Raw genomic sequence first — 72,089 nt, 5'->3', positions numbered from 1 at the left:
AAATATATATATATATATATATATATATTTTAAAGAAACAAAAATAATATTAAAATGATCTAAATAAATTAACTTAACAATAAAATTAATTTAAATTAATAAATTGGAAAATAATGAAATTATATTTAAATATTTATTTTTTTATTTCTTTGAATTTTACATTATTTTTTATTTTATTTAGAATTAAAACTTTAATTTATTTTAATGAACTAAAATATGAATTAAGAAGGAGAAAAAAAATTCACCCTCACAATTTCTAACCACACCTCCTACACTAGCCTTTCTTCCATTGACTCAATCACAATTAATCTTAACAAATTTTTTGGGAGTGATATAAAAAACTAATCTTCTCATGAATAAATTATAAGATATAAAAACATAAAAAAAATTGCACAATAAACATTTAACATCTCATTAAAAATAAATAATAATAACAAAAATAATATAATATGATACAATAATAATATAATATGATGAAAATGATAGATTTTTTTTATATTGAATAGTAGTAACAAGATAATCCAAAAAAATAGACACTCATGCATGTTAGAATGGACAACGTAATAAAAAAATCATTAAAAGTATTATTATCTTCAAGTAATGAAAAAACTTGAAAATAAAAAATTACTAGATAATTTAACAACTCGAAATCAAAACAATAGTTTTTCAACATCATTCATTCATTATTATTGTTATTAATATTATAGGTAGAAAATAGTATCACAATAATCCGTATTTTTATCTTAAACAAGAGTTACTTTTTTTAATTCAAGAATAGGATTACTTTGTTAGAATTAAATAAAATAATGTTTCACTAATAGTCTTTTAAGAAATTTTGATATAATCATATATACATATTAGCATGTTTATACAAGATGCTAAAAGAATATAAAAAAAAAAACTTACATTGACAATACCAAATACAATACTAAATACCAATGTAAATTTAGACACTCATCATTTTTGGACAATTATCACATTTATCCAATATTCAAATGTAGTTGAAGGTGATTTTTGAAAGATCTTAGTTTCAACTTCCATATAATAAGAACGATTACTATTATATTTTGATTGTGTTTGTATTAAACTCTTAATCTCCTGGAATATAAGGAAAAGGGTTAATGAAAAGTATTAGATTCAATTCAAATTTAGATGTAGTCTATTTTAAGAGCTAGGTTTCTTATATAAATTTTTGAAACCTTATTTTCTGTTAGGATTATGATTATATCTTATGTATGAAATAGTTTTTTTTATCCATAATATAGTAATAAATACATCAGAGATCATAGAAAAAGTTATTGAATTTTATGTATCCTAACAAATTCATTAATTATTAAAATGAATAAATAATAACTAATTTATAAGATTCTAACCAAATATTTTACATAGATATACAAATCTTTAAAATTTAAAATGAAATAATGAATTAGATACATAAATATTGAATAATTGTTAATTTCAATAAATTATTCCTAATAAATTAACAAATTACTTAACTGTAAAATATTTATAAAAAAAAACAAAGATAAAGAAAAAATAAAATAAAGAGATAACAATAAATGATAAGATATGAAAATAAGAATGAAAATAATTTATAAAAGATAAAGATTAAAAAATAAAATAAGATATAAAAGATAAAAAAAATAAAGATAACAATAAAATAAGAAGATACGAATAAAAATAAGAAGATAAAGATAAAGAATAATAAATCATATTCTAAATTAAAAGATTGTGATCAATTGGAGATACGAATAAAAATAAGAAGATAAAGATAAAAAATAATAAATCATATTCTAAATTAAAAGGTTGTTATCAATTGGAGGACAAATTAAAAGGATATTTTCAACTGGACACGAACTTAACCAAACACTACAAGAAAATCATCAAATAGAAACCAATTTTTAGAAACCAAAATAATTAGTTGCAATAGTAACTAACTTAGAGACCATTTTAGAAACTAAAACAAAAATTGGTTTCTAAATTAGTTTCTATTATTTTCTATTATTATTAAATAGTTTCTAAATTGATATCTAATTAGCAACCAATGTTTTATCTACCAATTATTTAGTTTCTAAATTTAGTCTCTAAAACCTTAATTGCTAATTAGAGACCAATTTAGAAACTATTTAACAATAATAGAAAATAATAGAAACTAATTTAGAAACCAATTTTTGTTTTAGTTTCCAAAATGGTTTCTAATTTAGTTACTATTGCAACTAATTATTTTGGTCTCTAAAAAATGGTTTCTATTTCATCATTTTCTTGTAGTGAAATGGTTAAGTATGAAGGATCACTTCACAAAAACAAAGATGAAAAAACAAGATATGGTGAATATGGAATGCAATTGCAGAAATGAAATGTGAACATGGTAAGCATCAATAGTGGTCATTTCCAAACCAAATGATGATTCATACTCAATAAATGAGCCAAAACCCAAAAAAAAAATTCAAGGAAACATATGAAAACTAAGAGCATAAATGGAATGGAAAAATGGAAGAAAAACTTAGGGAAGGGATGGTGAGGATGATCACGCCACTTGGGGTGTGGATGCCATCAAGATGAGTGGAAGAGTCGCCATTTGAGAGCCTCACACTCTTCAAGATAAGACCATGTAAAGAGGAAACAAGCCTCACAATAAGCTCACACAAAATGTGCAGAGTTTCTTTACTTCTCAAAATTCAACATGTAAAATACAATGAGGTAAGCCTCCTATTTATAGGTGAATCAGCCTTAGAGAACAAGCATGAAGGGTAGGATGGGAAACACAAAAAGGGGCAGCCTTAGGGTTTTGACTAAGTCAAACCCACACCCTAGGCTTGTCCTTCTAGAAACTAGGTCAAAATTCCTTCCTAAAGGGCTAAGAACAAGCTAAAATGATAACTACACCCCTATTATGCTAAAGACACCTTATTCTAGCCTATCTTTGTTTTTTGGACCCTAAAGTGAGCCTAATTTATTTACAACATATTATATCTTTTAAGAAGACCAAAAGGAAGAACAATTGGTGTTCCAGTTTATGCCCATCTCCTCTGATGAGGTCCATGAGATCCTTGGTGAGGTCTTGAATTGTTTGCTAAGATTACTGCTCACCATGTGCCTTGCCTTTTGCTTCCTTGGTCATCTTCGTATCTACTTGGTTTGTATCAAATTGTGTTCATCATCCATAAAAGATATTCAAATAAAAACAATGAAGATTTACAAATAAAGATGCAAGCTAGGATTGCATCATAAATGTTTCAAGTTTCAATATTCAAATCAAATACAAACAAAAAAATATTTTTAAATGTTTATAATGACTTAAGAACACGTAGATTGCATCAGAGCGGTAGTTTCAATTTCACATGTCTATCACATTCAAGGAGAAGATCAACTTGGAGTGACCAAGCCCAAGCCCATTGACCAAGCCCAACCATTGACTAAGCCTATATTTAAAGAGAATTAAAGTGATGAAGACTTGAAAGATAGAGCATACACTAACCAAGCCCAACCCTCCAGAAGGATGACCCGGACCATGACACAAGATCCAGGGCTAGGTCAAGACCCACCACTAACCAGTGCTTTAGAGCCTATCATTCCTCAGAGGATTACCTGGAGTAGAGCCCAAGCCATGAAAGCTGAGCATCATCTACTTTCTTTGTTTTTAATTTCAGTAGAGTACGGTTCATTTAGCATAATGAGGGATGTATTTATCATTTTAGCTTGTGCCTATGCCATTAGAGTTAGAATGTAGCCCTAGCTTCTAGAAGCTAGGACTAAGAGACAACATTGACCTAGGTCAAACCCCTAAGGGTGGTCATGGATTGGATTTTGGAAAATCCAATCCAAGTCCAAATATTTAGAATGAATTTTAAATCTTGATCCATATTTTTTATAAAACTAATTTGGATTTTTACATAATCCAAATCCAAATATTTGGATTGGATTTTAAATCCAAATCCATATTTTTTATAAAACCAATTTGGATTTTTATAAAACCAATTCATATTTTTATAAATCCAAATCTAATCCAAATCAAATTCAAATAATCCAAATCAATTTCAAATCTGTATTTAAAAAACAAATTAAATTTTAAATCTAAATTTATATTTTCTAAAAAAACTAACATAATATTAATATAAAAATATGTAACAAAAAATTTAATATTATATAAATATCAAGAAAATATAATAAAATCATAATTATCATTCTTGTAGTCTTTCCTTCTCCTCAAGGCATGAATAAATGTTTGAATATAAAACTGCCAAACTTTAAAAGCTTACAAATACAAAACTACACATTATTCTAGTTGTAACTAAAAATTATGAGACAGAAAAAAAAAACTCAAAAGAAATTGTTTGCTTCTCCATTGTTCTTGAACATCCTCACAGAAACTCTATCCACATCAAACCTGCCCAAAAACATGATGCAAATTCAATTATTACCCCAATAAAAACCTTTACAATAGACTAGAAGTACCAGATTTTTTTCATATAAGATTCACTTATTACCTCAGTATGCCATAATCTATAGTTGTCTTATATTGAGAAGATATCAGTGACATACAAAAACATAGCACTTACCATGAGTAGGCGAAATTGAACACTTTGTTTTATAAAGCCCCCTGTAGAAATCTTCCGTGTCAAACCTGTACATCAAATTGATTTTTTTTAATACATTCCTCTTTTGTTTGTAAGGATAGAAAATATTGTTAAAAAAAAACTAACAGCAGAAAAAGGGAATTAACAAAAAAGAACACATGATTTTAGAAGGATCACTAAATTGTCAACAGGAAAAACTTACCATTGTGTACTCTATCAAGCATATGGGAACTGCAATGAAAATGGTTGGCTTTAGCTCCACAATGTCTTCTAGTAATAATTTGACATCCTGCAACCAGTGCACAAATTGTGTTTACATATTATCAAAGGCAAAGTTTGTGTGTTTTCTCAACATAAAGTTAAATCTAAAGCTTAACAATCATATCAAACCTTCATTAAATGATGAAATATTTAACGTATACTCACTCCACGCCAGAACCTATTGAGGCACTGTGCATTATCATTGCCTCCCCAAAGACCCTGACAAAGATATGTGCAAGAGGAAGGTATGATAGGTATACATCTTTGTCATTCAATTGCAAGCATGAAAATATTCATTATCCTTTTAAATGAAAACATTTTAAGAGAACTCAAATTAAAAGGCCAACACTAGCTTACTTTCTCATTCAACTCTTCAGAAACCACAACATCTGAACCTCAAAGAAATCAAGTTGTGGTCAAGCAAACATACTATTTAAGAGAAATTGTGGTTGATCCGCCAACATCTTGTTGAGAAATCAACTCTATAAGAAATGAAAAACTTATCGTTATTTAATACATATTTAATTGTAACATTAGTACATAATTGGAACATCAACATACCTTGTTCAACACATTGAAGCTCTTCAAAATCATAGTCTAACAATGACGGTAAAGGTGAATCCTTTAACCAATCTTGTGTACAAATAAGTGCCTCCACCTTTTGATGTAATAAAGAATTGTGATATGGATCAAGAACTCTTCCTCTTGTGCTAAACACAGACTCAGAGGCTACTGTAGAAACAGACATAGCTAATAGTTCTCGCGCTATGTTTGAAAGTATTGGAAATCTACATGAATTAATTTTCCACCAATCAAGAATATTCAAGTTTGCACTTGTATCAAGTTCTTCCTCTAAATATTTTTGAAGCTCGGATTTGTTTGAAGAGGTTAACCAAGTTGTTTGCAAAAATTTATTCCAACCATACAAATCATTCTTATAATTAGGTATCTCTTCATGCATTTGTTGTGTGTCATTTTTAGCTCCCCCTTTTTTACTTTTATATTCATCAAACAACAACTTCAAAGAAATATCTAATCTTGACTTTAAGACCATCCGTTATTTGTCTTTTCTAAATAAAAAAGTTGATCAATTGCCCAATTCATATATCTCATTTTGTATCTAGGATCTAAGACAACGACAATTAGCAACAACATATTCAACTTGGTAGGTTCAGCCCAATATTTCTCATATTTTTTTTCCATTTTTTCAACCATATTATATGTAGCACTACTTGGACTGTATGATTGATCTCATTCCAAATTCCTACCACCTCTAGCATATACATATTACTAGTAACATAAGAGGTACCAGAGATGTGCAAAGTAGCTTCGTAAAAAATATTTAGAAAAGGTAGAATAGACTCAACATACTCCCAATCTTCATAAGAAGGCAAACCAATCCCCTTTCCTAACTCATTAGCATATTTTGTATCATGAAACAAAAGCTCATCAAATGCCTTTTTATGTTTCAAAGCAGCATCTAACATCAAATAAGTTGAATTCCATCTAGTTTCGACATCCAAACAAATGTGACCCTTATACTCAATGTTTTGTTTCTCAACACATTCTTTGAATTTCATAAATCTAGAAGGAGATGATCTAATATATTTCACTGCAGCACGAATTCTTAAAACAGAGTTATCAATCTCTTTTAGCCCACTACTCACAATTAAGTTCAAAACATGTGCACAACAACGTATATGGATATAATCACCTTTCAAAATCAAGTTATTCCAAGATAGCAGTCTTTTCTTCAAGTGTTGAACTCCTGTGTCATTTGATGTAGCATTATCTACTGTCAAGGTCAAAACACGATTCAAACCTCGTTCATGCAAGCATGACTCAACAAATTTAGCCATGGCCTCTCCTGTATGACTTATTACTTGATGAAAATTCGAAATCTTTTTATGTAAGATCCAATCATTGTCAATGAAGTGGGCTGTCAAACACATATAACTTTTATTTTGAGGAGAAGTCCATGCATCAGTGGTTAGACAAACCCTCTGACAATGTTCAGAAAGAAACTTATTTAAATATATCTTTTTTGCATTCCATAATGATACAATATTCCACGCTAAGGTATAGCGTGACAAGATCTTAAATCTTGGTTGCAATGCATTTGAATACTTCCTAAAAGCAACATGCTCAACAAATCGGAAGGGAAGTTCAGCTTCTACAAACATTTTAACCAGTTCTTCTTGACAAGATTCTTGGTCAAATCTTCCATAAGAAGGAGAGTTCATATTTCCATCAACTGTGGAAGATGCACTTACTTTTTACCTCTTGTTTTCTTCTTTATCAGGGTTATTTGGACATCTTAACACATGATTTCGCATTGCACTTGTTCCTTTATCATATCTTATAAGAATATCACAATACTTGCACTAAGCTCTCTTTTCCAACTTAGGTTCTAACTGAATGAAATGATTCCAAGCTTCTAAACGATTTTTTCTTCCCTCATGGCAAGGAGGTCTCACATTTGTAGAGCCAGAGACCGTTGGTGGAGTAGAAACCATATGCTCAATCGGTTTTGAGACTGAATAATCATCTTCTTCATGCATTGATGACATTGAATAAACTAGATGTGTAGAATTCTAAACTAGAAATGGTAAGAAAATTAAAAATTGCATTGCATTGAATAAACTAGATGTGCAGAATTGAAGAATGTATAGTGATAGACAAATGAAAAGGTTTTTTTGTTCCACAAAACTCGTTTTTGATGACAAAACCACCAAACACCATCACGTGCTCACCTTCAATTAAACTACACTCAGACGAAATGGTGTTTTGGATTTAGTAGCTGAAACATTAGTATTATTTAAGAACCTTCTCTCCTTGGGTGACATTAAAAATTGTCCTACTGTAAGTTTCATCCTTTGAGGTGTGAACCCATGGCCACTGTTGGTGGAAGTGGATTTAAGGCCTCTTGCTTGATAAAGCAATTGCTTCACAAAGGTTATGTTGTCAACACCACTGTTAGAGACCCAGGTTCCTCTCTCTCTGTCAAATGTGTCATTCTAAAGTTGTTTCTTGATTTTGTTCACAAAAAAAAACTGTTTCATTATTTAGAGGGTAACACTAGAATTACTATCTATAATGTTTGGTTAGAGGAAGAAAAATAATGAAATTATCAACCCGTCCATTTTCTGCTACGCATTCAAACCCTTCTAAATCTAATAGTTGAACTAATCTTTTCGAAGACCCACTTTTGATGTGCTCGGTGCAATGATAGCAAATTCTTTTGCCCAAGAACCTGGAAACTCTAGTTGGATACCTGATTCTGAGATGTCTTTTCAAGTAATTGGAGATTATTAAAACATTCAACTGCTAAAAAATTCTTCTAGTTCTTGGTTCTAGTTCTTTTTGTCTCGAGAAGTCTATTAATCCTAATCTCTCTCTACTTAACACAATTTATTGCATGTTCCTTCAACTCCTAAAAATCTTCTAGTGTCACTAAATTTGTTTTAGATAATAACGTTTATTTTTAGTTTTGTCCTCTTTTTTTGTATGGTTAAATCTCAGGCCACCAATGAAATCCTTCTTAAAGCATGGTTAAAGCTAGTGGTTTATATTCTTTCCCTAACCTCAAGATTCAAGGTCAACTTTACATTGCAACTGGTTCAGCTTACAATTCAAAGTTTGTTGTTGTTGATTCCTCTGAATCTAGTAATCTGTGGCACGCTAGATTAGGCCACCCAAATGTTATGTGTTGAGACTTGTCTTGAGTCAGTGTAACATACATTCTTCTAATAAAATTGTTGATTTTTTTTCATCTTGTTGTGCTGGAAAATCTCATAGATTACCCTTTTTTTTATCTGAAACTATCTATGGTTCTCCTTTTTGAATTGGTTTTTAGTGTTCTTTGGGGTTCTTCACATGTTCCATCTAGTGATGTGTTTTTCTGGGCTACTTTAATTCCTATAAAGGTTATCTGTAAAATGGTGGACATTTTTATTCATTCTAAACATTTTTATTACATATAATTGCTTTTTTTTCCTTCTATCCCTTTGGTTTACTAGATATTGTTTAGAAAGGTGTCCATCAGTTAGAATAAGTTTATCTACAATTATAAACTTCTAGTTAGTAACAATGTCTCTTTCTCTTATCTTTTTATTTAACAGTCACAATACATTCTATCTACCTAAGAATTATCGCTATCGTAACACCACTGAGATGCAAAGATACAACCATAATGAATAACAATATATAAATTACAAATGATAAAAGCTTTCAAAATTTAGTGAGAAAATTATATTTCTTAACTCAAGTATCAGGATTCAGATTTTGATTTTTTAGTTGTATTAATTTAGTCTCTTAACTTTTCTTCCTTACACTGTGATACTTTCATTCAAATTTTCGTCTACCAATTTTTTGTCTCTTAACTTTTCTGTCCCTTGCCCTTAGTCCAACCCTTACCATATTCTAGAACAATGGTCTTCCACTCTTCCCTCCTTTTGACCTCATTGTCGCTCATTAGAGTCATTAGGATAAAAAATTCTCAATACTATCAAACATTACAGTCACAAAGTGGTATAAACCTGAAGTGAGGGAAGACATTAGAGTTTGATAATTTTGACTCTCTTTCTCATTCTATACTATTCATCATTTCACATAATGAAAGCCTTGTATAGAAGGCTCTCTTTCTTATATTATTCATCATCTTGCTCTTTATTGGGAGAGCTTCTTCTTCTCTATTTCCCACCAGAGACCCTTCTCAACAACTACTCAGCAACTACTTAGCTTCAAAGCCTCTCTCCCCAACCCATCTCTGCTCCCCAATTAGCTCCCCAACCAAAACCCCTATTCCTTCACCAGCATCACCTACAACCAAACCAGACCCACCTCACTTCCATATATCTCACCTCCATTCCTCTTAGTACCAACTTCTCCATTATGGCAGTTCATGCCTTTTTGTTGTTATTATTATAATCTAGGAGTAAACTATAATGTGTCAGTGTTATTATTATTATTATAGTGTTGAGTAAATTTACAGAGTCCATCTTTTCTGTAAGATCACCTCAAATAGCAACAACATCAAAATAGTACAATATTCAACTAATAAACACTGAGCAAGTTACAAGAACTCACAAAAAAAATCAAAAAACAATACTGAAAAGGAAATATTTGTAAATCCAGGTTAAAAACACAGAAACAGGATTAATGTGCAGTGAGACCAAATAAGTGTTGGAGGAGGACGAACCTGACTGAGGAGGATGCCAAAGATGTCGCAGATGAACACACAACAATAACGAAGCTTCCCTGAGACAAGGTTAGAAGCGTCCAAGCTCCAATGTCAGGTGAAGAGAACACCAATGTTATCGGAGGAGGTGATTGGATGACACGACGACGGTGGTTGGACGAAAAGAAGACACATCGACGGTGATGGGATGAACTGAAGAGGCGCCGGCGGTGAACGGACGAATTGAAGAGGTGCCGACGGTGATCAGACGAATTGAAGAGGTGCTAGCGGTGGGTTGAAAACAAAAATTTAAGGTTGCAGAAAAAACGGGAATGAAGCAGAAGGAAGGGTAGCAGAGAGAGAGAAATGAAATTTGGATTGGAAATTTGGATTTTCCAATTTTTAAAATCTGTTTAATCAAAATGGATATCTGATTTAGAAAATTGATAAAATATGGATTAGAAAGGAAAACATATTTAAATAAATGGATTTTTAATGGATTGGATCAGTGCAAAATTGGAGCAGTTTGATTTAATTGGATTTTTTGCCCACCCCTACCCTCAGGCCTTCCCTCTCATGTGCCTTTTATGCCCCCCCCCCCCCCATCTTGCCCACCAAGGCACCCATTCCTATAAATAGGGTGCCTTGCCTCATGTATTTTCATCTAGATTTTGAATATAGTAAAGAAACTCTACTTGAGTGATTAATGAGCTTTGTCTCCTAAATGTTTTGGGTCTTATCTTGAGTGTGTGAGCATTTCAAGTGGCGGCTCTTCCTCAGTTATCTTGGAGTTTCCCACCCTCCAAGTGGCGTGTTCATCTTTCCCAATCTCCATAAGCTTTCTTTATCTCATCTTTTCCATTTTGCCATTAACATTCTTCTTTATATTCTTGTTTGTGTCTTTCTCCATTCGCTCATCTTCTTCATTCCTTGCTTCATTTTATGCTCTTTAATTTCCGCCCTTGCATCATCCACATAATCTTAATTGTCTTTTTCTCTTTGCCCTTCTAAAGTGAACCTTCACACTTAACCACTTGGTTAAGTTCGTGTCCAGTGGGAATCTTCTTAGGGTTCTCACCATAATTGCTAAATCAAAAATATTAAACAAGGAGCAACCAATAAAATGTGCATCAGAGCAGTAGTTTCAATTTCAAGTGTCTAGCACATTCAAGGAGAAGATCAACATGTGAGATTTGAGAAAATATTCAAGTAAGAGAATTAAAGTCTCAACAATCATATTTGAAGTATAAAAAGAAAATATTTGAAATCCCTCACACGCTCAAGACACACAAAGATCAAGTAGAGGAAAAATTACCATATTAAGCGTCTAACACATTGAAGAAGAAGATCTACACAGAAAATTAATCAAGATATTGAAGTTAGAACATTAAAGCTACAACGTTCATATATGAGGAATATGAGTAGATAATTTAGAATGCCTCATATGAAAAAGATGCGTCAATTAAAATTGCTCTGCAAAATGCATAAAAAATAGAACAAGTATCCTTTGAAAATATTATCAAGAAAATCTTCTATAATATCTCTCGCAACAACGCTGGAATAAATTGTAATCAATGTGCAAATATGAAGCATGTTTGGAAGTATATATCTGGAAGAGAAGTGAGAATAAAAAAGGAGACTAGTAAGGAATGAAAATATCTGCTTAATAATTTGTAACAAAGAAAGGAAACATTTGATAATTGTAAACAAATATCATGAGGAAGATTTCAAATCCAATTTTGTGCAAGGAAAAGAAGATTATAAAAGAGACTTCAAAGGAAGAATGAAGAGAGCTTTTGGGATAACATTTCATAGCTACAAACACATTCTAGACCTAACTTTATTTTCTTTTTTTATTCTTCTTGTTTTTGCCTCAACATGGAATGCTAAAACCCTTTGGATTGATTCCCTTCTATTAAAAAAAGTTTTGTTCTTTAATAACACAAGTATAAGTCCACTAAATCATGTAAGGCATGCTACCTAGTCGTCAATATAAAAATAACAGGAGACACGTTTACAAAATAATGTTAACGTATGTGTACCCCTGGTAAAAAAGAAAACTAAAGGCCTAAATAAAAATAATTAATCGGCACTCTCAGCATCGGGGGTTCTAGGAGTGTAAAAGAAATCCTTGCCGACATCAAAGTTGCCCTCGTCCAAGGGGATGTCGTAAAAGAAAGTTAATTGTTGAAGGTCCTCATGGAAGCCAAGCTCATGTTGGTCCAAAATGCTATCCTAGGCGATCTCCAAGTCTTTAAGCAACTTCTCTACCTTCCTCGGATCGGTAATGTCAAAGAATCATGTCAGACAAGCTTTCTTTCAGCCCTCACACCTCCTCTTCCATCTTCACGACCAACTCCTTTCCCATTCGCTCAGCCTCATAGCAACACTCCTTTCAGCTATTCAACTCGGCCTGTGGGTTCTTATTCTGAACCGAGAGACTGTTGTTCTCCTCTAAGGCCGATTGAAGAGTTTTCGTCGACTCATCAAGTTGAGAACACAAGCTCTCTAATAAGTGTCATTATTTAGTGAAATTTCATGCAAAAAGCTAGACATTTATTGATTTTAATGGTTTATTAAGTTAAGTCAACCCTAATTTGAGAAGTTGAGAATTCAACAATATATTTCGGAGTTATGAGATTAAAGGAACTATTTAACCCCAATTTTGTGTTAATTTCAAGAATTGAAGGAAAAATGGAGCAAAAGGACATAGGATAAATAGAGAAGCTTGAGAAGATAGGAAAAAGGCATGGGACAAACAATAATTCTCACTCAGGCAAGCTAATTTTGCCCAAGTGAAAATTTCCAGAATCCAGTACTCAATTTCGCTCAAGCTCGCTCAAGCACCAAAGACTCGCTTAAGCGAGATCACTCCATAAACAAACTTGCTCTCTGGACCAAGCTTGTCTGTGACTCACCCAATCTCGCCCAGGTCTCGCTTGAGCGAGGTTGCTCCAAAGTAGAGGGCTTTTTGTTTTTATGATCTCGCTTGAGCGAGATGTTACTTAACACAAGTCCAATTAGGTTAAAAAGAGGTGTAAGACAGAGAGAAAAAGATGGGAATGAACCTTATAGAGCAGTCGTTAAGTAGAAATAATCTGGATTTTCTTCTTTTGTTTTTCCATCATCTTTTGGTGCATGTAGTGGCTACCATGAGTGACTAAATCCTTTCCTTTGGGATTTAATGTAATCGTTTTAAACTCCTATGTATTGAGGTGATATTTATTTATAATACTTTGTTCTTATTTGATATTGTTATTTTCATTATAAGCTTAAAACTTGAATTTGTATTCTTGATTTAGATATTTGGAATTTACTGGGAAGTATTTCTAATGATCTGACCTAAATGAAAATACTTGATGTGTTTTAATACTCAGAGTATATTATAATATGTCAAATGTTGTATAATTGTACCGTCCTGTCCCCGGGCGTTGACCAAAGTCAAAGTCAAAGTCAAAGTCAACGTATGGTGGGACCCCTCAAGGGGGCCCAAGGGAAGAAAGTCAACAGGTTGTCCGCTTAAGGCGTCGCCAGGATGAGGCGTCGCCAGGTGTAGGCGTCGCCAGGTTAAGGCGTCGCCAAGATGAGGCGTCGCCAGGTTAGGGCATCGCCAAGATGAGGCGTCGCCAAGTTAAGGCATCGACGGTGTCACCCCCCGATACCCATGGGTAGGAAAGACCGTGGAGGGGGCGACACCACGTGAGGCCTGAGTACCTCAGAACAGTAATAAAGAGAAGAGAAAGGTGGCTTCAAGGCCACATTCCAGTACCAGTGAGGAGTAACCTGAGTTGTGAAGTACCCACGCCACCTTGGGGAGACCCCTGGGACAGATACGACCCATGAGAGGGCCACGCCCAGGGGCGAACCATGTGCATGGTACGAGAGAAAGGTAGATACACTCCCAGGGCAAGTGACTAGAGGTTGGGGCGCATGAGTTGGCACCCAGAAAGTCACCCCCTTGCGCCAGATGCACTTCGAGAAAGGAGGGTTTGCACGATGAATTAACCCTAAGTTGGGTTACGGCGCTGTAGGGCCCTCCACGTAGAGTAGCGATCAAGTCAGAAGAACACGTGGTAGTAAGCACTGAAACATCAATGTTTTCCTGAAAGTTTGCTAAGGTATGCTTTAATTTAGCTTACGTTTCGAGCGCTTTAAAGCACTTTAAACGCTTTAAATGCTTTGAACGTTTTAAACGCGTTGAACGTTTTTATACGCTTTAAATGCGCTTTAAGACGCTTTAAATGCTTTAAACGTTTAAAAGGGGCTTTAGACGTTTGAGACGGGAGGGATCTAGTTTTCAGTTCACACACACTCTAGTTGCTTGCTCGTGAACCCACTGTACGCACAGGCAATTAGGGTAGAATTCAGTTACGCAGTTATTTGACCACCTTCATAGCATCCATTCACGGTGTTCCGATACGGAGGTGTGTCACCTTTGATGTTTCTCGCTTGCTTACTTGATCGTCGGAGTGCAAACGGCCGCGAGGGCGCCCCTTTGTTCACTTCTTTTCAGGTATTCACAAAGACGGGAATCTGGGTTGAAGACGAAGGTGCCTTAGCTCGCGAGTTTGAGCCACGCACGAAGACGCACCCGGTCAACCGGCGGGAACAATAACATATTTTCTTAATGATAAGAAGTTTTCTAAATATTTGAGGAATAAATGTTTATGGGATAATCTTAATAATTTCATATTTGAGGAATCAATGTGAATGACTTTTTTTTTTGCATCAATATCAAATAAGTAAGAATGTTGTATGATTTTATTTACTAAAATACTAACGAGTGAGAAAGATTAACTTCAATTTTTATTCTACCAATCAAATTCTTATAATCATTCATTATGCTTTTTATTTAAATTACAAGCACATTTTATTCAAACAATGGTCATAAATCTTGTATCAATTCATTGCACATATTTCAACATTTAGTGAGTTTTACACATTAAAATTTTAAGAAAAATGTCCCTCTTGGGTTCGATATCCGTTGTTTATGACAAATTATTACTTCTGACTTGATACACTTGTCAAATTAGGTCATCAAGTTTTTGGCGTCGTTGCTGGGAAACAATTTTTGTTAGGATTTTAAAGTCTAACTCATTAAATATTGAAACTTTCATTTTTAGTTTTTTTATTTGTTTATTTTTTCTGTAATTAGTTATTTCTACTTTTTTTTTGTGTTGATTCTTGCTTGAGTTGTCCTGTGATATATGTTATTAAGAGGACAAGTTTCTAGAGATCAATTACAATTGGATTTAGAAATTTAGAAGACAACTCAACAACTTAGAGTAAAAAAAAAGAAAATAAAAGCAAGGAGGAGCTAGAGAAGAATTTTCAACAATGTCTACCCTTCTCATTGAATCAATTCAAGAAGAAAGCAACATGGCTGAGGAAAGACAACCACCACCCAAAAGAACACTTGGTAATTATGTTATGAAATAAGGACCATACACTTTTCCAGCATTGTAATCCCTCGTGCTACTAAGTCTTTGGAGATGAAGCCATCTTTTCTCAATTTAATCAGTACTCATCAATTTACTAGCATGGATCATGACGACCCGTATGTGCATCTGTCTACTTTTTATGAGTTGGTTGGAACAATGGGATTCCAAGAAAGTGATATTGAATTTGTTCATTTGCATTTATTTCCTATTTCATTAGTAGTTAAAGCTAACGATTGACTCAAGTTGCATTTAAATCAAAGCTTCACCAGTTGGAAAGATGTAGAGGAGAAGTTCTTACAGAGATTTTTTCCACTCTACCGTTACATCAAACAAAAGTCTGACATCTCTATGTTTAGACAAGGACTAGATTAACCATTTTGTGAAGCTTGGGAGAGATTTAAAGTAATGATGAGAAGATGTCCAAATCATTAATTTAAAGATATTGCTCAGTTGAACATCTTCCACAATGGCCTCAAACCTCATACAAAGATGATTCTGGATGCAAAGCTGGTGGTACAATGATGGTTGTCAATGTTGAAGAAGCAACAAGGATTATCGAAGCATTGGCTTCAACATATCATCAAGCTCAACGTGATAGACAAGTTTATCAGAAAAAAAAGGTGCTTGAGCTTAATACTGTTGATCAATAGTGATCAAGGGCTTTGAAGAATCCAAATCCAAGTGTTTGATGCAAGACTGGAGTTGCTGTTGTGAGAAAGATTGCTTTCAAGTTTTTGAACATTCAAAGCTTTGGGTTTTCTCAAGAAAGAGTGGAACAGGATTACATATGTATTGATTTCAGATTGTTCTGTAAACAAGTGTAATTCGTTCTGAATCTTCTGTAATTTCTGGTGCTGTTACCATGGAGTGTTGTGTGCTCTTGAGGTGGTCAAGATCAACATTCTTGGTGTGTGTTGTGCCAATGTGAGTGTGTTTCTTGAAGGGTTCAAGGTCACTACTTTGGTGGTTTGGGTGTAATCTGTTTTGATTGCTTAGTGGATTGCCCAGTGGCTTCTGGGGACTGGATGTAGCTCTTGGTTTAAGAGTGAACCAGTATAAACTGTTTGTGTATCTCTTTCTTCCCTTAAACGCTTTTAAATTCAGTTGTTATTGCTTTACTGGTATAAACAACCTATTGTTTCGCAGAAACAACCGATTGTTTTTCTGGTGCATTGTTGTTTTGTGCTTAAATTCTTGGCTAACTGAAATTCTGATCTGGATTCACACAAAGGATTTTGTTCAAGCTAAAAAAGTTTTCAAAAACCCCTCTTAAACAATTCACCCCCCTTTCGTTTAAGGCCATATATTCTAACAAATACTTCATATGCAATTCTAGCTCATAATAAAATGTTGACACAACAGATCGAAGCGTTGACTGCACTGATGTCTAAATTGCCACAACAATTACAAGTTGTGCATTCTTTTCCAAATTAGAATCAATCCGTGAAGTGTGATTATTATGGAGGTGATAATTCAATTGGTCAGTGTTCGTATTAGAATAATTCATCTGAAGAAGAGGTACAATACATGGGTAATCAAGGAAGGCAATGTGGTTTCTCCAACAATAATAATTATCAGAATAATACGTCTCAAGAATGGAGAAGCAATCAAAATCAAGGTTTTGGGTGGAAACACACAACCAGAAAATTGTTGAATAATGACCGAAATCAGTGACTGAAAAAGGTCACTAATAGTGACCAAAAAAATATGGTCACTAGTAGTGACCGAAAATTGGTCACAATCTAGATCACCAAATCAGTCACAAAATCAATTACAGAAAATCGATCATAGTTTTAGTCACCAAATAAGAGACAAAACCTGTCACAAAATTGGTCACCAAATCAGTCACAAAATTGGTGACCTAATTGATAACAAAATCGGCCACAGAAAATCGATAACAGAATCAATCACGAAATCAGTCACATTCATTCTCACTCTCCTCTTAAAACACACTCATATCTCACTCCCCCCCACCCCAAAGAAAACGCACTTAGCTCTCACTCTCACATTTCATAAACTCTCCCTCTAGAAACCCTAACCTCCTATCCTCCTCTCATCCTTGCCTTATCGCCTCATCTCCTACCTTCCCCCTCTCATTACTTCCACTCACTTGTGCCCCCATAATTTTCCTCTATTTTCATTCACCATCCCTCCTCTCCCTCTTCCTCTGTTTTCTTGTTTAACATTTTTCATTGGCGAAGAAATTCAAAAGATAACCGAATTGATCGTTTGCCATTTGTTTAACATTTTGCATAAATCGTAGTTGTGTGGTGATGTTTGTTCATGACAACTTTGTGTGTTGTTGGGTGAAGTAATTGGATAATGAATTAGTAAATTGTAGTTCATAATCTGTGTTCGTTGTAATATGTGTTGAATTGAACTAAAACTTTGATTAAATGCCTCAAATTAATTGTAGAAATTGTTGAAGCAATGTAGAATTGTGGTGCATGTGTTTGCTATTGTTTTAGTATTTACAGTGCTTATTTGTTATTCAAAATTGGTAATTGAATGCATTGTTAATGTCGTCTTAATTGCTAAAAAAATCAGTGAAATATGCAAACAGTGAGGAAGGCAGCTAGTATTGTAAAATTAATTAAAAATAGGTAGAAAATGATTTTGATATGAACTTTTTTGTGATAACTGAATTTAGTGCATATTTGATAGATGAGTTCTTACATTGCATAAAAAAGTGATAGATTTTTAGTTGCAAAAAAATATCTTGAAAAAACTTCAAATGGTCATAACTTTTGATAGAGAAGTCAGATTTAGACACGTAAAAAAAGAGTTGCTCAAAATTAGGCAAAAACATTTGGGTCCACCAAAATTCCAAAAATTCACCATTTAATATGAATTTTTAATTTATTTGGTATTTTAGAGGTATGTTTGGCTTTTAATTTATATACTTACACTTCTTAGAAAATTCTAAAATTTTTGTTGTTGTTCTCTTTTATCAATTAGAGATTTATCAAACCATTACATCTTAAATATTTACTTATTTTCAAAATGTGTTCTATTAATGCAATATAATTGTTTTGTTTTGGTTAGCAGGATTTTGGTTATTTCTTGACTTCAACCACTTCCCATCTATCATCCCATCAATCACAAGTAACATCAAATTATGTTCCAAAATTATGTGTTTATTTGCATATTTTATGATGATTACGTTTATTATTATCTTATTATATATAATTGTATGATGTATTAGTTATTAAAATTTCATATTGGTTGATTATATGACAGAGTATAAATGTTCATATAAATCGTAGTTGAATGTATAATAAGCTCTTACCTAATTGAAAGGGCTACAGTGAAACATTTTTAAATGGTGTGCCTAAATTTGTGTCTTTCGCTCTTGAAAGATCAAACTTATTAAATAGGAAAAATAGATGTTCGTATAGTCAATGCAAAAATCTTAACTTCTTAGATTTTGAAGACGTTAAAGTTCATCTCTATCGAAGGGGATTTGTGCCTAGTTATTGGTATTGGACATGTCACTGAGAAATTGATCTAACTTTGTGTGACGTGTATAATAATTTTCTGAATTTATCTACACATGCACATACGCATGACGATCATAATCAAGACTTTGACTACATGATTCCTGAAGCAGATGGTGTTAATTATGATGAACAAAATGAAGAGTTTCCAAATACTAATGCAATTTTTTTTATGATTTATTACATGCTTCACACAAACTACTATGGTCAAGATGTACTAATCACACTGAATTATTTGTTGTTGTTAGATTATTGACAATTAAATCAGAGGAAAACATGTTCTAATGATCTTTTTAATCAAACGTTGTCTATTTTGAAAGAAACACATTTTGCAAAAAACTTTATACCAGAAGATTACTATAGAACCTTGAAACTAGTTTCAAAACTTGGTTTATCTACATAAATAATTGATTGTTGTGTTGATGGGTTTATGTTGTTCTACTAATGAAGATAAAAAATTAAGAAAGTGTAAGTTTGGTCACATACCTCATTACAAGACAAAGAGGTTAGGTAGGGGTAAACATAAAGATGTTCTTGTAAAGAGAGTGCATTATTTACCCCTTATTGCTAGGCTTAAGAAATTATATGCCTCAATGAGTGTTTTTCAACATATGAGGTGGCACTTTGAAAACAAAAGGAAGGAATGACTTTTGTGTCATCTAGATGGAAAAGCATGGAAACACTTTGATGAAACATTTCTTGATTTTGCAGTTGAACCAAGAAATGTAAGATTAGGATTATGTGTTGATGGTTTCACACCATATGGTCAATTAGGAAAACCATATTCTTGTTGGCCAGTGATTGTAACTCCTTATAATTTACCACCAAAATTGTGCATGACTACTCAATACATGTTTTTAACTTTGATTATCCTTGGGCCAAAAAATCCAAAGAAAAAAATAGATGTATATTTGCAATCCTTGATAAATGAGTTAACACTATTATGGAATGAAGGTGTGTTAACATATGACATATCAAAAAAACAAAATTTTATCATGAAAATTGCATTAATATTGACTATCAATAATTTTCCTGCATATGGTATGTTGTTTGGTTGGAGTACATCAGGAAGGTTGGCATGTTCATATTGCATGAATAATTCAAAGTTTTGGTTGGACAATGGTCGTAACTTTTCTTGGTTTGATTGTCATCATCAATTTTTGCCTAAAGATCACGCATATAGAAGAAATAAGAATTCATTTTTAAATAATTGAACATTCTCAACCTCCATTGATGTTGTCTGTAGATGATGTGTGGGAACAAGTTGCTTATTTTCCCAAAGTAACTGAGGAAGTACAATTTTCCTGTCATGGTTTTGGTGTACCTCATATTTGGATAAAGCAAAGTATTTTTTGATAGTTGCCATATTGGCATTCCAACCTATTGAGGCATAATCTTGATGTGATGCATATTGAAAAAAATGTGTTTGACAATGTCTTCAATACAGTGATGGACATCAAAGATGATATTAAGGCAAGATTGAATTTCAAAAAATATTGTTGGAGAAAGGAGTTAAAATTACAACATCTACCTAATGGAAAAGTTGTGAAGCATAAAGTAAAATTTGTTTTAGCTAAGGAACAAAGAATTGTTGTGTTTAAATGAATTATTAAGTTGAGAATGCCTGGTGGTTATGCCTCAAATTTGCGTAGATGTGTGAACATATAACAAGAAAGAATGATTGGAATGAAAAAGTCATGTATTTATGGAGTGAAACCATTGATCAAGTAAGTACCTAAGTTGATTTTGACATACATATTTTAAGCATGTATATAGTAACTAACATAATGTTATGTATAAATGTTAGAATATTTGAACAATTTCAAGAAGCATTAAATCCAAACATTGCTTTTGATTTTCCTACATGGTTACAAATATATGTAAGTATTGATTAAATCAATCATAACATTAATAGTATATGTTTTCACACTTACTAGTGACTATATTTAGTATCCTCTTTTCTTTTCTTGTCATTCATTTAGGTTCATGATAAGAAAAATATGGTTCAAAGCCAATTTTTTCATGACTTAGCATGGGATCCAAGGAGAAAAGTTCTTACTTGACGTATTTATTTTGTCAACGATTTCAAGTTTCATATAGAAGAATGGAGCATTGGAAAGCAAACAATCAGTTATGGGGTTTCTGTTAAGTGTGATCCTAGTGGAGATGAAGAAATGTTTATTATGGTAACACTAAAAATATTATGCAACTTCACTACATAGGAGAACCAACAAAACAATTAGTTTTATTCAACTATCAATGGTTTGATTGTGAAAGGAATCATGGTATAAAAGTTCATAAGGAATATGATATTGTGAAGGCTCATCATCATAAAAGGTATTTGAATTATGATCCTTTTATACTTGTAGCAAATGCAATTAAGGTATATTATATGCCTTCTCCTAAAAAAATTAAGGAAAAGGTAGATGGGTGGGTTGGCATTAAAACAAAAGCAAGAAGTATGGTTGATAATCAATATACACAGAGGTTGCATATTAAAATGGCCTTTCTAGTACTAAATTTGTGTCAAATGGTGAGCTACTTGGTCAATTAAGAAATGATGAAGTTGGATATGAAAAAGTAGTACACAATGAAGACAAAAGTCATGATGCTAACAATAAAGAATTAGAGAATTAGATTTGCAACTATCTTAGAAAAGGAATTGAATGCAAATTTCTACAATATCTCTCACAACAATATGGGAATCAACTAAAATCAATGCAAAAATTTGAAGAAAATTGGAAACAATATATTTGGAAGTGAAGAAAGAATAAAATCTGACATTATTTGAGGATGAAGATATATGTGTAATAATTTAAAATAGGAAAGGAAACATCTGATAATTGAAAAACAATATCATGAGGCAGATTTTTAATCTGATTTTTTGCAAGGAAAAGAAGATTATAAAATAGACTTCAGAGGAAGGAAGAAAGAGCTTTTTGGATTGTGTTTTTGGAGAGCTTTGTAGGATTTTCTTAGTTTCTTTTCTTCTTTGTAATTCTTTTGTTTTGCCTCCGCATGGAAGACTAAACCTTTTCGGTTGATTCCTTTGTAATTCCCCATTGAGTTATGAGGTTTTGGTAAAAAAAGTTTCGATTTTTAATTCTCTATAGCAGTTGTTTTAGTATTCTAATCTCCTAGAAATCTGGTTTTTGTTAGAGGTTGTACTTGAAAGCATGATTGAGAGTCTTCCTTATCTTTCTCTTTGGTTTCTTACTTAGTTCACATTGTTCTAATTAATTTCTTGAGCGCATGATTCAAGAGAGAGGAGATAAGCATTCCCATGAAGTATATGCATGGAACAAAATGGGTATTGATTAAACTAGTAGACGCATGCTTTACTGGTAAGTTTCAGTTGAATCAAATTGGCGCATGTTCAATCTGGTTTAGCTCTGTGGAGGATTGAGAAAAGATTAATCTTTAGAGAACCTGTGAAGAATTCAATGGTGAAAGAATTTAGGGATCAATCGCTTTTTATTTTCTGTTTTAATCTTTTTTATATTTTTTGTACAACTATCTCAACCCCCTTTTATCTATATTGTTATTGCTAACTTTTCTTTTGTAGATAGATTATGAATATTGATTTATTGATTTCACAATTGGATTCGTTAGAAGACGACTTGAAGTCATCTGACCACTTCTATACTATCATCTCTCTAGCGTTAGACAAGTCTACACTGGAATAATGTTTAACTTGACTACTAAACGACAGCTATCATATTTGGCGTTGTTATCGGGGGGAATCCAATTTGATTTTGGTTATCAATTTTTTTTTATCTGCATTTTTTTTCTTAATTTTATCTTCTTCATATTTAACTTTTGTTTTTTTCTTATTAGTTTTTATTTATTTATTATAGTCTAAAAAAGGAAAATTAAAAAAAAGGTATAATATTCAAGATATTCTTTTATCATATTTTATTTTATTTCTTTATATATGTTATCGTTATCTTATTTTGATTTCTCTTTATTTTATTTCCTTATATATTTCGTTACATTTTATTTTGATTTGGCTTTATTTTATTTTTATTTTTATTTTTTAAACTCTTTCTTTTGCCATTTATTTATTTATGTTTTTGGTTTAATTTTTATTGTTATTGTTTTTATTTTCTATATTTTATTTATTTATTTATTTTTGCATAATTTTTTCTAACTATTTGTTTTAAGCATTAAGTGTACCATTTGCATTAGTTTTTTTATATATAGGATTTTGCATTTAGGGTTGATTGTTTAGCTGCTACTTTTTTATTTTGATTTTTTTGGAAAGCAATTTAGGGAACACTCTCGCTAGGAAATACTTGGTTTTTAAGTTTGTCTGTTTATGACTCGCCTATCTTTCCTGGGAGTTGACTTGGTTTGCTTCTAAAAAAAAAAGATTTTTAGAGATTTCATTGATGCAAGACTAGGTCAAATTCATCACGTTCATACTTGTTGAAATACTTGTCTAGTGATATAGAGTCTTCTAGTTCATCATTAATTGTAAATCTTAATTCTGAAACTATGGACGAACGAACCCTCATACAACTTGCTGCTCCAGTTGTTTCCATTCAAACTATATGTATCTAATACTCTGACGTGGATGTGCAATGTGAGCTTAAATCTGGTTTGATACACTTGTTGCATAAATATCATGGCCATGTAGGTGAGAACCCACATAAGCATCTTAAGAAGTTCCATACAGTGCGCACCACAATGAGGCCAGGTGGGTCTCAGAGGAGCATGTCAAGCTTAAAGCGTTTCCTTTTTCACTCCAAGATGCAGCTAAAGATTGGCTATACTATTTGTTGATAGGGTCAGTGACTAGTTGGGAAGGGTTGAAGAGAGTGTTCCTTGAAAAATTATTCCGACATCTAGAGTCATATCAATAAGAAAGGAAATATGCGGGATTAGACAACAAGACAAAGAAAGTCTCTATGAATATTGGGAAAGATTCAAAAAAGTATGTATAAGTTGTCCATACCATCAGATTAACAAACAATGTCTAATACAATACTTTTACGAGGGTCTGATGGCTATTGATAGGCAGATGATAGATGCTGCCAGTGGAGCCCTGGTTGATAAGACGTCAGTCGCTGCAAGACAATTGATTGAGATCATGGCTTCTAACAATCAACAATTCCCCACACGTAGCAACTCTGCAGTACCGGTTCGTGGAGTTCATGAGATGAAAACCACTTATGCAACTGATCAATAAGTATAATCCAGGTTTAAGGAATCATCCAAATCTTAGAGGGGGTAACTCACAGCAACAACCATCTCCACCACCAACTGTTGTATCAGAAAAAAAAATGGATCTTCTCTGGAGGATATAATGCAGCAAATGGATAAATTTAACATGCAGTTCCAACAAGAACAAAATTTTGAAGGATATGTGCACACATAAAAGGCATCTTAAAGGGAATGAAAAGGTAAACATGGGAAGGAATGTTTCTGCTCTCATTGAAAAGCATGTGGCAGCAATACCTGAAAAATGCAAAGACCCAGGAACTTTCACCATTCCTTGCATAATAGGCAGTAACCGATTTGAAAATGAGATGCTTGACTAGGGAGCATCTATAAATGTTATGCCTTTATCTGTGTTTACTTCTTTGTCTCTTGGTCCTCTTAAACCCACAAGCGTAGTCATTCAAATCGCTAATAGGAGTATAGTCCAACCTACAGGACTTCTTGAAGACGTTCTTATTCAAGTAAATAAACTTTTTTTTTCTGCAAATTTCTACATTTTGGACATAGGAGGACAAGATTCAGATTCTGGTAAAACAACCATCATCTTGGACAGACCTTTCCTGAAGACAGCCCACACCAAGATTGATGTTCACGCAGGCACACGGACTATGGAGTTTGGAGACAATCTAATTCAATTTAATATCCTAAATGTTGTGAAACACCCGGTTGAAGATCACTATATGTATCATCTTGACATTTTGGATGATATTGTGGATGATAATGTGTTGGATTTTCTAGGGGACTGTAATTTTTCTGATTTAATTGATTGGACAGACGCTGATATAGATGAGTTTATATTGTCTGATGTTCTAGACTATTCTAACCCTAATGAATTGCAGGTTGTTGAAGTCTCTCTAGGCAATAGCTGCCCTCGTGTGCAACCACCACCACCTCCTGACATAGCTCTCACTTCATCACCAACCCCAAGACCATCTACCAGAGCTAGACAGTTTAGTTGATCCTTTAACCTCCATCCCACCAAATGGTCTAAGTTGATTTTAGATATTTTCATTGGTGACACTTTTACTTAAGATTAGGATTTTAACAATTAATGGGGAGGACCTAAGGAAGATTCTCACTGGACACGAACTTAACTAAGTGGTTAAGTAAGTGTGAAGGTTCACTTCACAGAGGAAAAGATGAAAAACAAGATATGGTGAGGATGAGATGCAATTGCAAAAATTTAAAATGGGCACAAGGTTAACATCAAAGGTGGTGATGGCCTCCCAAATGATGCACCATACTCATGATTATGAGCAAAACCCAAGAGCAACAAAGAATAGAAACTAAGAGACAAACACATAAAATGGAATGGAGAAATGGAAGGAAGATTGAATGAGAAAACTTATGATGATGGGTGAGAAATGTCATGCCACTTAGAGTGTGATGTGCTCCAAGATGAGTGTGTTTGCCGCCACTTGAGAGCTTCCCAAATCACTCAAGATAAGATCTCAAATCTAAGAGGACATAAGCCTCACTAAGAGCTCACACAATTTGTGCAGACTTTCTTTACTTCATTCAAATTCAACTTGTAAAATACAATGAGGTAGGCCTCCTATTTATAGGTGAAGGATCCTTGGAGAACAAGCATGAAGGTAGGATGGGAAACACTAAAAAAAAGGGGGCAGCCTTAGGGTTTGACTAAGTCAAACCCACACCCTAGGCTTGTCCTTTTATAAACTAGGTCAAAATCCCTTCCTAAAGGGCTAGGAACAAGCTAAATTATGCTAAATGCACCTTAATCTAGCCTATCTTTGCTATTTGGACCCCTAAAGAGGGCCCAAATTATTTACAACATTTGTATCATATAAGAAGACCAAAAGGAAGAATAGTTGATGTGCTGGTTTATGCTCAGCTCCTTTGGTGAGGTCCATGTGATCCTTGGTAGGGTTATGAATTGTTCACTGAGATGAATGTTCATCATGTGCTTTGTCTTTTGCTTCCTTGGTCATCTTCATAGCTACTTGGGTTGTATCATGAACCATCTTCACTACCACTTGAGCATAACCTTAAATGCTCCAGCTCCATCAACACCAATTTGTTAGCTCACCTTTTAGGACACCTTGCAACACCACCACCCCTAGATGGTCCCATATCAGAAAAATTCATTAGATTTTCTACAATATATAAGTCTATCTCTTCCATATGTTCATCACACACGACCACCCATTCATGGAACCATCTCTACCCCCTGACCCTTTCGGATCATACCTTACTGCATAGAGGTTCTTAACAATAGATGTTCTTCATGTTTCACAGTCTACACCGAGGTTCTGTATGCCTTGGAGAGATTTTCCAACAGACATCGTCTTTGTGCTACACTATACAAAGGCCCTTGGCTTATATTGTAGAGGAGATGGTTGAAGAGATTCGTTGCAGTTCTTCCTTTCCCTCAAACTTGACGAGGGAGTACTTTTTCTCTTATTTTTATCATACACATTTATTTGTTGATTTTACATTGAGGACAATGTATGATTTAAGTGTAGGGAGAGAATTATAGTTTTGGATTTATTTTTGTCTTTTTTTTTGTTTGAGTTTCTTTTTTTGTTTAAATAAAATAACTTAGCTTTTTAGGATCGTTTAATGGCTAGCATGTTTCATAATTCTTGCAGATCATGGTTTCTTGATATGTGTGGTTTGGATTTTCTTTAAAATTGATAAATAAGTTGGTTATGAGAAAATTTGGGTTCAATCTTTTAATAGACTGTCCCTAGTGAGTTTTTAATCCTTAATTGATATACCATTTAATACTCTTTTTTAGTGTGTTTTCACTTATGTTTGCTTATACTCTAGAACTTAGCTTCATTCTTTGTGTTACAATTGTGATTTACGTGCATAAACTGATATGATGGAGACATTCTTTGTTTAAATTAACCCACTAGCCATATTAGCCTACCTTCATGATAATCCATTTGTTAGCCCCTTGAGCCTATATCCTTTTTCTTATTTTTAATCCTCATTACAAGCCCCAAACAGGAAAACCATATTTGTCCCTACCTTAGAAGATAAAGGAGCTTTGAAATTATTTGGAAATAGGTTCTTGAATAAGTGTCGGGGTGTATCTCATTTTCATAATTTACCTCTTCAAATACAAAAAAAAAAGGGATGGAGAAAAAAGAAAAAGAAAAAAAAAGGGAATACAACAAGAAAAAGAAAAGCAAATAAAGAAAACAAGAGTGGATCCTCTAATACATTGGATTGGCTATCTACTATATGAAAAAACAGTATATCTTGGAATAAAAAGAGAAGTTGAATTGTCATGATAGTTACACATGTTTTTAGACCTATCCTCCATTGCTTCTTTGTTTTTCTATGGTTTTTAAGCCTAATTTCCCACTTTTACCCACCTTTACTTTTACCCTATTACATTCCTTATAAAGTCCTCTTGATCTTTGATTGCATGTTTTTCGATTGTTGCGAATATTAGAGTCTTGTTAAGCATATGGTAGTGTTTATCTACATGAGTGTTGAGTGTAAATACAAACCCTAAACACTTGAGAGTTGGAGAGTGTCCAATGAAGTTCTATCAATTTTGATTCAACCTTTGGTTTCAATTACTTGCTTGTATATTAAGATATAAGAATTTCCAATCACATTTTTCTTAATTCCTTGATTTCTTGAAATTATATCAGGTTTGTCATTATGCGTTTTTAGAATTTGCTATTTGTTACTTGCACTATTTTTATTTTTTATTTTCTTTTTGAGTCCTTGGAGTATTTTGCCCAAGAGTGCAAAAGGATAAGTGTGAGGGTATTTGATGAGCATATATTTATTCACACTCAATGACCTGGATCATATATTATTGGACCATAATAATAAATAAATCCAATGTTTTAATTAATATTCTTCTAATTGGATTTATTTGGGCCTTTATTATTATTTTTGTTAATTTTGTATTTTTAACCTAAGTTGCTTCTTTTATATCAAAATAGGAAACAAAATCTAAAATAAAGAATTAGAGAATTAGATCTGCAAATATCTAAAAAAAGAAATTGATTGCAAATTTATGCAATATCTCTCACTTCAATATGGGAATCAATTAAAATCTGATCCTGCCGGCAACTCGAACGTGGAGGAATCGCTCCGTAGCACTCTCTGCCCCGTCTACGCGACTGCGTCTTCTGCAGAATCACCCTCAGAACCTTCTCTTGCTTCTCCGAACGTGACCTGCAAAACGCACAGACGGCGCCTCTAGCGGCCGTTTGCACTCCGACGATCAAGTTAGTCCACAGAACCACCAAAGACTAGAAAACTAGTAATCTGTGTGTGAGAACTCTTGCACTCTGTTTTTCGTATCTCCACACTCTCCCCCTGATTCTCTCTTTTATCTCTCTTCCCCTGCTTCTGGGCATAGCAGGATTCTGTTATGCTTTTCTGGCATGTGTCAGAACCCTGTTATGCTTTTCAGAGAAAGCGTACCTTCAGAATCAGCAGTGGGGAGCGTGAGTGTCTGTGCATGTCTGCGCGCCTCTGCATTTGGCTGCGCCTGTCTGTACCTTTAGTGGTACGGAGTGCTCTTTTGTCTGGACCGCACCCCTCTCAGATGATGACACGTGGAGGCCTGCAACTCACATCTAACCATACACGTGTCACTTACTGGAAGGGCTCTAGCGCTTCTCTTTGTGTGCCTAAGTTACGCCCTTGCGGAGTAACTTAGGATGTTTCTCTTATCTGGGCAGATCGCATACTCTTGGGAGAACGTCGGGTGTGGCTGGTCTAGGCACACTCACCAAACGTTGCTCTCTGCGTATACAGCTTACCCTTCACGATGCCATGCACGTAATGGGTTGAGGGAATCACCAATCACTGACTGGTTTACTAGTTCCCTCAGGCCACTCTCGTGCATGATTCCCTGAGGTGTGCTCATGTGGGATCCATGCGTAACGCTCTCGTTGGGAACCTCAGTCCCAGTTTAACTGCGTGTAACACGAGACCCCGATGACAATACACCCGATGACTGATCAGTGTTTATTTGCTTCTCGCGCTCTGCCTCCAGGCGCGAGTCTGGGAACTGGTCTGTTGGTGGCCACTTGGCTACTGACCACCGGTCACCATTCTGGGTGATCTGTCCCCCCGACCTCTCTGCCGCCTGATCTGTCGGTGGTCACTTGGTTACTGACCACCGATCACCATTCTGGGTGATCTGTCCCCCTGACCTCTCTGCCACCTGGTCCACGTGACACCCTGCGAGTGGTCCACGTGGTTCTCTGTTGCTGACGTCATCGACTACCGATGACCGATCGGATCAAAATCAATGCACAAATCTAAAGAAAATTGGAAACAATATATTTGGAAGAGAAAGAAGAATAAAAAATCTGACACTATTTGGGAATGAAGTGTTACAATTATAGGGCTAAAACAAGAGGGGGGTGAATTGTTTTTGAAATATTTTCACAAGTATTGAAGGTAAAGTGAAAAGCTATGAAGAATTAATCAATGGAAAATCTGTCCAGCCAAATATAAAACTATTTTTAGGCTTGATGCAGAAAATCAACCTGTTATTTTTACGAAACAATCGGTTGTTTTTATCAGCAATTTATAAAAACATAGTTAAAGCAATTTAAAGGGTGTAAGGATAGAGAGATTCACACAGAATGTTTATATTGTTCACTCTTAACCAAGAGCTACATCCATTCCTCAGAAACCACTGAGAATTCACTATGTAATCAACCCTAGATTACAAGCTACACACACCAAGAGTGATGATCTTGAACCCCTCAAGAACACACACCACTCCTTGGCAAAAAACCACACGAAGAATGTTGATCTTAATCCCGTCAAGAACACACAACATTTCTTGGCAACACCGGTACATAAATACAATTATCAAGGAAGAAAGGAATAGAATACACCTGGGTAAATCACAAGATCAAAGTTCAGAATACAAGACCCAATCCTATTCCACACTTGAGATGATCCAAAAGCTCTTTGAAAACTTGAAAACAGTTTTTTATTGATATCTCTCACTTAGTTAATGCACAAGAGCGTAAAAATACCTTTTTATCTTTCAATCGATGTGTTTGTGATGTTCTATTTGAATTTGTTAGTACCTGCAAAACATAATTTGTGCATGTACCAGAAGTAATCATATGCATATATCATTAACACCACATAACTAGTTTTCACTAGGTGATTCTCATAAGGAAAACAGCAAAATCATTGTGAAAACTAGTGAAAACAAGGTGCAAAATCAGAGTTATGCAGCAGCTAACTAAATCATATAAACCCAATTTTAAAGCAAATATGTAGCAAACATTTAGCAGCATACAAACCATATAATTCTCCCCCTATTTGTCTTCACAAGTAGAATAGAAGAAGGGGTACCAACAGAATTAAGAAGGAATTTGAGAATTAAGAATACCAATTCATTTCTTAATAAGTGTTGCAGCACCATTGTAGCAACAAACCTGTGATACCATAACAAAATTGTAGCCAAAATCTATGGTGTATCAGAGCTATGATAACAGAAGAATTAAAGTACCATAGACCCCAGAAATTTCAACAAGGAGACCATAGTTTCTCCCCCTATCTTTTCTTCATCCAGCAGATCCCAGCAATGGAGTACTTCAAAAAAAGTTTATATTCAAGTTGGTCTCACAATCTAAATCACATTCTCCACACAACATATGCCATCCTCATAACTTGATGTCAGCAGAGGCAAGTCAACTGGGATAAAAGCACATCCCCAACCAAGTACACCCAAATCTTTTGAACCATCAAAAAAATATAGTTTTGTCTAAGAAGCTGGTATGATATTTACTCAAGCAGAAACTGAATTTTGTAGAGCCACATATATTTGATTGCAGTAATTGTAACAAATCCACTTATCCTTGGGCAACTCTTCCGACATACACAATCCAATATCTCGCAAGCAGACAACATAATAAACCCAAGCAAGATGAAGTCTCCAAATGTAATCACACTAACACCTCACACAATTTGTGCAACAGCGAACGCAAGGACTCTGAGCGTGAGTGTGACGTAGACGCACGAAGACGTTTCAAGTCAACCGGCAGGAACAGTCATCACTTCATAAGAGATCATGTGAACAATGGAGATTGTGAGATGAAGTTCATTGAAACAAAACTACAACTTGCTGATATATTCGCAAAACCTTTGCCAAAAGACAGTTTTTTCTTCTTAAGAAATGAGTTAGGCCTTCTTGACTCTCAAAATCTCTCTTAAACTGCTTTCTATGCGTAAAGTCTATTTGTGAAGACAAATATGGGGAGAATAATTGGTTGTGTTGCTCTACAAACTATTTCAAACTGTTAAATGTCTTTAATTTCTGTTTTTAAGGTTGATTTTTGCTTCTGCTGATAGAAACAACCGATTGAATCGAGGAAACAATCGGTTGTTTGTCTGATATACTATTGTTTTTATGCTGGTTTTTCTGCTCTAAGGTTCATGCAGAAAACTAGTTAATGTGCTATTCTAACCTGCTATTAAAGATGCTCTGGTCTGCATAAGTTTTGCTTTGCAGGTGCTGCTTCAGATTCAAACAAAGACCAACACAAGCAACCAGGGATTTGTCTTCATCAAATAGGGGGAGATTGTTGATCAAGAGTGATCAAGTGCTTTGAAGAATTCAAATTGTGCTTTGAAGAATCTAAATCCTATGTGTGTGATGCAAGGTTGTGTTGTTGTTGTGTTTTAGGAGGGATCTGGGTAATTTTAGTTGTAATCCACTCCTTTGTTGAATCTAAAGCTAATGTGTTTTAAATCCTTTTTGAAATAAAGTGTTTTTCCAACTAAGTGAAAAACAACCTGTTGTTTTGTCGAATCAACTGGTTGTTTTACTCTTAAGAGTTTTTGAAAAGGTTGAAAATTGTTTAAGTTTGGTTGACTTAACTGCCAAACCAAACAATCAATTGTTTTGTGGTTTCAACCGATTGTTTCTTTGAAAATCCTAACAGAATTTTGTTTTGATTGTTGAATGAGCTTTAAATGATTTCCAACTGAATACGCTCCTTCATTAAATGCTTTGACCAATCTTTGGAAAATATAAATAGTTTGTTTATGTTTTCAAACAATGGAAGAGAAATAGATTTGAGTTTTTCAATTGTGAAAGAGTTGCTTCAAGATTTGAACATTCACGTCAAAGCTTTGGGTTTTCTAAGAGAGTGGAATAGGAATGCATTTGTATTGATTTCAGATTGTTCTGTGAACAAGTGTAATCTTTTCCCAACCTTCTGTATTTCTGGTGTTGTGTTGCCAACAAGTGTTGTGTGCTCTTGAGGTGGTCAAGATCAATACTCTTGGTGTGTGAATTGCCAAAGTGAGTATGTTTCTTGAAGGGTTCAAGGTCACTACTTTGGTGGATTGTGTGTTGTAATCTGGTTTGATTACTTAGTGGATTACCCAGTGGTTTTCTGGGGACTAGATGTAGCTCTTGGTTAAAGAGTGAACCATTATAAATTGTTGATGTATCTTTCTCTTATCCTTAAACTCATTTACATTTTGTTTTTAGTTTTACTGGTATAAACAACCGATTGTTTCGCAAAAACAACTGATTGTTTTTCTGCTGCTTTGTTGTTTTATTGATCTTGTTCTTGGCTAACCTGATTTCTGTTCTGGATTCATACAATGTATTTTGTTAAACTTCGAAAAGATTTCAAAAACCTCTCTTAAACAATTCACCCCCCTCCCCCTCTCGTTTAAGGCATATATTCTAACAGTCGGGGCCTCTTCATTTTCTTCTAAGTATTCCTTCATAAAACTATCCCTCACCAACTCATTTAACTGGTGTCTGAGTGCTAAGCAATTGCGCAGGTTGTGGCCGAAGGCTTTGTGGAATTCGCACCAAGTGTCCTTGCTTGGCCCCAATCTTTTGTCGTTCTTTGGAGGGGACTTCAGCTTGTCGGCCACATTGGGGATAACGATTAGCTCCTTGAGGTCTATTTTGAAGTTGTGCCTTGTGGGCGCACCTTCCCTTGTTCGCGCCCTGGTTTGATGCTTTCTCGGCTCATATGGTGCATGCCTAGCCAGGGGTTTCTTCTTTGTCGTAGCCTCATGCACCCTCATGGGTTGAGGACGACTAGTTACCCGAGGCCTTGTCGGTTCAACGCTTCCACATTTTTCTGTCACCTCCTCCTCTGCGTCGATGTGGGTCACAGCTCGGCGACAGATCTCGCTAAACGTCTTTGGATGACACCTTATTAGGGAATTATTGAAAGGTCTTGATGACATTCCTCGCTTGAAGGCGTACACCATCATGGCTTTGTCTTTGGTGTGAAACTTTACCACCAGTTCCCTGAATCGGTTCAGGAAGTCTTTCAAAGGCTTTCCCTAGTATTGTTTCACATCGAAGAGGTTGAAGGAGATGGGGGGAGCCCGGTTGACAATGAACTACTCCCTAAACAAAGTTGAGAACTGATCGAACGAAGTAATATGTCCATCAGGGAGACTGATGAACCAGTCCAAAGTTGTGTCTGAGAATGTTTCCATTAACAGCTTGAAGTGCATAGCGTTTGTTCCTCCTGAGATCATCATTTGGGTGTGGAAAGTCGTGATATGGGGATCCGGGTCTTCGATACCTGTAAAGTTGATTTTTGGAGTCATGAAGTTGGTGGGTATTATCGCATTCATGATCGCCTGGGAAAAAGGCATGGTGCGAGCCCTAACTGGGAAGGTCGGGGTTTGCTCCCCTGCTGCGCGCTCCCCCATACGTTGCAGTTCTTTGCGCAATTCTTTGTTGGCCTTGCGCAACTCTTTGTTGTTTGTTCGTGATGCGTCCAAATCGATTCTGACTGGCTATCTGTTCGGCCTGAACCTCAACCAGAATCCTGTTCTGGTCAGCCTTCGACACGGCCACTGTTTGTTGAAGAGCATGAATGATCTCCATAAGTTGTTGCATGGTGACGTTGTCGCCTTCCTCAAGTGTAGATGTACCTTGTCTTGTATTCCTCATGTTGCTAGTGTTGAACAAGATGTTTTGATGTCTCCAAATCCAAGAGGAAAGCTTGAAGACCTTGTTGTTGGATGTGTGTGTGTTGTCTAGTTGTTTGAAACTTGTTAATTCACTCCTTAAGATGATCCAAGTTCATTTGAATCTTTAACCTTTTGAAAAGATGAGTTTTCTAAAATGCTGTTAAAATTTCAACAGGTTGTTTTACCTTAGCAGTTTTTGAAAAGGTTTTGAAAAACTTGGTTGACTTTGCTGTCAAACCAAAACAATCGATTGTTTCGACAAAACAACCGATTGTTTTCTTGAAAACCTTAACAGAATTCTGTTAAGCGGTTTTAATATGTTTTAAATGATCCTAACTAACTTGGCTCCTTTATTAAATGCTTTTGACCACTTGGTGGGTCTATATAAAGGTGGTTTTACGCTCCTAATCTTCGAGTAACAGAAAGAGTTTATCAAAACAGTTTTTCCAAGATTTGAAAGAGCTTTGGATCATTCTTAAGTGTGTGGAATAGGATTGGGTTGTAATTTTGAACTTTAAGCATTGGAATACCCAGGTGTATTCTATTCCCTTCTTCCTTTATTACTGTATTTCTGTATTTGTGTTGCCAAGGAGTGTTGTGTGTTCTTGAGGGGTTCAAGATCAACACTCTTGGTGTGGTTTGCCAAAGGTAGTGTGTTTCTTGAGGGGTTCAAGGTCACTACTTTGGTGTGTGGTGTGTGTAATCTAGTTTTGATTGCATAGTGGATTACCCAGTGGTTTCTGGGGAATGGATGTAGCTCTTGGTGTAAGAGTGAACCAATATAAATCTGTTTGTGTGATTCTCTCTTTCCCTGATCTCACATATATCTGTTTTAAGTTGTTTTTATTAACTGTTGATAAAAACAACCGATTGTTTCAACAAAACAACCGATTGTTTTTCTGGTAACATCTTAAAACAGTTTTGGGTATTTGTTTCCTTGATTCTTTTCTCTATAATTCAGCATTAAATTTCATTATACCTTCAAAGTTTGTGAAAACCCCCTTAAACAATTCACCACCCCTCTCGTTTAAGGCCATATATTCTAACAGCTAGACGACTCGTAATGCGACTATGGATGGGACTTAGTTTTGTCGGGCGCCACGGTGGGTGCCAAATGTTCTTGCCGGTTGACCTGGTCGCCAGTTTGTTAGAATATGTGGCCTTAAACGAGAGGGGGGTGAATTGTTTAAGGAGGATTTTTTAAAACTTTTAAACTTAGAATGGAAATTCTTTGAAAGAACCTTGATTAAGGATTCAGTTTTTCCAAAACAAACAGCAAAAGCACAAAGCTGGAAAAACAATCGGTTGTTTTAGCGAAACAATCGGTTGTTTATACCAGTCTCAAAAAGACAAAACTGAATTTAAAGAGATAGGGATAGAGAAATTGTACACAGTTGTTTATACTGGTTCACTCCAAACCCAGAGCTACATCCAGTCTTCTCAGAATCCTGAGGAAATCCACTAAGTAATTACACCTTGATCACTTACACAACAACCAAGAGAATGACCTTGAAAAGCTCAAGAAACACACTCTCCTTGGCCAACACTAAGATTGCTGATCTTGAACACCTCAAGAACACACAGCCAATCTCAGCAAAACACACAAACGAATTGTTCAGCAGTTTACAAAGATTACACTTGTTACAGATGAATATCTGAAATCAATACAAGTAGAATCCTATTTCAGCACCTTGATCAATCTCTCAACTCTTAAGCAATCTCAGAACTCTTTGAAAAACTCTTAGTTCAAAACTTTGTCTCAAGATTCTTAATCCTTAAAAAACAGTTTTTCATAATATATTCAAGGATATAGTTTGTTATCAAATCTTAACAAACTCTTAATTGCATTTAAAATAGATTGGTCAAAGCATTTAATGACTGAAGCGTATTCAGTTAAAGCATTTAAAGCTCAGTCAAAGAAAACAGTTTTTCTGTTATGGTTTCAAAACAAACAATCGATTGTTTCCTCGAATCAATCGGTTGTTTTGTTACTTAACAGATTTCACCATTCAAAAACAGTTTTCAAACTTTCTCAAAACACCTAAGTATAAACAATCGGTTGTTTCGACAAAACAATCGGTTGTTTCAACTTAGTTTGAAAAACATTTTACTTTGATAAAGATTGAGATGCTAATTGCTTGAGATTTAATCTAAGGGTGGATTACAATATTAAAATACCCCAGAACAAAGCTTAAACCAGCACAGCAACATCAAGCAAAGCAGAGGCTTCAACATCCTTCAAAGGATTTGGATTCTTCAAAACATTGAACACCACTTGGTTCAACACAGTTGACTTCAAAGGCAAGCGGTGGCTCCTCCTATTTCTGGTGGATTTTTTTGTTTCCCTTGAAGATTGGAAAACGACTCCGTTGAAACAGAGGGGCCCTACCTGTTGATGGCACTTCGACGATCAAGTCAATATTGGGCTAGGAAACAATAAGTAAGTAAGCAGTTTCAATCTTAGAAACAGTGTACCTTTACCAGTGATCTCAACTCTCTTTTATAGACTGTTTTTAGGTTACCTTATTGTAACAACCCCTCTCTCACCAAAGCCTTATCTCTAGTGAAATAAGGTTTGCTGGGAGGACATTCTGTTACGTTGTTACACAATCTTAGCACAACAACCGCATAGAATCTTCCTCTTTGGAGTGCATAATCTTAACAGCAGGGTCACCAAGGTACCAACTCGTGTACCAGTATTGCGGGGCCAGTCTATTTTGTAGGCGCCCTAGTCCTTTACGTATCATGCATGCAGTTTTCCCCCAAAGAACCCTAGCGCTCTTGGGCCTTGGCGTCTTCAAGGGTTATTTACTTGTGCTAGACCCGAATGTACTATACACACCACCTGCATGCATGATATGAGTTGCATTGAGCATAGACACTTTGGAACTCTTGAAAACAACATTATAGGAGAAGAATAGCAACAATTTAAGGATCAAAGAGTGCTTAAAACAAAGGAAACGAAATCAAAATTACAAAACAACAAGCTGAAAACAGAAATGGGTTCAAGGAAGCTTAAGGAGTCATCAATGGAGACAAAGCCTTCCAAAATGATGATCCAAACTTATTAAGAGTGTTATTTCCTTGTACACAACCATAGAACAAGATACAAAACGTAATTGAAAACAGAAACACCAAGAACCGAACAGAAATTGAAGAACAAGCTAAGAACTACAAAACCAAACGGTGAAAAGGAAGAAGAACACTAACACAAACCAAACTACCGATTGAAATTGCAAGAGATGAAAGAATGAACACTTATTGAAGGAAGCTTGCTGGATTTGAGAATTTGGAACTGCATCACGCCACTTGGAGTCTTGTTCCAAGATAAGTGAAAGGTTGCCGCCACTTGAAGCTCACCATTGGCACACAAGATAAGGCAAAGGAAGAAGAAGACAACAAAACTCACAATTTCTCTCTAAACTTGAGTATAGTTTCTCTACTTCTAATTTCCAATTCTGAATTTTACAAAGGCAAGCACCTTATTTATAGCCTAAGAGGTGCTGAAAAATAGGTGGGGAAATTCAAATGAAACTCATTTGAAATTCCCACCAAAACCAAGTCACATGGGAGGTGTGACATTTTTCTACTATGACACCTCCTAAAAACTACACCTACACCCCCCTACTAAGTCACATGGACAATGTGACTCTCTCTAATACATTCACACCTATTTATTTAATATCCACACATCCTACAAGAGTCATTCAAATGATGCTCTTTTATTTAATGCTTGGCCTTGCCCCTCATGGTTTGGACTTGGGCTTCTTGGGCTTGGACCTTCTTGTGCTTGGGCTTTGGGCTTGGGCCTCATCTTTTGCAAAGACTAATAAGAAGAACTTTAAATGCTTTGGCCCTTGTCCATTTCTTCTATTGATAACATCTTTTTGATTCTCATCAATGCACTTTCTCGCTTACCAAGCCTTTCGTATATACGGGCTTTAACACACACATCTCTAGAGGCCACTTACGTGGCCCACTATTGCAACCAGACGATCGAGCTGACCTGCTCTACAGGTGTCGATGTCCGATGTCAATGCCGATGTCCGAAGTCTGGTCCAGTACAGGGGACAAGAGCTCTTGGGGGCGAGAACCACCGTGACGGGATTTGCGGCCTCTACAAACGTCATGGTCTCCTTATTCTTCTAAGATCATTACATTTTAGCCTCCGCATTCCTTTCAAATGACCTCAAAAGATTAGACTTTGCATATCATTCTAAGATCATTTCACTCGAGCCTAGGAACAAGTGTACTACCAGAATGCTTTGAGGTCAACATTATGTCGACAACGCCTCTCGGTATAACTTGCAGAAACCACAAAAGACCCTAAAACGTTATTAATCAGTAACATGCCAAATTATCTGCAAAGCATGACTAAAGCGTAATTGAGCCCCTTTTGGGCCCTATGCTCAGGCCCATAACACCAAAGGTCCAACCATAAGGTATAAATAGGAGAGGCACCCTAAAGACACAAGTAAATTTTAATCAACCCTAACACTCGAACCATGATCTTGAAATCTCAAACCAAAATTATAGGAAAAGCGTAGAATAAGGATCCCACTACTACTTCTTTTTATAAGCAGCAGAAGTGGCAAATACGAGTCGCTATGAATCTAAGCCTTTGGATCACACAAGTCTCAATGACCCAGATCGCGTGACCTTGCACATCTTGACACACGTCACATCCAACCACGAGCGCTTTATAAACCCTACGTAGAGTTCCCCTACTCGGGCATAGGGGGCATATAGCTCGAGGGATGAGATGACGGATAGTCAGCATCTCGACCACTCAACGACGCACCTTGAGCACCATATCTAAGTAAGAGAAAGAAATGAATTTTTCTTTCAAAAATAACATAAAGTATAGACCCTACGTAGAGTTCCTCTACTCAGGCTTGGGGGCACATATCCCTGGGTGACGAGATGACGGATAGTTGGCATTTCAGTCGCTCAATGGCGCACCTTGAGCACCATATCTAAGCAAGACAAAGAAATGGATTTTTCATTCAAATGACCTCAAAAGTTTAGACTATGCATTCCATTATAAGATAATTTCACTCGAGCTTGAGGGACAAGTGTATTATTGGACTGCCAAGAAGCCAACAGTATGCCGACAATGTTCTCGGGCTCTCCGCATAATTTGCAAAAACCACAAGAGACCCCCTAAGACATCATTAATTGATAACACACCAGATTATCTGCAAAGCCTAATTAAAAGCATAATGACCTATTCTAGTCCTTACGCGCGGACCCATAACACCAAAGGTCCAACCAAAAGGTATAAATAGGAGAGACACCAAGAGACACAGGTAATTTTTAATCAACCCTAACACTTGCGAATCGTACTCGAACTAACTTGAGCGTTGGAGTATCTTTGCAAGTATCCTCCACCACTGACAAGAACGAAATAACATAATGATTGATAGAAGTCAAGAAGCCTAGAGATCGAAGGAGAGAAAGAAATACTCTTCAAAGAATTCGGCCTAATAAAAACGAACACCAACAAATATTTTGTAGTAAATTTGGCATTAAGAGTTTTTAGTTTCCGAAAAATGCTTTTACTTAAGAAAAAAAAATGATATTTTAACAATTATTATAAAGCATACACCCCGTTTAACTACCTTATTATAATAATATTTTAATCACCGAGAAAAAAATAATGAAATATATATTTATAATAGGAGTGATATGATTAAATGAAGATGTTAATTTTTAATATTTACTGTTATCATGTTTGGTTTTGTGATGGAATCTCATCTAACCTTAAAAAATTAAAAATTACAAACATATGCTATTACTTCTGAATGTAACCCAAAAACAATTGATTTTCCCCTAACGTACATTGTCACTGGAAGAACTATATTATTTTAGTTTATTTTTTATTCATTGAAACAATCAATCTTTCTTAATTTTTAAGAATTTACAAAAAAATAGAAATAAAAAACACCAAAATCATTTTTTTATAATTTTATTTGCGAATCAAACTCAATAATACAAACTAGCTAGAGGGGCCAACTGGTCAAGATTCTAGAGTGGCTAATCGATAGGTTTTTGGCATCTTCCTTAACTAAGCATCAACCTAGATTTGATTAAATAATTGGTTTCATTCCTCTACCAAACTCAACTAAATTAATAGTTTAATTTAATTTCATTAGTTTGCTGTATTTTTTTATACGCTCGTAATATTTAGACAGCTAAGAACACTGATGGTGTGAATTGTTGTAGACACAGCAAAAGTCATGAACACTAAACATATAGCCACACAGACACCTAGGCAAAGGAATGAAGATCTTCAGAAACTGCATGCTAAGAACTATTATGATTAATCAATTTTAAGATTTTAATATGTTTAAAGATATTTAAATCTAAAAGAAAATAACGTAATAATGAAACCTTTTCACACAATTGCCAAATAATGTTGCAGTAGTCAAACAAAACCAAACACAATGATTAATTTAACTTGTTTTGTGATGTGAAGTGGCTGCATAAACAAAAAACCAGAGCACATGGGGATGTGCTGGCATGATAAAGGCAATCCCAAAGAAATCGTCCCTATCTATTATTTTTTTGTTGTGAAGCTTGAATGCCCATGGCCCCACTTGCCCTGTCTGCACTCATCCATCTCAGAACTATTATTTCACTTCATCAAATGCCTTTGGGAAATCCAATTTTGTATTAAATAACACTTGGTTTTTGAACAGTAAGCACTTTGTAGCTAAACAATGAATAAGGACATCTAAAGCACATGGTTTCATATCTCACATGGCTTATCTAGAAAGAAAGCTCAGCTTGAGGATTTTTATTGGTAAAATGTGTGCACAACATTCAGTTAATTTAATAAGAATTCAATGGCTACAGATGCAAAAAAGCCTCCATATAAATTCAGAACACATTAAAGGGTGACAGTTGGAATAGTGGAAACTAATGGAGCCAATTGGCAACTCTTGCTTGTGAGTCTTCTTTTTGCAAAGAAGAAAAAATGGAAGCTGCGGATCTTCTGGAGGAGTGCTGGTTCTTTGACAACTTGTTAAAGATAACACCAACGATGACAAGGTGTCACTCTGATCCTTACCCTTCCACTGGCCTAATAAGCCCCCCGGATTTTTTAGTGAAAGACTCTTGTGTGTCCTCTTACCAGTCACCAAGGAAACCACCAAACAGTGGTGCTTTTGTTCATCCCAAGAAGATCCAGAGAGCACCATCCATGCCACCATTGAGATTGAGAGAAGAACAAGAAGGCCAAAAAGGAAGCAGTACTACTACTACAAGCAAATTGGTGCACCAACCAACAGATCCTGTGGTGTCTCATTCAGCTTGTAAACCTCGTAATGCACAGATGAAAGGACAACATGACAGTGATTGTAGAAGAAGGAAAAGCAAACTGCTAAGAACACCATCTTTGCCTCCATCCTTAGGGAGAGAAGAAAAGTTCCAAGTAAATGATACTGGGACTGGCAGATCCCACAAGCAACCATCAACACCTACCCATATTGACATCCTGCCCCCCAGGCAAACCTCTAAGGTACTTCAATCATCTGATTTTGTAAGATATTAAGTAATAGACTCCTTTTCATTTAGAGTCTGAATGTATAAGATTCTGTCCCTTATAAAGTTTATGATTGCTTTTAGTGTGGCCAGCACCAATTACAGCATGGCCATAAAGGCCAAAAGTTTTTGGCATAAGTAAAATCATATCATAAGAAAAGGACAGGCAGTGTGTCTAGCTTGCTGCTACAATGCTACTTTAAGAAAAGTCCATAGTTTTTTAGGAAGTAAATTTCAAAACATATATATACTTCCAAATTCAGGTTGATTTGAATGTGTTGAAGTGAACTCTTCAGTCCTCACATTTTTGTTTTGGCTATGCATGACAGACTTGTAGCATTCCAAGATGCAGACCAGCAAAAAAGACTGAGGTTGAAAACTTCAACACAGAGGGTATTATGGAGATGAGACGCAGGTACCTGAATCAGAAAACAATGAGGAGAAGCTTAAGTGATCTTGAATATGAAGAGGTTCAGGGGTTCAAGGATTTGGGATTCTCATTTGAGAAAGAAACCTTAAGTCCAAGTTTAGCTAACATACTACCTGGTTTGCAAGAGAAAAAAAGAGATGAAACAGAAGAAGATAAGGCCGCAAGGAGACCATACTTATCGGAGGCATGGTTGGTGCAAAGTTGTGCTCCTATTCCAAATTGGGCTTCTAATAAGTCTGCAGGTGACATGAAACAGCAGATCAAGTTTTGGGCTAGAGCAGTGGCTTCAAACGTACACCAGGAATGCTGAGAAAAGCCATTGATTGCATTCAAATCCTGAACCTGGATCATAATCATACTTTACTGATCAATTCTTTGTAACAATTGCCTAAGAACAGAAAAAATAACATTGATAATAATAGTAACTCTTTGGCTTTTTGTTCTGCTATACAAATCATGTATGCTCCTTCTATTCTATGAGCATATATAATGATTATCCAAAACAATCTACCGATTTATAATACATAAATCCTGAACAGCGAATTATGACTTTCACAACAAGGTATAACTTATAAGTATTTAACAATTTACAATGTTGTGCAGACGTTGCACAAGATTTTGAAGAGCACTTATAATTTCTCAGAAGAAAGTTGCTATGAACAATGAAGTATGCAAGAAATAGCAGTCGGTTATAGATTTTTCCCTATTAACAGCATGTCAGGATGAATTCGTGGGCTGGGACAAGTTTCATGTTACAGCCCATGATGAGCCTTAGAGAGCCAAGTGTTTGATCTACTAGACCAACTAGAAGTCTTCACAATAACAGAAAGAACCTGAAACAAAAAGGCAGTCCAGATCAAAATAGGCTCAGTCAAACTTTGATGATTACAAATTGCTCGTAACATCTCTATTAGAAAAAGATTTCTGCACTTAATACTTTTGGTACTTGGTTTTCCTGCTCTGAACAATATTCATAAGAACAGGGCAGTTAATTTTAATTAACGATTCAAATACATTAAAATGAACGGAAAATTGTTCTATCCAGAGGCAAGCCTAAATATAATCAATGTTTCTACTACAACTATAATCAACTCTGTTATATATTCATATCACATATCGGCATACAGAAGAGAAAAGAGAAAATTAGTTGAGCAAAGCTTCCCAATATAAGCCCACCAAAAACATACCTTTTGAGAATAAGATTTAATGGAATACAATATGACAGGTTTCAAAGTTCCTTTGAAGTTTAGATAAATGGTTGCAAGTTTTAAGTTTTTCCTCTGAACCTAAGGATCTTAATAAGTTGATAGTCATTGTCTCTAACACTAACATTTTGCATAATATACCTTACAAAATCCAACTCAGTTTCTAATCCTTGATATTCTCTAAGGCATAGCGTTTTGAGATGTACAAGGCATTCAGGAACAAGAAGTGGATGCCTCCATCTTGACTCATGTCCCTTTGCATATTTTTGTGATTTCTGCAATGACAGATACCAAATGTTCTCAGATAGAATATAAAATAAAAGTCAATTTTCAACTCAACAAACCTTGTTAATCAATAGAACTTCCAGCTTGTGGGAACATTGAAGCAAGTTAACTAACAAATCCCATGAATAGCTTCCAAATTAAATTTCCAGATGGATTAACTTGTCAAACTCCGAAATATCAATGGCAGAAGCATGCTTCATTCAGACACTGCATATAAAAGTCATGAGAAAAGAATATCCAAAAAAAATTAAAAAAAAACTCGCACTCTTCCCTAGAAATCATTACATTCAGTTAGAGAATAAAACCAAAGGAATTTCAAGAGAACAATCACCACCAATGTTGGCAGGAGCATGAGTATGTGTCATGAGGATTCTCCAACACAACCACTCCAATTATTCCAGACATTTAATCCTGTTGGGCAGAAAATAAACTTGGAATCTTTATTAAATTTCTTTAACTCACTTTACTCGTAACTTCAGAATCCTTAGCTATATATGCATACAGTCAAAATCATGTGAACTTCCGCTTGCCATGTTGAGTTCAAACCAAGGTTATAAATTGTGGACAGCGACACTTATTACAGTTATAATATTACTCTTAATAACGGGTCTAACCAGGGTCGGTGTACTTGCTAGAAACCAGGGTGAATGTACTTGTTTGAAACATAATTTCAGTGCATTGTAAAGTGATGTAGCCCTTGTACCAATACTAAATATGTACTGCTGTGCATCCATAATTGTAAAATGACAAAATGAGAAAAATAAAAGTAAATCAGGAATTGTGTACCTACCTGGAATGAGAACATGAGATTTCCTCTGATGGGTAGGCGATACTACAAACAAAATTAAGACTTTTGGAAATAATAGAATTTACAAGTCCCACATCGGAAATGACTCACTTTTTTCAATGGTTTATATATAATTATTTGGAAATGTAAATTCAGGGTGTGGGGTTGGATTAACTCATGGTTCTTCAAACCCTAAACCCATCCGCATAGTTAGGGTGTTTATCCAATGTTTTCCCTGTATTCAAAAAACGAAACATTGATGCTCTACATGAGTTTACATCCATGATAACCATTGAAGAGGTTTGAGGTAGTGGCTGCTATCTATTTATTGTTGAAATGATTTGCGGTTCACTTCTCCTCACCTCTCCACCACACCCTAATTTTTTTGGCAATTGCAATTTCTCTCTGTATACAATAAGCACTTTACCTTGTGTCATATTCATTCATAGAAATGCTATCACCATAAGGTACCTTCATTCACTTTTTTTCTATCAAGGACCCTCTGTACTTTTCTTAAAGAACCTGACCTAGCAATCATATGGCAATTTTTTGCAGGACTTCATCGAATGGCTTCACATATCTTGCAACATTTGAGAATACCGTCAAATCAACTGAAAGTAAAAATACTGAACAGTAAAATTCATCAAAGTTGTCCTTTGAGAATACCATACATAACACTGAATTGAGCAGCTGGAAGGAAGAAGTAGTTACTAGGTGTAAGTATAGTGAAGTTAAAATGGAGGTCAACAAATTCTATCCACTTGTCAAAGTAATATATAAGTGCTCTATTATATTATGATCAACTAGAGCCATTGTTGGAATTTTGCTCTATAAGTGCGTGTTCTTGCAAATGTAATAGTTCATGTGCATTGTAGCAGTGTTGTCATTCGCCTCTGCCACATATTCATGTTACACAAATGCTTTAAATTGGAACCTTTGCATTGTGTCTGGATGTAAAGCATGTCTTCACCCCAACTTAATATCTCAATTAAACTAAGAACTCCAATCCAAGACTCTTACTTAGAGATGCCTGAGTTTGTGACATTCATAATTCGCAGAATCATAAAAATGGTTAAGATTTTGAATGGTAAGGAGCTAAAATCGAATGTAAACATATAATAAACACTATGTGATTTTTATGAGTTTAATATTATTTGTACCAAATAGGAAGTTGTAGACGATTGTCTTTGTAATAATTTATATCAATAGATTGAGAAGATCCACAAATTCATTAAAGTTTTAATTAAGACGTGATGTTTAGTTTCTTATATGGATTGTTCTTGGTCCCATTGATATTGAATAATGTATCCTTTTGAAAAGATCTAACAATAACTAGAGTTAGGGTTAGATTTTTTTATATTAACATAGTTTAACAATTTTTATTTCTCTCATAAAAAAGGTATTGTTCCCAAAAATATATATATATATACAAACTTATAAGAGATAAAAATAATAAATTAGTATTAATTTAGTCATTTTATTTTTTTACTTTTTAAAATATGAAAAATATATAAAGAGTAATTATAACTTATAAAGGTATAAGTATTTCGGTTATTTTTGCCATGACATTTTGTATTTAAAAGAATTTTTTTTCTATGTAAATATTATAAAACATTTTTTATTCTCACTAAAAAGTATTTCTCAATAGGTCATAATTAGAAATAGTGGAGGACCCTGCATATTCTCTCTTTCTCCAAGAGTGTCGAATCAAGAATATGCTAAAAAAAATATTGCATTAATTATTCAATCTTATGTTAAGAGATCAAAATAATGTTTAACTAAAATAAATTTTAACTATTCACACAAGGTAAAATTTAGTAGACAAGATTAATATGCTCTTGCGTATAAATTTTTCTAAGTTTCCATTTTTTCTCTGTTAGTCCATTTTCAACTCAGGATTCCCAATCACTCTACCTTTTTCCCATGTAATAAAGCAAATGAGATTACCAAACTTCTTAAGCAAGAAGAAACTCTCTCAATGTGGTTTGGTTTTACGCCTCATATTCCACCTTCACAGGATTTTAAACACTACAAATTCATATTAATACATAAAAACAATTGGAAGAGTTCTTAAGATAATTTTCTTGTTTTGGTGTTAGATTGTGAAATGTGTCTATATACCAAAATAAAACAAGTTGAAGAGTACATTTTGAAACTAGCTTGTGTGTAATGTTATATAGATAGTAGTAGTTATTAAACATATAATCAACAACTCAAACCCTATCTTTTTATGAAATAAAAAAAAAGTTTCTTACATAGATCTTAAATATTTTAAAATTTTTACTAAAGAGAAAATCTTAGTTAACCTTAAATGAAAGAGTTTGTATTTTTTGAAAGAAAGCTATTTTACTTGAAAGAAAGCTATTTTAGGTAAATTGAGATTTCTTCTTTTTTACCTCCATATGTTCTTATCTGATCTCCATAAATTTTTGGTATTTCAAAAATGTTGCTTTGTAATATTTTGAATTATGTAAATTAGAAATTTTTTTCCAAAATCATAATTAGCTTCCAGATTATGTAATATGTTCTTGCCGGTTGACCAAATTGTTTTTCGTGCGTAGCTACGAGCTACGTATCAAGGACTCCTTCGTAAATTATGGATTACATAATTCTAAAAATATATTATGGATTACATAATTCATAAATTTGAATTATTTTCGAATCTGAGATTAACTTCTAAATTTAGAATATAGAAATGACACAAGATAAAAAAGATATTTTGATATTTTGTAAGGGTCGCAAAAGAACATATGGAACTAGAGTAAGAAAGAGTGGTAAATTGAATATCATCTGTCAAAATTTAAACACAGGAGAAGGTGCCTCAAACACTGTGAATCCAATAAGTAAATTAAATGAATGAAAATGATTTGTTTGGCTTTGGCTTTGTCTTTATCTATTGAAAAGAAATAGAAAAAGGGAAAAGCCATTGAAAATTCAAGATAAGTTAAAAGTCACAGATTAAAGAAAAATATTAAGTAAAAACAATATATAAATAGAGAAAAACATCAATTTATTACTCTAAGATTTTTTATTCAAAGTAATCCTTGTTCAGAATTCATTCTACTGAATTTTTCCAACATTTGCTCTCAAAGAATCTCAGAAAAGCTTGCATAAGATAATCATAATATAGTTTTGGTTGCTTGGGGATTGATTGTGCTTCTCAGTCCATTATTAACTGAGAAAACGTTTTGAAATTCTGCAGATGCAAATGGACAGAGAGACAGTTCTACTAGAGAAAGACAAAATGCCAACTTTACAGCTTAACCTTAGTGTAGTTGCTTTCAAAAGCTCAAACTTTCCCACCAAGCTATTTAACTAATATTTATCTCAAACTCATTCAAGATTACAATGTAACACACTTTTACAAACCAAATGCTTGCTTTGCTAAAAGATCACAAAGGCTCTTTATAAAGTTGATTATTAATGTTTGTCTTTAGCATGCATTATTAAAAAAATTGATTTGATTCCAAAATCAATTCTCTGAAATAGTTATTGGTTGTAAGTAGATACTATTGTAAATCATATCCATAAAACAAAAGAATTCCAATTAATTAATACTATTTTAAGAGTATTCATTCGAGAGTTACTAACAAATACTTGTAATAAAATTGATGTAAGATAAAAATCATTAGTAACATGATTTATGAAGGTCATTTATTCCCAAAAGTTACTTAAGAACTTCCAACATGATTAATTGCCTATTTGGATCATTAATGGTCTTTTTAATTACTATCTCTTTTTTTGTCCTTTAACAAATTTGCTCGATTTTAATTAACCATAGAGACGATTTCGTTATACAAGATACAAACCAAAATCAAACTAATAAGTCACATTTATTTAAAAATTAAATAATAAAAAAGCTAATTAATATAAATAAAAATCAGCCAAAATATGATGATTAAAAAGAAGGGAGAGAGGAATATATTGAGGTGCAGCAGTCAAAGTTGTGGTTTGACTGTGTTTTCCCTGTAATGCAATTCCCCATTACACATGCAACTACCATGAAGACTTGATAATGACAACAACACATTATACAAATAGAAGCTTAATCACAGAGCAGTAGTTCTTTAAAACAGTGAACGACCATTGACCAAAGTCCACACAAATTCCAACCTAATTATAGCATTAGACAAGCAGACACAACAACCTTAACAAAATGCCACTCTCACTCTATTTTCAAGCCCTTCAGAGCACGCATATACTTGAAGCCTCCAACCACTTCCATTATCTCCTCCATAATATGTTCCAACTAACAATAACAAATATACCAACCATCACACAAGTAAATACAACATGCACCACAGCATATCAAATTACTAGTTAATATAATGCAAAAGTAAATTAAAACTCTTATTATAAAACGAGTAATTATGGACCCAAAAACAAATTGCATCACTAAAACTATTTATACAGAGGATTACATTCTAAAAACACCAAAATAGGACTATACTCAAAATCCTAGTTTACCAAAGCTGCCCAAAGTTTAGCATTAATCTACACATAATAATAACAACAATTGATTATTTTGTCAATTAAAAAAAGGAAATTTGAGATTTGGAGAAGAGAGAATTAAAATGAAAATCAAAACCCAACACCAGCCGGCGCGCCGACCCCAAGCTGAGCTGCGGGTGGGTGCGGCTCAAGCTTCCTGTTGTTCCAAAAGCAAGCCTCCGGAGCCAGCTTAGCCGATGACCTCATCGGCTCCGACTTGCAGCGCGTGAGCACAAACGGCTCGTACCCATTACCTGATTTGGACCCCATCAGCTTCTGCTCAATCATTGTCGCCATCGACACTCCGGCGGCGCCGCCCACCGCCGGGAAAGAGCACGACGACCGTGGCGGCTGCATAAGCGATGGAGAAGGCTTCGGCTTCGGCTTGGACTTCGTATACGTCTCTCCGGTGAGCCTTTTGCCGCCGCCTGCGGGCACAGGTCTCTCCGGTAGCCACCGTATGAAGTCGGTGCTGCACACCCACGTCTCCTTGGACACCTCCATTGACAGCTTCGGCTCGCACATCATCAGTAACAAGCACTCCGGCAATGTTTCCCTTCCTCTATCTTCGCACTTTGACCCATTTTCTCGCTCCTTTGACTCTGGATCCGAATTCGGGTCTCGGGTCGGATCTTGCGTTTCACTCTCTGGAGTCAGTTTCTCTTCTTCCTCCTCCGTTGACACTTCTGAAGTTTCGGTCGTCACTGCTTCTGTTTCTGGCTCTGCGTCGTCGTTTTCCGGTTCTGAAGCTGTGAACGTTTCTGAGGTGGAAGAAAGTTCTGAGCTTTCGTTGTTTTCTCTCACTTCTTCTTTACCCTCTTGCAGATTAACCTCTTTTTCTTCGGTTTTAAGGTTGTCGAGATCTGAATGAGCTTCAGGATGTGTTAAAGTTTCACCTTTGTCAATGGCATTTTCATTTGCTTCTAGGTCATCCTTTTCTTCCTCTTCTTTTACTTCATGAAATTCATTGCTTTCTAGGTTTTCTCCGTTTTCAATTTCATAGCTTTCCTTCCCGGCTTGTTCTTCTTCTTTACAGACCACCACCATAGTTTCTGTGCCTCTTTCGCAAATGGTATCTTCTTTGGTTTCTCCTTCAACTTCTTCTTCTTGTAGTTGCTGGTCATCTTCTTTCACTTTGATGGGTTGCTCTTTGTCATCATCATCTTCTACTTCTTGTTCATCTTCATCCCCACTATCGTCGTCATGTTCCTCCCCTTCTTTTTCTTCTTCTTGACATTTGTTTTTGTGAACAGGTGATTCCCAAAAACGGTTAGCAAGAGCTGCCATTTTGACTGGATCAGATCTGCATCTCATCAACAACAGAGCATTTTTTGGAGGAATACATATGCTAACTCTTGCTTTCTCTTCTTCCTCTCCCACCACGTCCTGACTCTTCTTCTCTTCTTCCTCTCCAACCACCAAATCAACATCAACGTCCTCAAACACATGCCTCCTCTGGCTGTGGCTCCTCTCACCTCTCTCTCTTTCATCCTCCATTTCTTTCTCCATCACCAACTCAATCCCCCTTCCCTTCCCATCCCCATCCTGCAAAGCCACCAGCCACCTTCCAAGTCCATTCCCACATGAACCCTCTCTCACAAGTCCTCCTCCTTCCATTCCACCACCCTTATCCTTCTTCTCACTTGACATGCAAGAAGACCTGCAAGGAAAGAAGCAGCTGAACTCTCTCAAGGCCTCACATATTGTCAAGGGAAGATGCACCCATCTCTGATTCCTATGCTTCAAGCAGTTCTGATGATGCTGAAACCCTTGGCTGTTTTGTCTAGTGAGATCTGCATTAGGATTTGCATTTCCATTGGCATTTGCACCACCTTGTTCAGCCTTCCTAAAGCTAGCCTCCCCTCTCCTCTTAGACCTTGCCCTTATCTTCTTCCCTTGCTTCTTGGTCTTAACCCTCACCTGGCCAATGCAAGTGACTTTGGGAGAAGAAGGTTCAGGGTTCTCAAAGCCACACCCTCTTCTCTTGCCAGCAGTTGGGAACATGGGAGAGGCTTGGCCTCCCTTCATGCTGCCATTGCTCTTGAGCCTCCTGCTGAGGGAAGAAGAGAGGGAAATCTGAGGAGGGTCTCTGCTGCGGCTTGGGCTGAGAATGGACTTAGAAGAGAGCTTCATGGATGAAGAGGACAAACGGGAAGTGAAGCAAACAAACAACTCGCTTGTGCTGCTGCTATTGCTACTTGTGCTGCGATGGGGTCTCTCTCTATCTGTCTCCATTTTTTTCTTTTTTTCTTTTTATTTGGTTTCAGAATAACACTTGCCAAGTCATGGCATGGCCATTGTGTGACACAAGAGCTGATTTTTTGGGATGGTAGCTCTATAAAGCACAGTCAATAAATGAAAGATTGCTTAGCGTTGCTTGGTTGTGAGTTGGAGTGGCCTATTATCCTCAGTAACAGATTGCAAGGTGGCTACTATGTGAGTGAGAGTGTGTCTGATAGAGAGAGAGAGAGAGAGAGAGAGAGGAAAGTGTTTAATGGAAGATGACGAAATGCTGTTTGTCTTTATCAAAATGTAACCCACTGTGGCTAGAGTGTAGGGTAGGGTCTTGTTGCCAACTGGTGCTTTTTCTTTATTTTTTTATTTTTTACACGCATGTTCTCAATTAAGTTCTATATTTAAGTAAAATAAAACTTCCTTTCATCTTTCACATTTTCCTACATAATCTGTGACCTTATCGTGCAACTATGCATTGCGGAGGGCTAATCCATTCCCCCAGATTCATTGATTCAGAAGTGGTTTCTTCTAAGATGACTATAATATCTTTCTTTTGATGGGAAGATTCGAGGGAGCACTTGGTATTTGAGAATGGGATAGTGTGGTATGACTCATGTCATGTATGGTGAAATGAAGTGGGGGATGAATCTTGAATGATACTTGTTATTAGTGAAGTACTCAAGTCTCAAGGTTCGTCTCCGTGTTCAGCAGAAAAGGGAAAAATCATCTGCGTGCACGAGACTTTTGGCAGATCAACATCTTTGGTAAAGACAGAAAGCAGTGGGAAAATAATAGAAAAAGAAAGGTGCTGTGTGAGTGTGTGAGTGGAAAAGAAATTTGACAGGAAAAGGAATAGATAAAGAGTTTATATTCTTGTAAGACTAGAATAAAGGAGATTTTGGCCTCATATCGTGAATAATATATGTGTTTATTAGACGTTTCGGTAAAACCAATGCTACTATTTTAGATCATGATTGTTGAAATCTTCTAAAATCGTTTCTGGATATAATGTGTGTTTTTATCCCCTAAATATAGATAGCTTTTGCCTTAATAAAAACCTATGTGAAAACACTAGCACACTACCAAACAATGGTACGAAAATCTTAACCAACAACTAGCAACCACAACAACCAATAAAACTTGTGTAACAAAACCCACCCAACGGCTATTTATGAGAGGGAAAAAAGAAAAAAAGAAAAGCCCACCTAACCATATTTTATTTGTCAATATCAGAAGCATTATCAGCCGCATTGAATGTTAAGGAAATCTGTCAAATAATTTGATTAGCTTTGTTACTTGTATTCTTAATAGGTAATTAATGCCTACAAACTAGAAATATGATCGATGATATGTATTTAATAAATACAATAAGCACTACCATAATGTGATAGATAGAAAGAAAGAAAGAAAAAAAGTGTGAATTGGACCAACACTCAATTGGAGTGTCCATAAAAATATAATAATATTTTTAATGGTTTTCTTGAACACGAAACTATTGCATACCGAGCACTTAACATGCAAACTAATTCATAACTCATATACTTGATCAAGTTTCTTAATTCACCCGTCAAGATTTCCCATTTTTATAAGATTGTATTGTGCAATAATGGAGTATATTGTCGCTGTAGATAATGATAAGTAATGTTGTTCGCAGGTGGCCTCATGGGAAATGGTTGGAATCAAGAAGAACATCAAGTTGAATGAATTGTATATGAGTGTGTGATCCAAATTGAGATGTAAAAATGTTATAAAGATGTATTGTAATAGGTAGTAGGAGGCAGTAAAATAGTGTGGGGAGGAACGTGGCCAGATAGACGATAGAAGGAGAGGAAGGAAAATGAGCGACAAGGCCTTGGTCTCGGGAATATAAAAGTTGATGACACTTTCACAGAATTCATGTGTCCATCCGTGTGGTGTGAGAACTGAGAGGTGCAGTGGTAATACTATTGTTTTGTAAGTGTAAATGTAAATACTAAACCACCAAACCTGTACTCTGCTCGTACAATGTTGGTCTGTAACAAATGCCTGCCTTTTCTGCTTTCCCACCTCCCTTTTTCTCTCACTCAGTTTTCACAATACAAACACACTATCATTGTTATTATTTCTTGTTTTTCAAACTTCTCATCATTTTTCACGGCACACTAAATATACTTCATGAACTTTAACGATGAATATATTAGTTTGGTGTTAATGATGTGTTTAGAATGGGAGAGTGGAAAATTAGTAGGTTATTTAGGGGAGGGAAAATATGGTAAAATAACTAGATTATTTGGAAATTAAGAAATGATGGGGTGCGAGTGGCAGATACGAAATAAGAAGGTGGAAGAAGGGTGTGTGTGAAAGACGTCACGTGGGAAGGTGCATTGCACGTGACCACACGCTACAAGCTTTGCAATTTCTTTGGCTCCAATCATCCCTTCACTTGTTGCTCCCCTATCTCACTCATCACTGCTTTTCTTTTGCGACACGCGCCTTTTACTACCGTTTTCAATTCATGTTACATTTGACCCAATTGTTCTGTTTTCAGCAAATATTTCAATTTTTTGTCTAAATCTTTTAATACTGTCTTACAAAATTTCAAATGTTGTGCAATGGAAGACTGAGAATTCCATTACCAACGAATGCATGTGTAAATTTCAAGAAAAGAATTACAGCTGTTGACGAAGACATGGTTGATGGTGGTGGTTTCATAGTTGTTGACGTTGATACATCTTTGGTGGTGATTGAAGCTAGTAGAAGGATGTGAAAGTTAAGAATAAAATAATTTGAATAATTATGTATTTTTAATGTCATATTTCAATAGATTGAACATTACTTATCATTTTAAAAAAGTCAACAATTTTACCATGTTTGAATTGAACAAAGAATGTCAAGGAGAGACCAGGGCAAGAAAAAAAGATATAGTCTAGTAGAGTGCAGGCACGCGCATGAAAAGGAGAGTAGATGCAAGATTCTGAAACAAACATAGGGACCCCATTTGCGAAGGACTGTACCGTTTACTATGCTTCCCATGGATATCATAGAAATCTGCGCACATGTGACGCGTGGCAGAGAAATCCATTCATTCATTCATTGCCTTTGTCAAAATGTTATCAACTGACTTAACAATCATTTTTAGATTAAATATTTTTAAAACCAATTAGCATTTTTTTAATGATTAAAATGTAATGCAGCTATTTGAATAGGTTAGTCATTTGCCTGCCAAATAATGCAAACAAACTAGCACATCTAGACCACAATTAACTTGAAAATGAATAAATTAAACATTATAGTAATTGATAATATTTTGTTTTTTAATACTGTTACTGCATTCATTAGTTGGACCGTTAATTAAATTTTAGTTTAAAATCAGAGATTGTTGAACACCCTTTAACCATCATCTCAACACTGACGACACATGCAACAAGGTAAAGCATTTAATAGGGCTAGGTTAGAGGTGTGGTCCAGCTACATGGAAACCCACTCAGAGAAGCACGCACAACTCCTCGGTCACATGATCCTAACTCCAAAGCTGAATGATAACCAACTTAATACGTGGGTCAAGGTTACTTAAAAAGAAGGGGTTTGACCATTCACTAACACAACTTGACAAAACTGATACTAAGAACGCATTATGGAAAAACGTCTATGAAAAGCAGATTGTGCAATAATATTCATGGACTTACATAGCAGAACACTTTAACTTTGTCTGGTATTTTGGGCTTTTCTGCATGAGGCCCGGTTGAGGTAAAGCCAATGCCGTAAAGTGACCAGTGAGGCTTTTTAAGGTACCTTTACATTTTTCTAGAACAATGATAATTACGAAGTTGATTAGGGTAATATAATACAAGATTAACAAAAGAGGTGCAGACCTAATTTATGGTTTTACAAAAAGTACAAAATAATTGTTTTCCACCCAGCTAACTGGTTTGGTGACCACTGTTAGGGGGCTTGTCAAAGTGTGTATGCAGTCCATGTTAGATTGTGTCCCACCAGACCGTAAATAATTGAATAGTTGTATCCAAGTGAGGTTACAAGTTTCAATTCATTACCATTTGAATCACGAATGCCACACGTGATCAAGAAAGGAAAATAGCCTGTTCCTAGCAGTTCAAATAATTAAAAAAGTAAGCAGACAAATGCTGCCCGATAATGTTCCTAAGATCTGGCCATTTCAACAGCAAATGATGCCTACCTCTCCACTCCCTAGTAGCACAATACGTTAATACAATGAACAAGCTTTCTGCTAATAATTTAGCGATGTTCTCTTTCGATGTCACAATTCAAGCGAACATGGATTGGCTACTGATAGTGAGTGCAACTGACACATGGGGGTTATGAAGGTATAACGTCATATCAACACCTTCCACAACAACACAAGTGGACATGACTAAAAACTAGAACAGTTGTAAAGGTAAAGAAAGGTCGCCATGTGTCACAAACTTATCAATTATTTACAGACTTTTATGACCGGATATATTCAGAATCAAAATTTACAAAGAGTTCCCAGTTTCTATCATAAGTGAAAACCCAGAAAAAAACTATCAAATTTTCAATTAAATGTGGAACATTCCAATTAAAAGAGAACCCAAGATTGAAGGGAAAAAAACTAGTTTAAGCAGCTATGTGATGAGCTTCTGGACGTCAATCAAATTCCAAAACTATTTTACCTGGGATGAGCCTCTTGTCTTTTGCCTCATGGGCATCTTTTACTTGTGTTATGGGAAACGTTTTATACACAGGTATCTTCATCTTCCCAGCTTGACATAGCTTTCGAATCTCATTTAAACCGTCTGAGTCAGCCCTCATGTATGTCCATGAGTATTCTGTATCACAATAAAAGGAGATTTAGCTTCACATTTTTTTAAAAAAACCTTCACCAGGAATTTGTCAGTACAGGTTAAAACAAGGAAATAAACAATACCCTTGGTTTCTAACTTACACCAACGACAATTTACATTAAAATAAAAAGGGAATACCACGCAAAAAAAAAAAATAGACTGTCAAATCAAAGTGTTTTTAACTTTTTCTACAAGGAAGGTGGAGATGCGAAACAGGATTTGATTTCAGGATATTTTTAATTCTGCTACATTTACATAACAAACAGCAAGAAAGTTTGATATCAACTCACAAGGCAAAATTGCTGTCCATCTCATAGATCCCTATTTGTTTCCAAAAAAATGCAAAGATATCATTTATGAATATCTGATATGTAGAAACACCTGAAGCTGAAAGGTTTCCAGAGAGGCTTAATCTGGCTATCCTCTTATACGTCATCATAATTAAGGTGCCTTTTTAAGTTGTATGACAGTTTAACAACTGAAAACACGTGTAAAGTTTTAGCATGCTAGTAAATGTCTTCTACTTTTGTTGTTTAATTCTGGTGAATAGAAAATCGTATCATAGAGATACCAATGTCTACTTATATGCCAAAAATACTATGTTGATTTTTTCATTCAAGTCTCAATGGCTAATCAAAATCAAGTCACCAGACAACAAGGCATTTAGTTGGGTTATGCCTATCTTGATTTCTTTGCTGAAAGTTTAATTCTAAGACAAAGAGTAATTATACAATAATAAAGATTGTAGCAGCTTGTATACCATTGGCTTTTGCCTTAAATGGAATACCAGATGCATAGAGTATAAGGAAATTACAACAGAACCCATTTTCATAATTTCTATTTCTTTCATTAAGTTGGTTCAGCTCCAGCTTTTATCAATGCTTAAGAGTTTTGTTTAGGTGACGTAGGTAGGAGAAAGAAAAAATTTCCCCTGATACATTTTAGATTAAAAACAACCATCATGTCAATCAGCATAATAAATAATTATTTTAACTCCACCCCAGCTACTCCTTTAGCCTATAGTGAACTATGGACAAGAGGGGAGTGGCATAAAATGTACATTAAGCTTGCCAAAAAGACTATAAGTTTGTTTCGACAAACTTCTTCATAAACACTATTAGGAGAAAAAAATTAAAAAAATGTTTTCTCCATAAACTAAAATTAGCTTATGTACAGATTAAAAATAAGAATTTAACGTTATATGTGAGAACTTTTAAAGATTAACTTACACGAGCTAATTTTTGTTTATGAAAAAACTTACTTTATTTTTTTTCTTCTAGATGTGTTTAAATAGAATAGAAGTCTATCAACAAAGGCCCAATGTGTGATATATATTCATTATTTCTGTCAATTATGTTAGTAATAACTTACATAAGGCTTTGTTGTTGTTGTTGTATGTTACTCTAAGTTAGTTAGGTAGTCAACAAAACAAAGGGTTTCTGTTAGAAAGAAGGGAAATGGGCTTGTAACTATCTAGGCCCATTAAGGTGGGTTTCAGTTACGAACTGTAGATCAGTAGTTTCCTACAAACAAGAATAACAATAAACAGTTCAGAGAACTTATGTCAATGAGAAAGCAGTGTAAGGAGGGATCCAGACCTCTTCAAATATCTAGAATCTTGTTTTTCTTCTTAGGGGCTTTTACCTTAATTTCATTCAATAAATAATAATTGTCCTTTCTCACTGTTATGATACAAGTTCTATCAATTGGTACAAGAGCAATTGAGCCAGAGTTTTGGGTGCATTCACGACAGATTGTTGGTGCATTCTTGATTGGAAATCTGTGAAGGGAACATCATGATGTCAAACCAACAGCTTGAAGAAAGAATAGAAGACATGCGGCACCAAATTGAAGAGATGCAAAACCTGAAAGAAGCTGCAATTGGAATCATTGGGGGCAAGGAATAGAATCTTTGAAAGAGATGATGAAATAACTCTGGCAAAAAGTACAGGTGACCCTCGTATAAACGGTCATGTTATCTAAGGGAAGTAGAAGTTTCAACCAATAGGTGGATGGAAAAATCACAGAATATGTTTCCAATGTTTTATGGGAACAGGTATCGGCAATAAAGAGCCAAGTATGAGCAATATTTCATGTTGGATGAAGAATATAGAAGTGAAGATGAAAATCAAGAGCAAAGAAAAGAATCATGGTGGAAAGAATAGTTGGTGGATGGACCTAGAAAAAAAAATTAAGAACAGCAACAAAAGGACAATCAAAGGGAGAAAAAGAGGCTGGAGCAGCAAGGAAATTGCAGATTAACACTTGACATCATATTCAGTCATGGAAGCTGAAGAACTGGAATCCTGGAGAAAGAAATGGTGTTCTTTTGGAATTAACAAATCCAACCCAATACAATAAAATGGAAAAAGGAAAAGAAAACAGGAAGTCACAGTAACTTGAGTATTCTCCACATCCTAGTCAACCAGACCCAAAAGAATAAGATAGATGACCTCCATAACCTTCAGGTGTAAGGCTGCAACTACAACATTATGTATCATGGTAAAAAATGCCTCAGAAAACAGAGTATTAGAGATGAATGGCTACAATCACATTTGTATTTAACCTAGGAGGATTAAAAGTTAACTTTGGGCTACAATGATCTGGTTGACTTGGTCACCACCATGATTCTGTCATCAATAAGAACACCAGTGGGACTTTATTCCAGCATTCAGAAGCAGTTCACCTTGAGGAAACGGTGAAATTTTAGGGGAGAGTATGATAGACGCCCATTAGTTAGTTTTGTAGTGGTTAGCTAGGTTAGTTAGTCAAAGAGATAGACAAGCTTATGTTAGAAAGAAGGGCAACGGATTTGCATTGCAACAATTAAGTCGGTAGTTAAGCATTGGTTTCAGTTATAAACTGTAGACCAGTAGCTACCTAGGGGATTCTGTGATCGGAAAGCAGTACAAGGAGTGGATTTAGACCACTGGAAATATTTGGAATTATGTATCAATTCATAGGCTTCTTTGTAGTTTCATTCAATAAAAAAAACCCATTTTTTTTCTTGCTGTTATGATGGCAGTCTTATCAGTGTCAAACAGAAGATAGAAATTACAAGGGAAACGAATGGCCAGCAAAGCAAAATAACATGATAGTCTGGACATTTCTACCTATTCCATGAGTGCACCGGTATAGAAGCTGTTTATTCAATAAAAGAGCTGTAGCTGCTGGAAGCCCAATAGCAAGTCCATACCTATCAGCCAATGATGCTGCCTCCCCCTTCAATGAAATAGCAAACATAGGTCATTCTGCCAATGAACTGAGTACATCTGCAAGTATGATAAGGATGAAAAAGGTGATAAACTTTCATATCCTACCTGAAGTGTCATGTAATGTCCACCTCGTTTCAGAAAATTAATGCCTATCCGTTCTGTCTCTGACACACCAATAGTATCCAAAACAGCATCAAACTTCCCCTTTATAGCCAATTCAACATCCTGTCAATCCAGAATGAAATTATAAGAAAATCACTGATTTTCGTATATATTTGTCTTGGATTGCATTTGGGCTTGGGGTTTATGTTAATTAGATATTATTGGCTCATATTCTAATCCTCAAATTTCACTTATGGGTAGTATTAGAGATTAGACTCAATCCTTATGGGATTAGGATTTATTTGTATTTCTTAGATATTCTAATCCTCAAATTTCACGTATGGGTAGTATTAGAGATTAGACTCAATCCTTATGGGATTAGGATTTATTTGTATTTCTTAGAGAAAAAGTTAAATTAAGATCAGACCTTAGCTTCCATTACTCTTGATATAAATTTTATTAAACAATTAAAATTAAATAGATAACCCTTTTAGATTAGTAATTCCCAATCGCCCCCTAAGTTCTCACTTATCCACATTTATAATTATTTTCATTAACTTCACACTTAATATAAAAAAAATTGAAAAGACAAAAAAAAATCATCTTAATGACCACGTGCCAACAGTCATTTTCCACATTCATCAAAGGCCAACTATTTTCTGTTTTAAAATCTGTATTTTATTTCCTTTTCTAGCATCTTATTTTCCGTTTTTGACAAACCAGTATGCCAAGTATTATTCTTTTCCCTTTCATGATTTCTTTTTTCAAACAAAAAACATCAACAGAAATCGTTGTCACAAATGAAATATCTGAACTAATGACTGGAAAAATTATACAAAAGAAGTTTCAACACTACCTCAGCAACATAATCAACAGCTTGCTCTGCACCAGCAGCTAACAATCTCTCTACGCTTTGACTTCCACAAGTAGTTACAACAGAGCATCCAGCAGCTGCTGCAAGCTGAATTGCAGTCAACCCTACAGCTCCTCCACCTCCCACTACTAATATCCTTTGTCTGTTTGAGATAAGCTAAAGGATATAAGTGAGTGGAACGAGAGCTTTTAGCAAGCTGACATATAGTGTGTGATAAAGAAATACAAAACAAATGAATAGAGAATAATAAGCAAAAAATAATTTTCACCGATGGAAATCATAATCTTATCAATATAAAAACATACCCCTCACTTATTCTAGCTGTACATTTTAGTCCGCGCCAAGCTGTCAATGCAGCAAAAGGAATGGCACTGGCTTCCTACAAGATTAAAATGGGAAAAGAAGAAGCAAAAAGCATGGCTTCAATGATCAAAGTAAACAAGGGAAAATCATAATCAATTGCTAAATGTAGAAACCACTAATTTTGTTAAGTGTGAATTATAAGAGTGACGGTAAAACCAATGTATTGGACATACAGAGACAAATATTATTGTCATAGCTATTACTCTAGAGAGTTAAACGGGTGTACAAGATGAAAATAATGAAATCTAATTACTGTTATGAATTGATCATAGTAAATTAAATACCTCACCTTTACATAACCAGAACCAGTGCACATATTGACTGCAAACAGCTCCTATAGTCCAACATAGACTCAAATAAACCTAACTATTTAGTAAGCATGACCACCACAACATACCACATGAGAAAGTGAATCTGGCTTCGGAGTAACCTCATCCTCCGAGAGAATCGCATAGTCCGTGTAAGTGCCCCTCACAGCAGTGGGATGCAGAGCCCCAAAAACCTGTTCTCCCACACTCAACGACGTTACCGAAGCACCAACCGCCGCAACCTCACCACTGACGTCGCGCCCCAAAATGAGAGGCAACAGCCTCCCGAAAATGGAACGCCCATAACCGGCACGCATCTGAGACAAACAATAAGAATTTTTCAAAACAGCTGAAGAAATTCTCAACATAGTTAAAAAAATCCCAAAACAGGTCAACAAATCTTCACAACAGTTCAAGAAATTCTCGGAACTAGCTAAAAATTCTTCAAAAACAAACAGTTCAAGAACATTTCAAGAAAAACAATGGAACAGCAACAGAACTCACACGGGTGTCCAAGGGGTTGACGGAAACGGCGCGCGTGCGGACGAGGACTTCGTGCGGCTTCAGCGGAGGGACTTGCACGTGGGACCGAAGCTCAAGCAGGTGAGGCCCACCGAAGGAAGGAAGAAGCACCGCTCTGCAGTCAGAAACGTAGGATTTGAGACGGTGGTAACTGAAAGCAGAGGGCGTTATTCTCGTGAACTCGCGATTGCTCGGAATCCGCATCTTCTCAGTATTTGAGGCTGAATTTCAGAACATTGAGATTAGGTTCGATCTCAATGGTTTAGGGTTTAGGGTGTTTGAAGTGAAACTGAGAGGAGTGTGTGTGCATGTGCAGCATGTGAAAGGGAGAGAGAGAGGGGGAGAGAGAGGGGGAGAGGGAGGGGAACGTGTCTGTGTTTTGGTCCGCAGAGATAGAAGCGGTGGTAGTTGCGTTTCGTTTAAACTTTGGGTTATAGTCGCGCCGTGGGTCGTTGCGATGCTTATTTGTAAGAAAAAAACAATTCTTTAATAAGGATTTTGGCCAGTAAATACTTGTCATTAAATAAATGTAACTACCAAATCCTAGTCTTACCGTTAAAAAAAATTCAATTTACTACCAACCTACCAAACTACCAAACGGTTTAGGGTTCTACAGCAAACTTTTCGCCACCTTACACTTAGCCGGGTCAATAACACATGACAACAAACTTTTACCTCTTTGATAAGGGTTTAGGGTTTATTGGTCTTAATAGGTTGAGACAATATTTAATTTAGTATAATAATTTTTAAAAAAATTAATTTGGTCCCAATGTTTTTAAAATGTATTTAAAATGGTCATTTATGTTAAGTTACACCAAACAGCGTTAACTGATGTTTATGTGACAAAGAGAATGAGTTATGTGGACGGTCAAGTAAAAGACATGTCAGATTAGATGTTAGGGTTTGGGCGTGAGATTGGTCGACAAAGATAAATAAATTGTGTTGGTTAGGGTTTTTGTTTTATCGTAAACGTTTTTTTGATGGTGGCTTCTTCACATATACGAGGGTTGACAGATACGAGGGTCACTTGTGGTGGAGTCCGGTGTTGTGGATTCGTTGGTGGGGGAGGAGTAAATAGCGTTTGTGATTCTTTCATGGGTTCGTTCGTATTTTTGTTTGTGTTGGGAATGTGTGCCTATAGGTCTGTATTTGTATCATCATGCAGTTGCAGTCGAATGGAAGTGCAACAACAACGATCTAATTCTAGACATGGTGGTAGGAGTAGGACGACTTTTGTTGGTCCCATTTGTGATTATGGGGAATTTGTTGTTTTGAGAACAACAACAACTGTAAAAAATATGGTGGGAGATAATTTTGGGGGTATCCAAAGTACAAGGTGAGATGTATTGAATGGTGGTTTATGAAAAAAATGCATTGGTATTAATTTTTTGGTTATTGTTTTGTCTAATACAGAGTAGGAGTGACATAAGCATGGGATGTAATTTCTTCAGATGGTGCATTTAAGACACTGGGGATGACAAAGATGGAACTATTGCTAGACAAAAAAACAAAATTTGTAGCTTGGAAAAACGTCTGAAGATGTCAAGAAAGTGGATTAAGATGTTATTATTAGGGTTGTGTGTTGTTGTTGTAATAAACATTGTTATGTTGACTATTTTCTTAAAATTCCCATGACTGACATATCAATGTATATTTTGGGATTATGATTGAATGAGTTCATGTAATATGTATTAGTGTGTTGAGTTCATTTACCCTGTATGTAATATGTATCCCCAAATCTGTATCAATGCAAAATGAATTTGAATGAACGAAATATTTAATGTTTTGTATCAATGCAACTTGGATAGTAGACATCATAGTGATATCTAAACCATCATCCACTTTAGTAACTAATTGTTTCCTTTGTGAATTAATTGATTTAGCAAGTGGTTGGCATAGAAATTTCAAGCTAATACAAAAATCAAGGTACTACAAAAAAAACTGGTTTGATACTGGTGCACTTCTGCTCTTAGAACTGTATAAGACAATTGTAAACTGGTTTGATGGTGCAGAATGAAAGAACTTTGGTATTACTGGTGCATACAGTTCATAAGATTTATTTTATTGGTTCTTCTCGAAGGATGATTGAAAATGCAATATCATGAAATTTGGAGGATGCATCCACAGATAAGGAAAACTACAGCAATTCAAACTAAAAATGACTTTTAAATGCATAATATATATCAATTAATATTATTTTGTTTCGTTCCATATATACATAAAAGCTGGAGCATTTTTTTGTGCTGCAGCTATAATATTTTACATACAGTGAAACTTCTAAAAGCAAGGAAAATTTGGCAAAAGATGACACTAAAAATCAAACAGCAAAAAGAAGAACAAGTTGCAAATGCCCTACAAAAATATCTTGCAAATTACATCTAACAAGTTTTGCTATCCAAGTTCATACATTAACAAAAGTCCAAAATAATTGTTCTTCAAAATATACATCTATAGAAACGAGTGGGTTCAAAAAGCATTCATGGCTTCCAAAAGCGGTCTCTCATGGATTGTAACTTAAGCCTCGTGTTGGGTCTTGATAATGCAGCATTTGATCTTGTTGTCCTTCGAGCTGCCTGAGATGGTTGTGAAACTATTAGTTGAGTAGGGGGAGATGGTGGAAGTGTGCAGTTGGAGCTGCTTGACATGGAGCTTCCTGAGATGGCCCTGATGCACTTGGAGCTTCCTGACTTGGGTGAAATGACCCTGATGCACTTTTTGTTGTGGCCAAGCTTATGACGTCGCACCCCAAAATCTAAGGCAATGGCCTCCTGAAAATGGAACGCCCGTAACCGACACGCATATGAGACAAACAATAAGAAATTTTCAAAACAGGTGAGGAAATTCTCAACATAGATAAGAAAATCCCAAAACAGATCAACAAATCTTCACAAAAATTCAAGAAATTCTTGGAACAAGATAAAAGTTCTTAAAAAATAAACAGTTAAAGAAAAAGCAATGGAACAACAACAAAACTCAAACAAGTATCCATGTGGTAGACAAAAACGGTGCGTGTGCGGACGAAGACTTTGTGCGACTTCAACGGAGGGACTTGCACGTGGGACCGAAGCTCAAGTAGGTGAGGCCCACCGAAGGAGTGAAGAAGCACCGCTTTATGATAAGTGCCTAATTTCAGTAATTTTTATATTAAAATATAGGGACTTATGAGAATTTATTGTTAATTTACATATAAAATAATCTATAATTTATGAATTTATACCTTTTTACATTTTTTTATGATCTTTATTTGAATAAGAGCAATTTATTTCCAAATTTGGTGTTAATTGCAAGTTTCTAGGGAGGATTGGAGATTTGGAGTAAAGGAAAATGATTTAAGTTAAAAAGAGAAAGTTGGATAGTCCCAGAATAGAGAAAAGCGTTGAAAAAGCTAATTTTGCAACAGGAGTATCTCACTCAAGCGGGAAATTCTTGTTTGAGCGAGAATGCTCCGGGACTATTTTCGGAAATCACGCCTTTCTCGCTCAAGCGAGAATGCGTTAAACAGATTGGGCTTTTTTTTATGTTTTATCACTTAGCCCATCAACGCGACGTAGGAAGTCACCTAACCCTAGTAAATTAGGTTAAATAGGGGGCTAAAAGCACAACTCCAGTGTACCAATTGAGAGGAAAACACCATTGAGTGAATTGTAACCCAATTGGGAGAATGAAAGGTGCTAGAAGTATGCATGGCTAATTCTACCATTTGGGATTATGAGTAATCTGCTCGAACTCTTATGTATTGAGGTGATATTTAATAAGATATAATATTATGTTCTTGATTGATTATTAGTATTGTTGTTTTACTTATAAATTTTTGTGACAAATTGAGAATCTTAAATCTGAATAGAAAGTATTTTTAGGGTTCTGACCTAAACAACAATACTTAACATATTTGAGTGTTAGGAATAGACTTAAAATGTTAATTGTTATTAACGTTTGAGCTACGTTCTAAGTTGTTCTTATAATTATGTGAGGGATCAATATTTAGGGAACTTTCTTAAGGATTTTATATGCGAGGAATCGATATGAATGACTTTTATACAGGCATCAATTTCAATCAAAGAACTTAATATTAACATGCTAATCAAAATACATGAAAGTGAGAGAGATGAAACCTAATCCCTATTTTTCCAACTTGAAGCAACTAATTATTTGCTTGTTTTCTTATTAATCATTGCCAACACAATCACTTCAACACTCTTTTTATTGTTCTGTTTGATATTTAGTGATTATTGTACTTGATAATTCACTGTTTCTTGAGGGATCGATATTTATCCTTATGGAAAATTATTACTTTTGACAACCGCGATGCACTTGACAATTATTACTTCTAAAATCTATACTAAACTGACAATACACGAAACACTACAAGAAAAATCATTAAATAGAAACCAATTTTAGAGACAAAAAATAATTAGTTGTTATATTAACTAAATTAGATATTGTTTTAGAGACAAACAAAATTATTGGTATCTAAAGTTGTTTGTATTATTGATAAATAAATTTTAATTTGGTATTTAATTAGCTACCAAGATTTTAATTAGCTACCAATTTTAGAAACTATTTATTTTTGTTGGGTTGGTGCAAAGTTCTGCTGAAAAGGCTAAATTTTTTTTGACAAGGATGGTGATATGACCCAACTCTACAAGAAGTTGACCATGAGCCCAAATGACTTTTCAAGGTTAGGTCAAACATCTCAGGTGGAGACACAGGGCCCCACCATTCATTAGAAAATCCTCATGAGAAGAACAGTCGGGCATGGGTCAGAGTATCAATTATTTTTCCTTCTAATCTTTTTAAGACAAGTTTAATTTGTAATCAATTGAGCTCACATTGGCCCAATTAGAAGAAGAATACGCTAGCTTAGGCTTCTAGTAATTTCTAGAAGATCACCCATGTGCTCACCTTTGACCTAAATTCTAGAAGACTCCTCCATGTGCTCACATTTGAGCTAGTTTCTATAAGCTTATAGTCATTTACACCCCTACACTTCCTCTCTTCCTCTCCAAGGTACTCATATTTATAAATAGGGTGTCTCTCCTCTTGTAAATGACATTGATATTGAAGTAAATAAACTCTGTCAGAGTATTTTCCTGAGTGTTCTCTAAATTTCTTATGAGTCTTATCTTGAGTAGAGACTATTTCAAGTGGTGACTCCTTCTCACTCATCTTGGAACTCTCCCCATTCCAAGTGGCGTGATTCAATCACCATTGTCATCATCTCCATAAGCTTCCTTACTCTTACTCTTTCCCTTTTTCTTCTTTTCCATTCCACCATTATTCTTCTTTGCATTGTCTATTTCTTTTATTGTTTTTTGCCCTTTATCTTCTCCTTATCTTGCTTTTATTTCCATTTTCTTCATCATTCATCATCTTAATTGTGTTTTCTCTTAGCTCTTTTGAAGACAACCTTTACATTTACTTAACCACTTGGTTAAGTTCATTGAGTTTCACCATATTCTTGTTAATAAAAAACCTAATCCAAGCAAAACCTCTAAAAATATGTGCAATTCTAAAATCAACTCACATCGGATGGTGAATGATAAGTTTCATTATTTAGTGAAATTTCATGCAAAAAGTTATATATTTATTGATTTTAATTGTTAATTAAGCTATGAATCAACCCTAATTTAAAAAATTAGAATTTAATATTTTTGAGTTATGAGATTAATAGAATTATTTAATCCCAATTTTATGTTATTTTCAGGAATTTAAGGAGAAATGAAGTAAATGGATATATTATGAATAAAGATGTCATTAGCCCAATCCCAATTAGGTTAAATAAGGACGTAAGACAGAGAGAAAGGGAGGGAAGGAAACCCTAGGAAGCATCCGTCAAGGAGAAACGATTTAGATCTCTTTCTTTTGCTTTGGTGCATGTAATGACCACCATGAGTGAATGATTCCTTTCTTTTGGCATTGAATGCAATCTTTTCAAACTTTGACGAATCTTGATAACATTGATATATGATATTTTTTTCTTCTTTGATATTGGTATATTCATTTTATGGTTAAAGCTTGAATTTTTATTCATGAGCTTGATTCTTGGATCTTGTGATTGAAGCTTAAATTTTTATTCATGAACTTGATTCTTGTATTTTGTGCTTAAAGCTTAATTTTTTATTCATGAACTTGATTATTGGATTTAATTAAAAAGTACTTCTAAAAATATGACCTAAATGACAATACTTGATATATTTTGATACTAGACATAGATTAGAATATATTAATTGTTATATAACATATTTTCTTAATGATAAGAATATTTTCTAAATATTTGAGACGTCAATGTTTAGGTGATAATCTTAATACTTTTATAATTGAGACATCAATATGAATGACTATTATATGTTGTATCTATATCAATTAGTTCAAAATATTGTATGTTTCTATTCATCCATGATTCAGAAGAGTGAGAAAGATTAAATTCAATCCCAATTTTATCAATTGAATTCTTTTAATCATTTAATTTGTTTTCCTTTAACTTTCATGCAATTTTTTTATTACAATGCCAAATCATTTACAATTGCCTTCCTTAGAAATTATTAATGAGATGGGTGAAAACAATGCTTTGGCATATAAGATTGATGTAGGTTCTATGTCGGCTATTGTTGTTACTTCTACTTCAACTGTCAATGTACAGGCTCCATCAAGTCCTACTTTGAAGGTTGCTGTGGAGGATTATTCTCTTATGCATGTTGTTGGTGTTTTTCCATCCTTTTCAACTAGTTGGTTCTTTTTGTTGATGTCAAAGTAGTTATGACTTTGCATAACCCTTTTGGACCTTTAGTGGGTTTGGAGAAAGATGTTGTAGATGCAGGTACAAAGTTGCTAGTGAAAATTTTACCCTTCATGAAAGAAAGTAACATTGTATCTAAGTTATGGGCATACCAAACTGACATGGAATCTCAATCTCTTCATGATTGTTATGTCTGACAGAAGGCACAAAGTTGCAAAGATGTGGTGTCTTGCCACTGATAGTTTGGTTTGCAGTTTCATGGTACACTCTCAATACATTGTTATTTCTTGTAATATATGGTTTTCAATTTTTATTTCAAAGTTTTGTGGACATGATGTCTCTTGGATTTGTGTTGGTGTACCTCTCGTGTACTTTTGTGCTTTGGATTATATAATAGTCATTATCAGTTACATTCTGCTATGGTTCCATAATTCAGTTTCTGTTTTTCTAGTGATCACTATCACGTCTTTTAACGCTGATGTTCTTAATTTTTTCTTAAGAGGCATGTAAATAATTTTATGATTTTCGAACCAGATTATGCAGTAAATCTGCATATTTTCAGCACAATATACTTTAAACCGCTTTCCTACATATACACCCCAAAACCATTCCCATAAAGACCTCTAGCAATAGTAAAAGAACCCTTCAAAACTACTAAACCCTAAACTCCTTAAAGTTGATAATGTTGATTTTGAAATGTTTGGGACTAGAGCAAAGATTGACTTTAGTTATTAGGTTTAAATCCTTGATCATGTGTGCCGTTGTGAACTTACCATGTCATTCCTTTCAGGTTCTATTTAATGTTTAAAACAAGCCTATCTTTCAAAATAAAAATTATTAACAAATGTTCATATGGTTAAATTTTTATTTTTTTAAAATTTTCTTAGGAAACCAAAATAAAAATTTCGGTGTCACTTTGTTGTAATTTTGGTTATTCTTAGAAAGATTTACCTACTTCATTTTTATTTTTGCTCCCACACGAGAAAAGGTTTTCTGGCTAAGTATTTTTTTTTTATTCGCAATTCATTGAAATTATATTTGGCAATAATTATCGTTGTAAGTTTTAAATAATCATATTTATCTTATGATTGAACGAAATGAATGAAACGCAAGGTGGAATAATGAATTGAGGGTACTCATAAGATTAAATGTTATTTCCTGCAAAAATTTCGTTTCAAACTAAAAATTGAACTCTTAACGTATTACTGCATACTCACGACATAAATTACTCAAAAAAACAAATATTCTATTATTTTAGGTTAATTCACTCTTTAGATCCTTAATTTTACTAACATTTAATTAAAAATAAAAATATATATAAATTAAAAATTGACGAAAAGTATGTAGTCTTACGAATAGCAAGGTAGAAAAAGCAAAAAAAGGAGTGTGAATAGCAATCTTTGTTTCCTTTTGGGCCTCAAGAGGACCATACTCCATTGAACTGTTGACCAGAAAAAAGAGAGAAGGAATGACTGTTTCTTCTTGCATCTTCATAGGTTCTTCTCGCACCTCCATAAATTTTCATATTTTCAAAAATATCCCTATGTAATTGTTCTTGCCGGTTGACTTGGTCGCCGGTAGACTTCTGTAGGCGATCTCGGACTCCGTCTGCCACGTGGTGGAACTCGTGCTTTCCTTAATGTCTGGATGTTGTTCCTGTTAAGACAGAAAGCACCCTGACGCCCGGTCGCACTCCGATGGTCAAGTTAGTACAAAGCTATAATAAACAAGAAGTATCTAATTTAATGCTTAGTAAAGTGTTAGCCAAGCGTTAGAAACAACATACCGTAACCAGGGATCTTGAGTCCCTTTTATAGAGTGCCACTATGTTACCTCTTACGGTAACAACTTCTATTACAAGAATCTTATCTCGAGTAAGGACATATTCAATGGAGAAGATCCCGCTTCAGTGTGTATAATCTTAACAGCACAACTGTGCAGAATCTTATCTCATAGGAGTGTATCAAATCTTAACAGAATAACCACCTGGATACCACTTGGGTATCATTCCCCAAGATCAAATTTGTTTTCAAGTACATTTACATGCTTTGTGTATCATAGTACCATGCATATGCCATTACGTATTCTGTATGTCATTGTTTTATCAAACCCTAGCGCACTTGGGCTTTAGTTGACAGAGTACGTTTTACTTATACTAGACCCAAATGCACTATATGCACCACTAGGCCCATTTAACACACTTTCAAACCTACCACACCTTATATGCGAAAGATTATATCAATGCATGAACGAAAGATAATATGGACATACCTGGGCCTAAACATGTAGCCCCTTGTTCTCAACCCAACGGCTGAGCTGGCCTGCTTGTGATGTCCGATCTCCGAGAACTGAGCTCTACGTGCTCTGGTCCATTACACAAGCTCCACAGTCTCAAGTTGAACTTGTTTCAGTGAAGAGACTAAGTTGCTCGCCCACGGCGACCTGCGTGTCTTGTGAATTGCGCGTCGTGCACACTGCCTTGAGGTGACGTCTCACCATACTCCATCGTGAGCGTACATGTGGCCACATTAACGGCTAGAACGCATTGTCGCTTACGCTTCCTTGTAATCAACTTCATTTTGTAACCTTCAAAACAATGTCTAACACTTTTAACATATATGCTCAATCTATTTATGTATCATGCTTTCCCTTTACATGGCTCAACTAGCATATTGATAATGCATGCTCTTTAATAGACATGACTACCATGGCCTAACCAACTAATGCATGTAAAGACTTCACGGCAAAGCAAAATGGACATCATGATTAAATCTGATTAACATGAAAAAAGTGATTTGCTATGTGTCTCAAGATAACCAATTATCTTTAACAGGATAATCATTCTAATTCAACGTAACAGATTACCGTGCACAATCATCCCCAAGACAACTTGTACCTGATGGTTGTAGTGGATGTTCCCACACATCCCTCTAGGATGGCTGACTAGGGTGTTGAATATCCCCTTAGGACCTGTTCCAAGTGTTTCTTGTGTCGAACTGGGTTACTACGTACCCATTACTCGCATTCCCAAGGTGTGGAGTCTTTACCAAGAAAAACCGACGCCCATAGTGGAAACAATTCCAGTTACAAATCTTTTTCACACGCCTGAGCCTAGTATTTCGCCAAGACATGGTCATTTTTTTGGTCTAGGTTCAAGCCCAAAACGACGACGAGTTGCAATCAGGGGCACCCACGCCCGAAATTTTGCTGAGTGGAAGGTCCGTGCGCCTGAGTTGCTAGGTACCTGTTGTTGAAGATGGATGAAGCTTCTTCTCCACCTAGTATTAGTGTGTGTTTGATGTAGAAAATAACTTGTTTGCTTTGAAGTTTGTAATAGGTTTAGATGATCTTGTATTTAGGCGTGTGTATGTATAAGGTTGCCTTTTGCTACATGATCTATCCTAGATGCCTAACCAAGCCTAGAATAAGCACATGAAGTGATTAAAAGTTTTTCCAAAAGCTTTCTAGAGGTTTCTTCAAAAATCAGGATACTGCACAAAAGTAAATCTGTTTCTCTGTAAAAGAACAGGTTTATTCTTTGGTCTGCTGAAAGGATTTTCGAAAGTTAGTTAGGGCACCAAAGGTATAACTCAGACAGTTATTTCAGTTAGCTGAGTTGGCAGTTTTCACAAAATAAATCTGTTAAGTTCAAAACTGAATCTGTTGTTTTCATAACAGCTTTTCAACTGTTTTTTGAAAAGAAGTTAGAAATTGTTTTCTATATAAAGAAAAGCCTCTCTCACATGAAAGGATGTTGAGCAATTACGTTTTTGACAGAGATCAAACACTTTCTATGTGAGAAGAAGGATTGAAAAGGTTTTTTTGAAAGGTTTTCCAAAAGGATTTTCAAGTGTGCTTGTTCTAGGAAACCTTTGATCTTGGTGAAGGTGCTGGTGTAGTTCTGCAGCAAATTGAACTACTGGTTTTGAGTTCTTGCATCTTCTTTTAAGGTGTTATCTTTCCTTTATTATGGTTTGTAAAAGTGTAAGTGTTAGTCACTCCTTGATAAGGTTTCTTGGAGTGCAAGGTGTGCTGAAATAGGGTTTTTCAGCATTGGTTGTAT

General features: G+C 35.1%; 3 protein-coding genes, 1 long non-coding RNA gene and 1 pseudogene across 6 annotated transcripts; 1 reads left to right on the top strand and 4 right to left on the bottom strand.

The window, feature by feature from the left end:
- Positions 1-15,785: 15,785 nt before the first annotated feature.
- Positions 15,786-15,892, bottom strand: LOC137836266 (small nucleolar RNA R71; annotated as a pseudogene).
- Positions 15,893-40,920: 25,028 nt separating this feature from the next.
- LOC137835167 (uncharacterized) lies at positions 40,921-42,531 on the top strand. The gene is given in 3 exon segments (XM_068643542.1): positions 40,921-41,056; positions 41,058-41,630; positions 41,983-42,531. Coding segments are annotated over 3 exon segments (1,008 nt in total). The 5' UTR covers positions 40,921-41,032; the 3' UTR covers positions 42,394-42,531.
- On the bottom strand, positions 41,084-44,038 carry LOC137835168 (uncharacterized). Of its 2 annotated transcripts, none has more exons than XR_011085031.1 (4): positions 43,859-44,038; positions 43,633-43,780; positions 43,430-43,563; positions 41,084-42,916 (listed from the first exon to the last, which is right to left on the bottom strand). It is a non-coding gene; the product is annotated as an uncharacterized lncRNA (long non-coding RNA). The 2 variants fall into 2 exon arrangements; XR_011085030.1 differs by having other exon boundaries at positions 43,905-44,038.
- Positions 44,039-48,686: 4,648 nt separating this feature from the next.
- On the bottom strand, positions 48,687-52,268 carry LOC137835166 (uncharacterized). Its single transcript, XM_068643541.1, has one exon. It carries the CDS (start codon positions 51,084-51,086, stop codon positions 48,942-48,944), a length of 2,145 nt encoding a protein of 714 aa, XP_068499642.1. The 5' UTR covers positions 51,087-52,268; the 3' UTR covers positions 48,687-48,941.
- Positions 52,269-55,498: 3,230 nt separating this feature from the next.
- On the bottom strand, positions 55,499-61,752 carry LOC137835165 (uncharacterized). 2 transcript variants are annotated; one of them, XM_068643539.1, is made up of 7 exons: positions 61,273-61,752; positions 60,858-61,085; positions 60,403-60,476; positions 60,080-60,239; positions 59,227-59,346; positions 59,020-59,128; positions 55,499-55,891 (listed from the first exon to the last, which is right to left on the bottom strand). In XM_068643539.1, the coding sequence occupies exons 1-7, from the start codon at positions 61,492-61,494 to the stop codon at positions 55,710-55,712; spliced, it is 1,095 nt and encodes a 364-aa protein (XP_068499640.1). In that variant the 5' UTR covers positions 61,495-61,752; the 3' UTR covers positions 55,499-55,709. The 2 variants fall into 2 exon arrangements, with proteins under 2 accessions (XP_068499640.1, XP_068499641.1); XM_068643540.1 differs by lacking the exon at positions 55,499-55,891 and adding an exon at positions 57,466-57,771 and having other exon boundaries at positions 61,273-61,749.
- Between the last annotated feature and the right edge of the window lie 10,337 nt (positions 61,753-72,089).

Source organism: Phaseolus vulgaris, chromosome 5, assembly GCF_000499845.2.
Source record: "Phaseolus vulgaris cultivar G19833 chromosome 5, P. vulgaris v2.0, whole genome shotgun sequence".
In the NCBI taxonomy this organism is placed as follows: Eukaryota; Viridiplantae; Streptophyta; class Magnoliopsida; order Fabales; family Fabaceae; genus Phaseolus; species Phaseolus vulgaris.
The sequence above is the reverse complement of the archived record's forward strand: the minus strand, read 5'-3'. Positions and strand labels throughout refer to the sequence as shown.

What these genes read in the sequence shown, in the direction of transcription:
- LOC137835166 (XM_068643541.1), bottom strand. Translation starts at nt 51,086, where the DNA reads ATGGAGACAGATAGAGAGAGACCCCATCGCAGCACAAGTAGCAATAGC.
- LOC137835165 (XM_068643539.1), bottom strand. Translation starts at nt 61,494, where the DNA reads ATGCGGATTCCGAGCAATCGCGAGTTCACGAGAATAACGCCCTCTGCT. An exon ending in ACAGCTAGAATAAGTGAGGG is followed by an intron (nt 60,240 to 60,402) that starts GTATGTTTTTAT and finishes TATCTCAAACAG; the next exon opens with ACAAAGGATATTAGTAGTGG. An exon ending in CCGGTGCACTCATGGAATAG is followed by an intron (nt 55,892 to 59,019) that starts GTAGAAATGTCC and finishes ATTGTGATACAG; the next exon opens with AATACTCATGGACATACATG.